Source organism: Cryptomeria japonica, chromosome 9 (genome assembly GCF_030272615.1).
Source record: "Cryptomeria japonica chromosome 9, Sugi_1.0, whole genome shotgun sequence".
In the NCBI taxonomy this organism is placed as follows: Eukaryota; Viridiplantae; Streptophyta; class Pinopsida; order Cupressales; family Cupressaceae; genus Cryptomeria; species Cryptomeria japonica.
This window is the reverse complement of record NC_081413.1, coordinates 156823719-156895807: the sequence shown is the minus strand read 5'-3', so window position 1 is coordinate 156895807 and position 72089 is coordinate 156823719. Positions and strand designations below refer to the sequence as shown.

The 72089-nt window shown below is 37.8% G+C and overlaps 1 protein-coding gene across 1 annotated transcript; it reads left to right on the top strand.

Moving 5' to 3' along the window:
• The first annotated feature begins 26181 nt into the window (after nt 1–26181).
• On the top strand, nt 26182–44290 carry LOC131059128 (uncharacterized). Its single transcript, XM_057992504.2, has 4 exons — nt 26182–26622; nt 31718–31814; nt 43720–43779; nt 43908–44290. The coding sequence occupies exons 1-4, from the start codon at nt 26339–26341 to the stop codon at nt 43986–43988; spliced, it is 522 nt and encodes a 173-aa protein (XP_057848487.2). The 5' UTR covers nt 26182–26338; the 3' UTR covers nt 43989–44290.
• Nucleotides 44291–72089: the final 27799 nt, after the last annotated feature.

The window sequence follows — 72089 nt, the reverse complement described above, 5'->3', positions numbered from 1 at the left end:
CATTTGTCCTAGCTCCCGTACACTGGCATCCCGAATCGACCCAATATACTCAGTGACTCTCTGTCCTTCTTGTTGTGCCTGCGCTATTGCTGTGTCTCGAGCCGCTGTGAGTCTAGCTATCTCTCTCTCTAAAGTCACAATGTGATCCTGCTAACTCGCTATGGTAGCCCTGAACATCTCCATCTCCTCTGTCCTAGCTGTCTCCGGCTCTATGGGTATGTCCTGTAATGCCTCATGCTCGCCTGAATCTGGCTCATCCTCATCATCCCCACCATCCTCGTCTCTATCCTCATCATCCCCATCATCCTCATCCCCGCCCTCATCCTCCTCGTCCTCATCATCTCCCTCCTCCTCTCCTATGAGTGGGAAGTCCTCCTATCGCCTCGATACTGGAATATCCAGATCTGTCAATGGCACTGGCTGTCGTCATGCAAACCACCTCTCATACTCCTCTGTCGTCCCGGCGTCTACCACATCTGATCCCCAATCCCACTGTCTCTGCTGTAGCTGTGAGAAGTCCGCATATGCTGTGTGTGGTTGAATCATACTCCCCCACTGACTCGTCTCTCTGTGAGATCGGGCAAAGTGTGTTGTCCTCCTAGGTACATCCTGCCTCTCTCCAAAATGTCGTTTGACTCTCTCTGGCAGGTACAACTCAATCACTCTCTGGTGATTCACTGGTCGCCCAATCAAGTACCTCTCCTGTCTACAATATGGTAGCTCATCACTGTCATCTGACCATCCCGGGCAATCACGATATGGCCTCCATATGAACTCTCTCAGTTGGTCTAGCTCATGTCGCCAATATAATATGTATCCAAAAGGACCCTATCTCAGTGCTCCCCCATAGCAATACAAATATCGTCGGTGTGGTACTACCTGTCTCTCTGTAATCGGTCGACATATGGCTATGTGTTCAAATGCCCATACCTGTAGCAATGTAACTCCACAGCTCAACATCTGCACTCCCTGATACACTATCTGATGCAACTGAAAATAGAGCATAGCCAGTACATATGGTCCCCATGCGTACACTGTCCCCTCTGTCACCATCCACTCCAGCACTCTTCCCCATCCAATAGGGAATCCATGTCCTCATCTGTCTCCTGCTAGTAGACATGCTATCACCACGGCTATCACCACGTATCGTCGATCATACTCTGATGCCATAGTCTCCCAGCCAATCTCCCTCTCGACAATATCCAGATCATCTGCGTCGCACTCAAACAATCTGCACAATGCATCTCTCCGTATCACTAGGTCATACTCTATCATCTCTCCATGAATCGAAATGCGGAGGATATGCCATACATCCTCCAGTGTCACCGTCGCCTCTCCAGTCGCCAGATGGAATGAGGAAGTCTCTGAATGCCATCGCTCTGCTAATGCGGTAAGCAGTCCTGTGTTTGCCCTAATCTCAAGCATGAATGTGACATAGCATATCCCAAGTCCTGCTAAGGTATCTCTCTCTGTGCTCCTGAGTCTATGTCGTAGCATGAAGCAGTCAGGTCGGTTCTCCCGTGTGATCAATGGATACTGTCGCCTCTGCATCACAAATTGGGGCACATTTTGTCAGTATTAGGGTTTGCTCCTACAGGTTGCATTTCCTCATTTTCATGTCTAATCAGGGTGTTTTTCATCTAATCTGACCTATCCTATCCTTGTCCCCCCTTTTCCGGATCATTTGCATGTCATTTTGACCAAAATTAGGGTTTGCATTACACACTTGCGCCTGTGTAAGGTAACCTGCGCCTGTGTCAGGTAACCTGCGCCTGTGTCTCCCTACACAAGCGCAGAAGACCCCACACAAGCGCAGGATTCGCCCTACACAAGCGCAGGAGTCCTTTTCGGCATCCTCTGTGGGCCCCGCAATGTCCCGCAAGCAATTAAAATTCATGAAATTGAAAACATGGGTTTTTGAGATCCATATCGCTGCTCCTACGTCATCCGGTCGTCTAAATGTGCATACACGTTCCCCAAGGTGATCTGCCATTGGAATGTTCACCATCTCTCTGCAAGTGTTCTTGTCCAGAGCAACAAATTCTCCTCCTTGGCTAGTGCAAATGAGCAATTTTCACCTCTCTTGGTCTCATTTATAGATCTTTTTCAGTGCATAGATGGACGTGCACCCTCTCCATCTTATGTTGGTCGCGGTCTTTTGCATCTTCAATTGCTTGTCCTTCATGCATCCGATCTCCGATTGTCAGTCCGTTCAATCCTATCATTCTTATCGATCAATTGGCCTCTTTTCTAGACATTTCCGGCCAATTCCTCGAGGGGGCATGCATATGTCATTATCATTGTCTGGGGCATTTTCATTAAGTTCTTTGAAACAACGCTTAAAATCGCATTGTCTCAAAGAGGGGCAAAATGTAGACACCTAAAAATGGTCAACGCTTGCGAAGTCATACTTTAACATTTACGCATTGCCTCATTTTAGGTTTTGCGTCGCATTAACATTTCTCCTATGATTCGTACTTGGTTTTTATCATTTGCGAGCATCGAGTCATTCTTCTACATTCTTCATTTATCTCGCTCTCGAATTTGGTCTTGTCGACAATACTATCCAATCATGATTTTGATCAATTTTATCCTGTCGCATCAATGTGCGCACTCATTTGTCATCATTTTGGACATCGTCAATCCTAATTAGGGTTTTGTCCTCCTATCAATCTTGTGATCGATTTGTCATCGATCGTTGTCCTCTTATCAATCTTGTCATCTGGCGATCGATTTATCATCAATCCTTATCATTTTCAATCTTGTCGTTTTGCGATCGATTTGTCATCGGTCGTTGTCATGTTCGATCTTGTCATTTTGCGATCGATTCGTCATTGATCGTGGTCATTTTCAATATTGTCGTTTTGCAATCTATTTTGTCATCAATCGTTGTCCTCTTGTCAATCTTGTCATTTTGCGATCGATTTGTCATCGATCGTTGTTTGTCTCAATTATGTCAATTTGGATCAATTTGTCATTGTTCCTCGTCAATTGGCGCATTTTCTCAATCGAATCATTTATAACATTGGTCATTTATCAATTTAAAATCATGATCAAGTCAATTATCTTTCATCAAGACCTAATTCATCTTCTAGGGTTTCGTGATTTCATCATTTAACCTGGTTTGTCATTTCTTCCTTTAGGATTAATAAATTATTTATTTATCCTAAGTCTTCTTGTCACAATTAAATGTTCATTTAATTGGCTAATTATTCCTCTTTTTGTGAATTAATTAATAAATGACAAATTATTAATTAATTTACCTAATTTCTAATTTTCATCAATTTCATCTTTTTCTAATTTCCTAAATTCCTCATTTTCTAATTTCTTAATTTTCTAATTCCTAATTTCAATTTCCTCCTATTTCTCTCCTAAATTCATGGAAATGACATAGAAATTTGTCATAATTTGTCATAATTGACAATCAATCAATCCTTGCATAGAAATTTGTCATAAATTGTCATAAATCTTTGCATAGCAATTTGTCATAAATTGTCATAAATCCTTGCATAGAAATTTGTCATACGCATGTCATAATTTGCTATTCTTGATTTGAATTTCCATTCGAATCATTATCATGCTAATCTTGTCTTTTCTCCAATTCTTCTATAAATTGGATGAATTTCTTCAATCAAATCCCTTGACCCTTGATTCTTAATCCCCTAATCAGACTATTGAATTTCTAATCACTTTGTCAAATCACACTTCGAGTATTCTTGTGTCAATGTCAATCTTGCTTTCTCAATTAGGTTTATGCACTTGAAGGTGAGATCTACAACAAAACTATTTGGAGAAGAAAGAAGGACAATGGAGCCGCACGAAGGAGCATTCAAATCATACCTATGGTTTGCTTAATTTCTAGTTTTGAATGCTTTTATTTCATGTCTCTATTGAGTGTTGTTTAGGATAGATCATTGCAATTGTGCTTTCGTGATTGAGCTAATGATTAGTGTTTTGACTTGTTTGTGATGATTTCGTGATTGAGCAGATTCCTTGACTTGTTAGTGTCAAAACACTTTGTGAGAGAAACGAGAGGGGTACCAACATCGTATTTTAATTGCTAAGTGTTGAGAGGCCCATAGATTCCAAACACCATCTTGACTTCTTTGTGCTCATAGCCTTAGTTAAGGAATCTGCAACATTCATCAAAGTCTCTACCTTAACCAGCTTCACCCTACCATCCCTAGCCATATCTCTGACAAAATGATATTGAACATAAATGTGCTTGGTCTAGGCATTAAATGTCAGGTTCTTAGCTAGGTAGATTATGATGAATAATGATGAACAACAAATACCCTATCGGTACTAAGAGGGGGAGTGAATCAGTACAAACAAAAAGTTTCTCGACAACTTATCAAGTTAAAACAATACCAACTAGTTGTCTTCATCACTGAACTTAACCATGGCAATACCGGTTAAACACAGTAAGACTTCAGACAATCATAAACTGATAAGTCTGATCACTTCAAATACATTTAATACTTGATAACAACTTCACCCATAAACATATGCATGTGGTATACCAATAGTACCATAACCTATTAGCTTTGCATGCATAATCACTAAAACACAAAATACTTAATCATCACATAAAAAATGCACAACTCATGACACACATATTTTTCACATGGAAACCCAAATGGAAAAACCCATGGTGGGGATGAATACCCACAAGCTTGTTTTGAACTCTTTTGAAGCTCACTCTGTTAGGAGCCTAGTCCGGTTAAAGGCTTTACAATAAGGTTCTGTTAGGAACTGATCGTGTTAAAGATCACCCTGTTAAGGGATGGCTATATACCTTGTTAAAGGTTACCTCGCTAGAGGATTTGAAGAACTTAATGATCTTGAGTCACCCAGTTAAAGGATTTACAATAAGCTTGTTAAAGCTACCCGATAAAGGGATTTTCCAACTGTTGAAATGGTTAGAAGACAACAGGTAAAACTCTGATCTGATAACACCACTACATGCCAAGGCAGATCCTTTTCATTTCCTCTCTTCTGCAATCACACTCTGCAGTTTTCCTCTTACTGGTCTGGCAAGTATCTCATCACTCAGATACACACACAATATTTGCCAACAACAAACAATAACAAACATCATCGACCTTATAGACAACAATTAGGTCGGTAGCATAAACCCTTAACCCTAAGCATTTAGGTTTACAATACAAATGGTCCAATCCTAACCGTCCAAACACATTGCATATAGCAATACAATCTTAAACATATCACAAGACAATCTGCATCATTCATTCTTCAGCACATATGGGAATCAGTAACCCATCACACTCTCTTCTCATACCGCCAAGAAGAATGTTCATTCTCGAGGTAGACTTTTAATGCAATCGATATTTACATGCAAGATCCTCAAGGAAATCCTTTACACGCATAAAAATGACGTGGCACCTCAATCTCATTCACATCTCTTAGCTAACTCATCAAAAAATGTCTTCAGTTGCATCGCACAAGCTGGATTGCCAAACCGAAAACCCTAGAGCTGAGACTACCAACCTGTAGTCACACTTAGTGAAACCCCGACACCGGTTCACTGCATATCTTCATACCAGTTCACTGTCTTCTTCCAATCTGCATACCGGTTCACTTTCACTTATTGACATCAATGACAACATACATTATCATCATATCATCATGTCGGTTCATCATATGCCAACCATATCCAACAATCTCCCCCTTTGGCATTGATGACAATACTTAGTGTAGCATTGCAACTGTATACATCATAGACCAGTGTATTTGCATTAACAAATATCTTCTCCCCATAACTCATTAGATATCTTCTCCCCACAACTCATCAGATATCTTCTCCCCCTTTGACAACAATGCCAAAGTGGAGGCACAAGCTTCCATTCTTTATTATGTTGCTCCCCCTATGGAGTAGCATCCTTCAACACATCAATTCTAAAAGATTTGACACTGTAGTTCCTGACTGATGCGTTGCACACAACTTTAGTTGACTTCATGAAGGGGAAGAACCCCTAATTCACCTCTCAAATAGGTAAATATAGTCTTTGGTAAGGGCTTTGTGAATATGTCTACTAGCTGCTCCTTACTGGAAACATGTTGTAGTACAACCTCCTTATTCCGAACTTTCTCTCTCAAGAAGTGATACTTAAGCTCAATGTTCTTAGTTATAACATGCAATACTGGATTCTTGGAAATATTTATTGCACTTGTGTTGTCACATAATATATTCACCGGTTCAGATACAGGTACTTTGAAACCTTCCAATATATGTTTCATCCAGATTGCTTGAGTGCAATTCATAAATGCTGCCACATATTTTGCTTCAGTTGTAGATAGGGAAATGCAGCTCTGCTTCTTACTCATCCATGATACTAATCTTCCACCGAGAAAGAATGCTCCACTGATTGTGCTCTTCCGGTCATCCATATTACCTGCCCAATCGGCATCGGTATACACTTTGAGATTGAAGTCACCATTATATGGATACCACAATCCATAGTCAATTGTTCCTTTTAGATATCTAAGAATCCTCTTGACTGCTACCAAGTGGGATTCTCTAGGACATTTCTGAAAATGAGCTATTATGCCCACTGCATGAACAATATCTGGTATGTTGTGTACCACATAGTGCAACTTACCGATCATTGACCAGTACTATTTCTCATTCACCAATGCTGAATCATCTTCATTAGTCAATTTGCAGCCGAACACCATTGGTGTACCAATCAGTTTGCTCACCTCCATTCCAAAGGTCTTCAATACCTCTTTGACATACTTGGATTGGGTAATAAAGATACCCTCTTTCATTTGTTGAATATGTAGACCAATGAAGAATTTTATCTCCCCAATCACAGACATCTCAAACTCTTTCTTCATTACATCTGCAAATGCATGGCTCATTTCATCATCTCCTCCAAAGATTATGTCATCTACAAACACTTCACAAATCAGAATCTGATCACCTTCTGATTTCAAGTAGATGTTGCTATCTTCACTTGTTCTCTCAAATCCAATCTTCACAAGATGAGAGTGTAATCGTTCATACCATGCCCTTGGTGCTTGTTTTAATCCATACAAGGCCTTGAATAATCTACACACCATGTCACTATCTTCTGATAGGGCAAACCCATCTGGTTGCTCTATATATACTTCCTCTTCAAGAATTCCATTCAAAAATGCAGACTTCACATCCATCTGATAGACCTTAAATCCCTTAAATGCTGCAAATGCAACTAGCATTCGTACACCTTCTAGTTTAGCCACAGGAGAAAAGGTTTCCCCATAGTCTTCACCCTCTTCCTACGTGTATCCCTTGCATACAAGCCTAGCCTTGTTCCTTATAATTGTACCTTCTTCACTCAGTTTATTTCTGAAGACCCATTTGGTACCAATGACATTCTTGTATTCAGGTCTGGGTACCAAAGACCATGTTGCATTCTTTTCAATCTGATCTAGCTCCTCTTCCATTGCCTTAGTCCAATCTTCATCTATAAGCGCCTCTTTAATAGTCTTAGGCTCCAATTCGAAGATCATGCAAGAGTTCTCCTTCACCTTTCTTCTCGTGAGTATCCCTGCATCTTTATCTCCTATGATCTGCTTTGGATCATAATGTAATTTCACATGTCTAGGAATGACTCTAGCTTGTTCTTCTTGATTTTCCTCTTCTCCTTCTTCTCTATCTTCTTCTTCTCCTACCGCAGCTTCTACCGGTATAGGAACACTGAGATCTTTGCTTGTTTCTTTTGTAACCGGTTCCTAGAAAGCTATTCCCGATTCACCTTCCACTTGCTCACTGCTGGTTCCCTCAGATTTCTCAGGAGATTCATCAACCTTGACATTGATGCTCTCAACAATCTTCTAAGTTCTATTATTATAGCACTTCAGGGCTTTGTTCTTAGTGGAATATCCTAGAAATATTCCTTCATCACATTTAGCATCAAATTTGCTCAAATGCTCACCTCTCTTGATATAGCACTTACTACCAAACACTTTAAAGTAACTCACAGTGGGAGTCTTCTCGGTCCAGTACTCATAAGGGGTTTTATCTTTGCCTTTCTTGATAAGTACCCGGTTCATTGTATAGACTGTAGTGCTCACTGCTTCTCTCCAAAAAGTGTGAGCAACCTTTCCTTGGATCAACATTGTTCTTGCCGCTTCAAATACAGTCTTGTTATTCCTTTCTATTGTGCCATTTTGTTGTGGTGTCCTAGGGGTAGACAGTTGCCTCTTGATGTCGTTCTCTTCGCAGTACTTGTTGAATTCATCAGAAGTGAATTCTCCTCCTTGATCAGTTCTTAGGCACTTTATCCTTTGGCCACTTTCCTTTTCTACTAATGCTCTGAAGGCTTTGAATTTTCCAAATGCTTCAGACTTGTCTTTCAATAATGTGACCCACATCATTCTTGAGCAGTCATAAGTAAGAATCATAAAATACCTATCTCCCTGAATACTTCTAGTTTTCATAGGACCACACAAATCAGTATGCACAAGATCAAGTAAATTCTCTGCTGAAAAAGACTTACCTTTAAAAGTTGAGGAAGACATCTTCCCAAGTTGACATTCTTTGCATAAAGACTTCTCGGGTTTGTTCAGTAAAGGCAATCCTCTTACCGCCTTGATCTTACCGGCTTTAACAATATTGTCAAAGTTCATGTGATAGAGTCTCCTATGCCATATCCAACTGTCATCAAACTTAGCCATCAGATACTGACTAATCTTGGCATTCAACTGAAATAGGTTACCTCTAGTCTACTTACCGGTGGCAATAAGTTCACCACTCTTTCCAATTATACTGCAGATTCCACCTTTGAACTTCAGAGTGAGTCCTTTGTCATTTAGCTGAGCAACACTTAAAAGGTTATGCTTCAAACCTTCTACCCAGTAGACATCATCTGCACTTCTTTTTCCATTCAGTGAGATGGATCCTTTGCCTTTTACCAAGCATGGTGCATCATTGCCAAATCTGAAAACACCTCCATCATATTCTTCCAGAGACAAAAACTTTCTCTTATCACCAGTCATGTAGTGAGAACAACCACTATCAATTATCCACTCATTAGAATAGTCAATGCGAGAGACAAGTGCTTTCTTGTCAAACACTTCTTCCTTCGTAGCTACAAATACTGTGTCTTCATTTTCTTCATCCTCAGATTTTTCATCAATAACACCTTCATCCACAACAACAAGACAATTTCTTCTATTTCCTCCTTTTATACTTTCTAAACCTCTCTGGTTTATCCTTATTATCACTGTTAGGACAATTAACAGCTATATGTCCTATCTTGTTGCAGGAGAAACATTTTAAAGGAAGCTTACCTCTATATTTACTAGTTCCTTTCGGAAGTCTTTTAGCAAGAAGAGCTTCAAACTCCATCAGAATCTCTTCATCATCCATATCTCTGCATTATCTGGATTCATAATTGGTACTAGTTTCTTTTCCTTTACTGGATGGTGCAGCAGATGCTCTAAAGGCTGACTCAGTCTTCTGAACACTGCCATCATAGCTATTCAACTCATATGCAGTCAACTTTGCAATGATAGAGTCTAAGGATACCTTGGTTTTATCAATAGACCTTAGTTCCTAGATAGCAGCAACTCTGATTGCATAGATTGGTAACAATGATCTCAAGACTTTACTAACAACGGTGGTATCCTCAATCGCTCCACCAATGCTTTTGATATCTCCAACCACAATCTTAATCCTAATGCCATATTGTTGAATGGTCTCTCCTTCAACCATCCTCGTGTCTTCAAATTTTCCTCTAAGTCTCTCTTCTTTAGCTTGCTTTACATGCTCATCACCACCATAAATGGTTTCCAATGCGTCTCATACATCCTTATGAGTGTTATTGTCTTGTACATCAATAAACTCAATATCTGACAGGCTGCTGATAAGGGCTTCCATGACTTGCCCATTTTCCTGAATCTCTCTCTTCTGATCATCGGTCAGAGTGCCAGTGGGAATCACATAGGCGTTCTCAACATAGCTCCAGTGTTGAGCACCCATACTCTTGATGTAAATCTTCATTATGTCCTTCCATATCTTGAAGTTATCTCTATTGAACTTAGGACCTTCCCTCTTCATCATTACAACAAGATCTTTTACCTCAAGCAGTTAAGCTTATATCACCGAGGACCCAGAGTTGTTCTAATACCAATTGATGAATAATGATGAACAACAAATACCCTAATCGGTACTGAGAGGGAGGGGGGTGAATCAGTACAGACAAAAACTTTCTCAACAACTTATCAAGTTAAAACAATACCAATTAGTTGTCTTCATCACTGAACTTAACCATGGCAATACCGGTTAAACACGGTAAGACTTTAGACAATCATAAACTGATAAGTATGATCACTTCAAATACATTCAATACTTGATAACAACTTCACCCATAAACATATGCATGTGGTATACCAGTAATATCATAACCTATTAGCTCTTCATTATGTCCTTCCATATCTTGAAGTTATCTCTATTGAACTTAGGACCTTCCCTCTTCATCATTACAACAAGATCTTTTACCTCAAGCAGTTAAGCTTATATCACCGAGGACCCAGAGTTGTTCTAATACCAATTGATGAATAATGATGAACAACAAATACCCTAATCGGTACTGAGAGGGAGGGGGGTGAATCAGTACAGACAAAAACTTTCTCAACAACTTATCAAGTTAAAACAATACCAATCAGTTGTCTTCATCACTGAACTTAACCATGGCAATACCGGTTAAACACGGTAAGACTTTAGACAATCATAAACTGATAAGTATGATCACTTCAAATACATTCAATACTTGATAACAACTTCACCCATAAACATATGCATGTGGTATACCAGTAATATCATAACCTATTAGCTCTGCATGCATAATCACTAAAACACAGAATACTTAATCATCACATGAAAAATGCACAACTCATGACACACAGATTTTTCACATGGAAACCCAAATGGGAAAAACCACGGTGGGGATGAATACCCACAAGCTTGTTTTGAACTCTTTTGAAGCTCGCTCTGTTAGGAGCCTAGTCCGGTTAAAGACTTTACAATAAGGTTCTGTTAGGAACCAATCCTGTTAAAGATCACCCGGTTAAGGGATGGCTATATACCCTGTTAAAGGTTGAAATGTTAAAGGTTACCTCGCTAGAGGATTTGAAGAACTCAATGATCTTGAGTCACCCGGTTAAAGGATTTACAATAAGCCTATTAAAGCTACCCGGTAAAGGGATTTTACAACTGTTGAAATGGTTAGAAGACAACAGGTAAAACTCTGATCTGATAACACCACTACATGCCAAGGCAGGTCCTTTTCATTTCCTCTCTTCTGCAATCACACTTTGCAGTTTTCCTCTTACTGGTCTGGCAAGTATCTCATCACTCAGATACACACACAATATTTGCCAACAACAAACAATAACAAACATCATCGACCTTATAGACAACAATTAGGTTGGTAGCATAAACCCTTAACCCTAAGTATTTAGGTTTACAATACAAGCGGTCCAATCCTTACCATCCAAACACATTGCATAGAGCAATACAATCTTAAACAAATCACAAGATAATCTACATCGTTCATTCTTCACCGCATATGGGAATCAGTAACCCATCATGCTCTCTTCTCATACCACTAAGAAGAATGTTCATTCTCGAGGTAGACTTTTAATGCAATCAATCTTTACATGCAAGATCCTCAAGGAAATCCTTCATGCACACAAAACTGACGTGACACCTCGATCTCATTCACATCTCTTAGCTAACTCATCACAGAATGTCTTCGGTTGCATTGCACAAGCTAGATTGCCCCGGAAACCTTAGAGCTAAAACTACCAACTGATAGTCACACTTAGTGAAACCCCGACACAGGTTCACTGCATATCTTCATATTGGTTCACCGTCTTCTTCCAATCTGCATACCAGTTCACTTTCACTTATTGACATCAATGACAACATACATTATCATCATATCATCATGTCGGTTCATCATATGCCAACCATATCCAACAGATTACACTCTAACTATCACAATAAATTGTCACTTCACCTTGTTTTATTCCAATATCTGAACACATTCTCTTAAGCTAAATGACTTCTTTACAAGAACTGGTAGCTACCATATACTCTGCTTCAGTATTGGACAAAGAAACCATAGCCTTTCGCTTACTCATCCAACTAAATGCACCACCAAATAAAGTAAACACATAAGCACTAATGGATCTTTTGCTATCAACATCACTTGCCCAGTTTGAATCCACATAACCATGAATATCAAGGGAAATCTTATCTCCTATCAAATTATTGCGATAAGACAAAGAATACTCCGAGGTACCCTTCAAATATTTGAAGAGTCTTTTAATGGCATCCCAATAAACTCTACCTGGATTAACATATATTTGGAAAGAATTGCTACTCCTTGGTAAATGTCTAATCTATGATAGACAATAACATACATCAAACTTCTAATTACACTCTGGTAAGGTACTCTTCTCATGTCTTCCATATTTGATAGGGATGTAGGACAATATGAAATAGATAATTTCATTCCAATTGCAAGGGAACACATAATTGTCTACAATATTGCATGTTGAACCTCTATAAAATTGAGTTCACATACTTACTATGGCCTACTCATAGCTTTCTGGTCACTCCATCTCTTCTAATTTCTATCCCAAGAACGTGTTTAGTTGCACCAAGATCTTTCATTTCAAATTTAGTAGCAAGTTGAGACTTTGGCTCTCAAATCATACTTTTCCCTTTACCAATGAATAACATATAATCAACATATAATGTAATATATAGGAAACGATCACCATCAGATTTATTATAAACACAATGATTTATTTAAAATGCTCAAATACTAAATTGAACATGTACGTATCAAATTTTTGGTACCACACCCTAGGACTCATTTTTTATTTTTATTTTTTAAATTCTCTATGCCTGGTAAACTTTTTAACGTGACCGGTGATGCTGGCACGACACGCCCTCCGGCTCCACGTGAACGCTTTTGACCTAGAGCTATGAACCAGTGAGGCCACAAACAGGGGACCTCATCCCCACACTTCACTTGTTCAAATCTGCGAGCACAACGACCCAGCGAAGGCACAAGGCCTTGCGAGCACAGTGGCCCAGCAAGGATTTGAACCTTGGTGGCCGCTTCACCAACGAAGTGTTTTAACCACGACACTACATGTCCGAAGACATCCTAGGACTCATTTTGAGGCCATACAAAGATTTCCAATTTACAAACCAAATTACTTTTACCCTTTACCACATAGTACTATGGTTGTGTCATATAAATATCCTCCTCCAAAAAAAATGAAGGAAAGAAGTTTTCACATTATTTGCTTAACCTCTAAATCATAAGTGACAATAATAGAAAGCAAAAATCTAATGGATATCATTTATGCAATAAGTGAAAATATCTTACGATAAACAACACCCTCAACCTGAGAGCAGCCTTTTGCAGACAACCTTGCTTTATACTTCTCAATACCTCCATTTGAACCAATCTTTTTCTTGGACACCCATTTGCAACCAACAAGTTTTCATCCTTCAAGAAATGGTACAAGATCCCAATATGTATCATTCTTTTTCAAACCTACCATTTCTTCATCCATAACAATTTTTTAGGATTCTACATTATTCATACCTAATGCCCCTTCTACGGATCTAGCTTCATACACATTAGTATTTAAAGAAAAAATACATCTCCAATCATCAAGTTAGTACCTTTCAAGTGGTTTTCTATGTCTTATAGACCTTCGAACAAGCTAAGTTGGAGGTTCTTCCTCCTCTTTTGAAGATTCAAAGCTAGATGAGGTCTCCTCAACCTCTTGCCTATCTAGGGGTCTCGATTCAACTATTTTAGGTGTAGAAGGAAATTGAATCACATCTTCATGTTTAGTCTGTTAGAGCTGTGATGTAATAGAAGAAATCTTAGTTTCTCTAAAATAGCACTTATACTATGTATTAGCTTTTGTGCAATAGGGTTCCAAATCTTGTATCATTTCACAACATAACTTTATCTGATGAAGATACATTTCACAACCTTTTTCTCAATCTGTGTTCGCTTCTCCTTTGGCCCATGTGCATATGCCTTGCAACTAAAAACTCTAAGATGTCTTAATGAAGGCTTATGACCCAACCATGCCTTCATAGACATATTATCAACAAGAATTGATGTAGGAGACTTGTTAATCAGGTAGTAAGCGATGGCAATAACTTTAGCCCAAAACTTTTTTTCTAGACCAACACCACTTAGCATACTCTTAGCCTTCTCCATAAATGTTTTGTTCATGCTTTCTGCAACTACATTTTATTGTGGAGAATACAGAGTTGTCTTTTATATATTAATGCCACATTCTTTATAGAATCTATCAAAATCATTAGAGTAAAATTCACCACCATTATCAGTCCTTAAACATTTTGTTTTCTTTCTAGTCTGCAACTCAACTATTGCTTTAAATTCTTTAAATTGATTGAAAACTTTAGATTTACTCTTTAAAAAACATACCCATGTCCTTCTACTAAAGTCGTTAATAAATGAAACATAATATGTGGATTTTCCAATGGAATGAACATCTACAAGATCAAACACATCAGAATGAATAAGATCCAAGGCACCACAAATTTCTTGAGAACTCATATAAAACTGAATGCGGTTTTGTTTTTCATAAATGCAATTCTCACATAAATTAAAATCAAGATTACAATTATTCAAACCTTTAACAAGGTTTTTATTTTTCAAGGTCCTTAAACCCTTTTCTTTAATGTGGCCAAGTCTTTGGTGCCATAACATAGTCTTCACTGTAAGTAGCTTTGCTTCAAAAGGAAGAGCACCCTTAGGTACCCAAAATCCATGTCCATATGTTGAAGGTGAAATCCTTACATCTTCCAATGAAGTATTCCCAGATTTTATTTTCACAGAACTGTTATTACACTCAATAGTGTATGTTTCTAGCTTATACAATGTACCAAATCTAACACCTCTAGCAATCACCATAGCACCTCTAACCATTTTACATCCAACATAAAAAAATACTACCCACACCTTTGCATCTATCAGTTTTCATCCTAGTCTAGGGATGTGCAACACCCCGTTAATATTTTTTACTCTACCATAAGAAACCTGATTATAACCTTACCACGACCAATAATATTTAAATATGAATCATCGCCCAAGTACACCTTACCTTCATTAAATTCTTCATATTCAAAAAAACAATCTTGATTGGAAGGCATATGCAAAGATGAACCTAAGTTAATTAACCATGCATTATTTCCTACGTGAGTAGCCAAAGATGCAATGAATGCATCACCATCTTCCTTCCCAACATCATAATCAAAATTAAGCTTCTTCTTTTTCTTCTTCTTTTCTTCTTTATAGTCCTTATAGAAGTGTCTAGATTTACCACAATTATGGAAAATGACTTTGGACTTTCTAGGATATTGGATCTCCCCTTGGACTTGGATTTACTGTGCGCTTATCATTATTATTTCCTTTATCCTTAGATTTTCCATGAACAGTTAGGGATTCCTTCAAATTTATGAATACCTTCCTCGACATCTCTTCACCAAGAAAGGAACTGACCACATCTTTGGACTTCAAAATAATAGAAGTATTGCCAATAGCCATAGTAAGAGAATCGTGTGAATTAGTCAAAGAACAAAGTAAGATCTAACATTTCTCCTCCTCATCCATCTTAACACTATTAGATGCCAATTGTGCCACCACCATATTGAATTCTTCAAGGTGGCCTATTATTTGTCCACCCTCTTTCATTCTCAAGGAATACAATTTCTTCCTTAAGAAAACAAATTTCACTAAAGATTTGGCTTGATACATCTCACTAAGTTTCTTCTATAGATTCTTTGCAGAGGTCTCTCCATGGACATTAATTAGAAAAATGTATGTTAAGAACAATTTGATTAGACCCTTGTCTTTACAGTCCATAACATCATATCGAGCAGCCATAGTAGGATTTATAGGTTTGGAGTCCTTATTATCAATATAATCCCACAGATCTCGATCTATTAGTAGATCCTCCATCTCTGGCCTTCACATTTCAAAATTATTTCTACAAATTTTATCCACCTCTATTCTCCTTGACGAATGTACCATCTGAAAATTCTCACAACAAAATCACAAAGTATCTTTTGCACAAGCTCCCACTCAAATCTAGATTAGTTCAAAAAACTCAACAACCTACAATTGATACCAAAAGTGATCAGGCTCTGATACCACTTGTAAGAAAGTTATGGTAGTAAAACAACTTCCTAAACTAATCTTGAGAGGAGGGTTATACAATTTTTTTATAGATCTTTACAATAGTTACACAAATTTAACATAAATAAACATAAATAGCATGCATACCACAACATAGTGTTTTACGTGAGAAAAAAACTCTTTTGGGAGAAAAACCCCACAATCCAAAAGTCACTCAATATATTATTTAAAAATAAACAACAAATTATAATATACTTGTAGAGCAAGATTCTCACAAGAGTATAAGACAACACAATAGCTATCAAACTCTCATAATGCATCATAATACATGTCCATACTATAATGCCCTCATAATATAGGGTTGCCTTATAACACAAACAAAGCACATAAAATATCAACCATTTGATCTGTGACCTAATGATAAACAATTAATATTTACAATGATACATTATTATACATAAAATATGACTTTATCAACCATCAATCACTCTAGATGCACTTTCATAGCATACATAATGCACCATTAGGAAAATCTAGCATTGCTTATCCAACACTTGGAATGCACTGGAGTGAAAAAAACACATGTCTATCCAGCCATCTAAGCCCACTAGTACCTTTTTACTATTGCAATTCTCCTGGGGTTGATCGAGGAGGATGACCATCCTCCAAGGTGGACTAAGGGATGGAATGGATCTAAAATCCTTCCATGCTCTCACAATACAAGGATGATCCTCCACGAGATTAGGGTTTGTAAATATTTCTAATGAATTCCTAATATGGTTTAATATAACGAATATGCTATGATGTATTGATCCTAATATTAATGATACTATGATTTATTGATCTTCGACAAGAGTCCAAAAGAGAGTTACTATAGAAAATCAACGTAAGTTCTATCTTTTAAATTATTCTTAAGATTTTAAGTTGAATATTATAATGAAATGTCTTTAATTTTGAAAAATATATATATAAATATATTGAAATTCTCATCTTAAGTTGGAATTGTTTTTTTAGGGCAAAAACGGTATATCCCAAGAAGGGACCTTAAAGTTTGGAGAGTAGGAAAACCTATTCCTTTACAAATATAATTCATCAAAAGAAGATAGTGTAGACACCATTTGTCTTTTGCAACAAGTGTGAATGTGCCCATGATGAAAATAACAATCTATATGTGTATTAAGATTACGATTTAATGGTTGGTTCAAGCATTTATCCTACATTCTTTGATTAGGGGAGAATAATCTTGTGTGAAACTCACATGTTTGTTTTGTGCGAGTTGAGAATATTTTGATCCAATGTGGAACAAACTGAAGCCTAATTCTAGCCAAGTTTTCCCATTTCATCATCCTTTTTTGATCCAAAAGGATAAATTTATAGTGGATTGTAATTCCTCTTTACCTACTCCTAGGTCTTTGAACGTTTCTTTTATCGTTTAACATTATGGGTAAACTTATCTATCCCTTTTCATAAAAAAAATCCAAATTTGAAAGTACTTTCACAATCAGGGATACTATTGATAGATTCAACCATGTGCTCTTTGGAAACCTAAAAACCAAGAGTCTAAGCAAATGAGATCGTGTCATGCATAGTGGTTTCAATTCCTTTAAAAAGGAAAGAGTTTCTTCACCACAAAATTATGTTAGCTGGAATGGAGTCCTATGTGGTGTATCAAATAGGTTTGTGGTATCCATTATCTGTAGCTATAAGAATGCAACTAATGTGTGTTGATGTTTTTTTTAGCACAATCAAACACAAAATAAAATACCAAAAGTATTATATCTTCTCTTGATCAAAATCTCTTGGATGCTAGGTTAAATGATCAATCAAGACGACTCCAAGGTTTCTTTAGTTAGGTCTTGACATGTGGATAGCTCAATTGGTTGATGTTGTTGTTGGTAATACAAGGGGCCTTATGTATATGCTTCTTAAGAGATGGATGTCTTGATTTCAAGGAATTATTTTTGAATGATATGCAACACAACTCTCTTACTTGATACTACTTCTAGATGTTTGATAAAGAAAATGAAAAAGTTGAAAGGTTGAGAAATATTAATCTATTATTAAGAATGCAAGGAAGAAGGATGGTATTTGATGAAACTCTACTAGTCTTTGTTTTGACATACAAGAACAACTCCACAAAGACTAGTCCAATATTCTAAGGAAGTTAATGATTTTCAAATTACTATCAAACATAGACACCATCATTTTAATACATATCAATGATTGAATAATAATTGAACTTAAGCTCATTCGAGAATTTTAGTTGACCACACAAGGAAAACTTACAATCAACAAATCGCTAGTGGTATGGATATATGAGTTTCACCATGAACCATAGACAACATTACATTATTCAACTTAAATACTTAAACAAAATTTAAAGCTTGAATCGAGAAGATGAATAACCATGCAAATGCTCCAAAGATAGAATATAAAATCACCACACTTCAATGTCTTTATATTAACCTAGCAGCAAAATAGCAACAATCGTTCAAGTCTCTCTTTTCTCTTTTACAAATGAAAAATGGCAGTTTATATAGAGCTCCAAAATAAAATAGATGGCCAAGATTTCCCTAAAATGAATGATTGGGATTAAAACCCTAATTAGGTTTAGTTGTAGCCAACCAACTAATTTCAAAATCAACCAATAGAAAATGAACATCTTTTGACACAAACTTTGAGGAAAATTCCTCCAATGAGAAAATAGACATCAAATGGAATCACAACAAACTTTCTTCTAGAATCTTGTTTCCTTTATCTCTTTCCTTAGAATCAAATTTATTGAATCTGGTCATGATGCAATTGAGCAAGCATCTTCTGGAACACTGGTCATGATCTTCATCTGATCTTCCATGTAGTCCAACTCCTCAATAGCTGAAGCAAAAATATTTTCCCATTCAGGTCCCAAGTCACTAATCTTGCTCACAAGTGTCGTAAGTGATTGAATATCTTCCAACTATCCTTTTTAAAGTGATCTTGAAGCTCTAAAGAAGACACTTCAAACCTTTTCCACTATCTTGTCAATGACCATGTCAACTTCAACTTTCATCTCTACACAAAGAATTGTTTTAGCTGCTGTTATAGTCTTCTCATTTATTGTTTCTATCATATTTGCTACTCGATCAAATCCATTATTGATTCCTTCAAACATACTTCTTTTCATCTTGAGTGTAGAATAACATCCATAGAAGTCATATTTATGCCCATTCTTTACTATTCTAGCATCCAACAAGGTTTGTCTTGGAATATCCATTAAAACTTGCAATCTTGGGATGGTCAAATCCCTTGTATAGACAAAGACATCATAAGAATCCATAAGAACAACAGTCTTGTCAAGTATAGCTGAAAGTGTATCAAATACACGAGCCAACTCCCCTACAAGTTCATTGACCTTAGTGGATGAACTATCAATCCATTTTTTCAACATTTGGGAATTATTTCTCATCTCCTCCAAATCATCCATTGAATTTGGTGGAAGTAATGCTTGAGGCACGCTTGAAGGATCAACTTGCCTTATGACATTATTAAGTTGTTGCACATAATTATTCAAGGCATTCAATTCTTTTTCCATCTTTCTGCTATGTTGTAGCTCAATTTGTAATTGCTCACGAATTGTCTTCACTTTGTCATCCAAGTCTTCCATTGCCTGTACTGTAGAAATAGGTCCTAACTGAATTGTCTCCAAATCATACTCATCGACAATGATTTGATCTTGTGGCTTTTCGACTGTTGGGATAGAAATTTGTATGACTTGGGATCCAACACTGTCTTTTGTGATCTTTGAAAGCTTGGTAGCCTTCTTTTCTCTTTTTCAAACCCATTCTATTCAAGATGTCATCTACATTGTCAATTATCTCTTTTTCAGTTGTTGCCACTTCCTTGTTTAATCTTTCTTGTAGCCATGTTGGAATAGTGGACCTTTCCTTCTCTACCTGTAACTACCTGACTTGTTGTTCTTCTCGAGGTGGAGAATTTGCCTCATCGTCATGATATTCTATATCCACATATTCATCTTCAGCTACCTTATCATTTGCAATTGCTTCTGGTGTTCTTGGAGGATCTTGTACTTGGGGTCGCTTCTCTTTAGCTGTCCTATCTCCCTAATTGTTATGTATAGTAGATTCTAGTGATTCATTTGCAGCTTGATCACTACCTCCCTTCCTAGATGATTGCCCTTCATTGTTGGTTGCTTTATTCATATTGACCTCATGGATAAAAGAAGTGCTAGTGGAAGGATGGCTTGTACTTGTCCTTTGCTTCTTTTGTTTTGATCCCTCCTTGTGGCTTCCTTTTCTCTTAGAGCTCATAGGTTGAGTTGACTGGGTAGTATTCTCGCTTATGCTTACGCTTTTTGCTTCTTCATCAGAGGAATCTGGAACTCCCATCATATCAAAGGTGAGTTATGCATTTTGCCCCTTCAATTTATTATTTTGATAATCTACCTGTCCTTTTGTGTAAGCTAAGATAGGTCTCATCAACTCATTCATATTAGTGACTTCCATCTCAACCCAATTGATTTCTATTTATTTATCCTTTACTTGCTCATAAGTACACTTGAGGTACCTTCCATCATCTTGTACTTGATCTGGGATTGTGAACACTCTAAATGCTTTGATTTTATCTATAGGCAATCTAGAGAAAATCATTTTCCTAATGTCAAAATCATCTTTAGCATTCATCCAATAGTCTTCTAGATGTGGCATGTGCTTGTGTTTGTTACCACTATTCCTCCTTATGTCGCCATATGGATAAAAATTATCCCTTAAAGGATATTCAGTGAAGGGATAAAATTTCATCTCTTCTTCTTCTCTCTCAGCTACCTGCAAAGATCGACATACCTCCATTGATTTCCCAACCATAATGGGAAAGGAAATCCTCATCTTATGTTTGTCCCTACGAATCTTGTCATATGCAACTAATTGTCTCAACACCTCCAACAACACTATCTTGTTAGTAGGATAATGTGGAAGCTTGCATGGTGGAAATGGGGACCCTTGAACTTGTATATAAGTGAACTTGGGAAATTGAATTAACCAAGCACCATATTGCTTCATCAATTATTGTGCTTGCAGGGATAACCTTTGATGAATACCGCCTTGCAACTTTCTTGTTATATGCATGGAGAAGGCATCATTTACTCTTTGATAATGAGCCTTGTTATGAAAATTCAGTTGTGAGTAGTTCTCACATACCCTTATTTCTCCCTTTCCATTTTCTATCGGGCCTCTATACGTCAATCTCGTGTACTCTTTGGGTTTGGCTAGTGAGTAGATGATGTAGGAGCTTATATGAAAGATTTTGGTGCGCTCAAGTCTTCTCAATTGTAGATCAAGATTATTGCTTGTAATCTTATCCCAATCGATCTTCTCACTTTTAGTTGTCAGTGCTTCTATGAAGAAGAATATCCATTTCTCAAATGGGGGGGCCTGTGGACTTCCCATGATCCTGTTGAGTATGGTAATCAAATCATTGAATTCCTCCTTGAAGTTTGTTCTGTGAAGACTGCCTAACAATTTGCTGAGAGTGGGCCTAGCTTTCGGAAACCAATACTTATTGACGATTCTAAGTCATTTATCAAGGTCATCCTCATAGATTGCTAATGTTGCTTCTTTACTCTTGTATATCATGTCTTTAGGCTCAGGTATGTTGAAAGCCTCACGAATAGCAATTTTTGACAAGAATGCCAACACATTGCCATCAAACATCTTTATTTGTCTTGTGTTGGTATCATAGTGTCTTGCATATTCAACTATTAGTTCATTGCATTGGATGGCAAGAGGAAAACCAATCGCTTGGACAATTCCACTTTTGATCATCTTCTCTGAAATCCCAGTTGGCTTGCTTGTGTAGAGGGGGCCTTGAAATTTCTTCATGTCAATCTTTCCCAAGTTAGTGTCCCCCACATTCGCCCATTGCAAAGTAATCTTTGATTCAGGTATTATTCCCTTTACATCTTCTTTGATGAGAGCCTGCCTTGAGAGACCTCCAGCTTTCGAGGCTACCATCTACCTCTTGGAAGATTTGTCTAAGTTAGGATTTTAATATGATATTGATATTTTATTGGCTAAAAGTATTCTATTAAGTTAGAAATCCACTTATAGAGTGAATATTACTTAAACATTAACAAATTGCTAAACTTTAAACTCTTATCCTAAAACCTTGATTGTGAAAAATCAAACTTTGCTTTCCAAATGTCTATCAAATTTGTAGATAAATTTCTATTAAAACCACGAATTAGCCAATTTAGAATTAAAAAAAACAAAACAAATGATGACAAAAATTCTCACTTAAAACTCTTTCAAAATCTTAATTTATGGCTGAAAATTGATAAAAATGACCCTAGATCCAATAAAATATGATCAAAAAATATATTAAAATCAGATTTGGTAATAAATTCTAATGATAATCTATAAAATATGTTCAAAATCTGCTCTTTATTGATCAAAATTATGCTCCAAAATCTCCCTATTTAATTGTTGATGAAGAAAATCCACCTTGCTCAGATTCGTATTTCATCTTGCTTTTGAAGTGAAGATCTAAGTTTATTAATTCAATTGCCTTGAGTGATAAATGAATTTAATATAGGTGTTGATTGCTAAGAGTTTCCTCTTTTCATATTAGGCCAACTTGCTTTGAAATGAATTTGTTTCATAATTTAACTAGGGAGGGATGGATGGAAGGAGGATATGAAATGGAGGATATGGGATGGAGGGATGGGTTGAAGAAGGATATGCTTCACTTCTTATTATCCAAAGAATTTTCTCACACTTAGGCAATTTTCGCATAAGATCACCACTTCAAGCTCTAGCAATCAAATTCAACTCTTAAAGACAACCACCACTCAAACTTGATCCTAATCAAAGACCCAATCTTTCAGGAGCTACTATGACTCATTTCATCCTAGAGAGACCTAAAATACTATCAAACCACTCAGAACTAAAGTTGCAAGTGAAAAAAGGGGGTCTCCATCTGTGATGGGGCGATGTGTGAAATGGTCACAACAATGTGCTTACTTGATATAAGAATGTCACACTTGAAGTAAAGAGAATTCAATTTATACAATTAAAATTGTAAAATACTAATTTATATTATTGAATCATGATTTCAATGCCTCTATTTGATGAGATGATATGTGAAACATGTTTAATGGAAATGGGTATGTACTACTTCAATTCTAAGTCAAAAGGAAAACATGTAAACAAATAAAAACCAAAGACTTTGGGCTCTATGACTACTATTTTGACAATCACCCTCCGCTGCTAGTTTCCACAAACTTAGAGTTCAATGATATGAATAGGAAAGTCTAAGGAATTTTTTATTTTTTCTTGATTGATATGTGTTATTTTTTACCCTTTTCATTTAAAAAGGGTGAAAATATTGTGACAATTTTTTTGGGGGGTTTGTAATTATAGAGGTGAGAAAATTAGGGTCAGGGTTAAATTAAGATAATAAAACCACTAAATGGCCTTTATTGCCTCTACATTAAGGAGGAGAGGAATCTAATAGTTCTAACTTTTAAAGTCTAAGATTTCGATAAGATTCCACACTCCTTTGATAGGGCTCTATCCTCCTTAAATCGAATTGATTTGATTTATTGAAGATTAGGGCAATATGGTGAATTATTGAAGCAATATGATAGAAATAGTGAGCTACAAATGTCGTACAGATCCACCAACCTGGATCTCAGCATAAGAAGATGTCTCTAGGATTTTTTCCCAGAAGATTAGCCTAAGCTTTCAAGACTAGGTAGTATCGATTTGCCATGGTCCCCCGAATTTCTCATCGTCGAAAGTTGAACCTGTTTGTCTCTATGAAACCTGTCGATCCTCTCAAATCCAACTTTGTACTCGTTCCTGCACACATAAAGAAGGGATAAATTGTTTGGAATAGGGGTTTTCCTTAGGTCAAACCCCGATTTTGGAATTAACCATGAAATTGAATTGAAAATGTAAATGAAGTACTGCAGTAAAATACTTTCCTTTTGGGGGAAAGATTGAGAAAGACCGAAACACTAATGATATACCTTTAATGAAGTTTTCTTTGTTTCCACCAAGGAATTAGGGTTTCATGTAGATTATCTTCATAAAATATAGAACATGAATGCCATCTCCAATGCTTGAATCTTGGCTTCACTTTTGCTCCAATGCTTGATAGAAGACTGATTGCTTGCTCGCTTGAATTTTCTAGAGTGTAATTGCTTAATCGATTGCTTAGGGTTTAAAATGAGAGGGGTAAACCTCCTTTTATACTTGCTTGTTGAAAATCAAATCAATTTTTTGACCTAAGCTGACATGGGATCTAATTTCTTGCTCTCACTAGGTGACTATTAAGAGGGGCTAAATTGGGGCCAAATTAGGAGGCCCAGGGCGTATATACCTTGGTCCCGATTTAGGACCAGGGCGTGGTATGTCCTGGTCTTGATTTGGGGCCAGGGCATGCTACGTCTTGGTCTTGATTTGGGACTAGGGCGTGGTATGCCTTGGTCTTCCAAATCAAGACTCCAATCAAGGGGTTAAGCTGGAAATGTGGTGAGAATGTGAGGTGAATGGGTGGTGTGAGTGTAATTAGTGCTTTAGTCAGGCCTTGGAGGACAAAACGCCAAAGTGAGGACAAAATTGTAGGCGAGTACAATTTAGGACACTAGAATAATATTTTGGTTGGTTTTGGTTTAGTGAATCAAAGATGGAGATTTTTTATTATTTCTTGTTATTTTAATTTAATTATAATAAAATTTGTTGAGAATAAGATTACGTTTTAATTTTATTGAATGTTGTGATATTTTAAAAGGATGATGATGAGATTGTGGTTTGGGTGATTTTGCAACAAGGTGGATATTTGAATGTCATTTTCTATTTAGAACCTTATCCTCTTTATTAATGAGTCCTATTCATGATTAACATTGACAATGCTGACATGAAATGAAAAAATCACACATCTTTTTGATATGATAACATTGCAAAAAATAGTTAGTTTTCAATCCTTAACTTTTTAACTCAAGCAAATTAATTATTGATGTAAGGTAAAGGTTCGAGTTGCAATTATGGTCGAGTTAGGTTTTAATTAGGGTTAGGGTTACAATAAGGGTTTATTTAAGGTTAGGGTTACAATAAAGCTTTAATTGGATTTAAGGTTAGAGTTCAACAATGATTTGGCTTAGGGTTAGGTCTCAATTATAGTTACAATTAGTTTAGGTTTCAATAATGGTTAGGATTAGGATTAATTTATAATTAGGGTTATGGTTATGGATCATTTAGGATTATGATTAGGGTTAGGGTTACAATTGGGGTTTGTGTCGAGGTTACAATCTAATTAGGGTTAGTAATGGTGTTAGGCTTCAATTAGGCTTATGTTTAGCTTGGGGTTATGTTTCATATAAGATTATGAATATGGTTCAATTAGGGTTTGAGTAGGGTTAGGGTTTAGTTATAGTTAGGATTAGTGCAAGGACTTAGTTAGGCTTACTTTTAAATTAGGGTTATGGTTAGACTTAAAGTCAAGGTTAGGGTTAGGGTTACTATTCAATTAAGGTCACAATTGGGGATAGGGTTTAATAAACGTTAGGGTTCAATCAGGGATCAATAAGGGTTATGGTTCACTTAAGCTAAGGGTTAGTGTTAGGGTTAAGATTATAGTTAGAGTTGAGGTTAAGATTGAAGTTACACTTCAATTAGAGTTAAGCTTAAGGGTCAATTATGGTTATATTTGAATTAGGATTAAGATTAAGATTAGAGTTCAATAGAAATAAACACCTTAAAATGATATAAAACTGATTTACTAATTCGTTGAAAAATGCAATAAATTATAATGTTTACCTAAATTATCCTTGGAAGGATTAATTTATTTCATTGAGAAAGGATAGTCAATGTCCTGTAACTTAGAAGTTATCGGCTGCATTGCGGATTAATAAATGCCTTTTTATTATCAAGTACAATAAGAGAATGAGAAGTGTTTGTTAATTGTGATGTGGCCCAACCAAAAGCTGATCAAGTGGGAGGAGCTGGAAACAAGATTCTAGGTAGTGGGGATATTTTGGAGGGAAAACCTTGCTATTAATATGTGACAGCGGTGAAGTAGAGCAGAGGAGGGAGGCTGAGTAGATTAAAGTCTTAGAAGAAATTTCAATGGCTCCTAGGAAGAGAGGTGGTACTGCTAGAGCAAAGCCTTCTAAAAATGAAAAGAAGCCCAATTTGAAAGATGTTCCCGAGGAGCCAAAGGAAGAGGAAAAACCCACCTCAAATCATGTTGAGGAAGAAAAACCCCCAGCCAAAAAGCCCAGGAGAAGTCCAAGGGGTGCGTCTGTTCCCAATGGACAAGAGGCTGGAGAAGAAGTGAAAGGTCAAGTAGGTGTGGAGAGCAATGTTTTAGAGGATTCTGGCAAGTCCAAAAACGTTGTCATTGAGCACTGGTAAGTAATTCTTCTAAAGGTTTTAGTTTTGAGTGTGCTTCTGTAGGCATCCAAGCAGTGTTTTTGTGCTTGAATTGCAGAGCAAAGTTCATGGCTTGGTTGTGGACGTAGAATATTTCAATTGTTTGGGAAATAGGTGGGGGGTTACGGAGTTTTAGTGTGATCAGAGTTGCCTGATTTACATCTTTAAGTTTATCACGAAGGCCATGCAAGCAGAGTCTTGCGCTCTTCTTTTTTGGCTTACATGCAGTATCTTAATCTTGTTGTTCGAGTTTCTGTATGCAAGCAAGGGCCTGGGTGGCAAGATGCAGGCCTTGTGTCAGTCTTAAAAACCAGTATTGTTTGAAGCTACTTAATTTTTCCTACCTATTTTAACAATGTTTATGTTGTAGAAATCTCCACCATCGGCCTTCTTCTGTTCTTTGGATTCTAAAAAAATACATGATGTTGGATCACAGGCTCTAAAATCTTCTTTTCCACTGATTAGGATAAGATACGTTTCTCTTACTTTCTAAGTGGGGTATGTTTTGCAAAGGGCTTTGAGATTTTAGAATTCTTATTTTAGGTTAATTCGACCATTGGTACTTTATATGTAAGTCATTTTAGCTGTTCGTTGGGTGTTTGCATTTTCCAATGGCCCGATTCTAGGGGAGAGCTCCCAATAGTTGGGCACTCTATGTTGGCTTGTCTGCTATGCTTGCTTGGAATTAGTTGACCAAATTTTTATAGAACTATTAATAGGATGTGCCAGAGCTGCACTTTTGCACTAATATTCAGCGGGAGCTGTTTTTTTGAAAGCATTGGGTATAGGCGATTACAAACACAAAGAAAAAGGTAGGACCATAATTTATATATTAGCTCTAATTGTTTTTGGGGTGCATATGTTATCATATGATATATTAATTTAAATTCTGGTTGTCACAGAAAATAAGATATAAAAAATAAATAAATCCTTTAGTTCATTTAACTATATGAGCTCTTAAACTTGATTTGATAGGGATTATACAGTGGGAAAGAAAAACCCGACCTTTTTGAGCTAATGAATTATCATATCTCCATAGAGGTGGTGCTTTATCATATCTTATTATCTAGTTGTTACTAGGCCTATCTACCTTGAACTAGCAACCATTTTGAATGGATTGATGTTATAAGGGAATTTAAAAGATGAAAATATAATCCTGGAGTATAAGAAACTAAAAACCCAAAATAACAATACAACCTTACGATACATTTGAACTTAATAAAAATCAAAAAAATATTAAAAAACATAAAATGTTTAAAAAAGGATTTGTTTACAAAATACATACTATTGATCAATAAATTCTTTGAAAAAAAAGCCAACAAACTTAAAAAATATGAATTGGCTATTTGGAATTATATTGGGGGTTTGTGTGGCTTTTGATTGTGAAGTAAAGTTAAAGGTTTTTTTGTTTCAATTAATTTTATGTGGGATGCTTTTAAAAAAATGAGCAGCCATGGATTCTACCAAGCATGGCCATGTTGCCTTGAGTGCGTTGTGGGCGTTGTGACTGTGAAATGAAGTAAACAAGTGTTTTTTTTGCCACTTTTAGGGTTTTCATTGATGTTTTAGGCTGCTTTATGACTCCCACATGCTTTTTTATGATAATTTTTTTTTGATGTTGCTTGAAATTTGACAGTTGTGGGTTTAGCTGAACATGACCTTGATGTACCAACTAGATATTTAGGGAGGTAGGGTTGTGAATTGACTATCTGGGATGCCCTCTTTCTCTTTGGGTGGCAAGATTGCATCCTAGCTATCCTATGCGCTTTTGCTCTTGCCCTCACTTGAGGCAGCAATTTGGACATTCCCATGGGGTACTTGGGGAGGCAGGGTTGTGACTTCATTGTTCGAAACATGCTATTGCTCTTGGGATGGCAAGGTTGTGCCTTGGGGACATTCGCTTTTGCTCTCTTCTGAGTTGGGGATATAATTTGGTAACATATAAAAAACTGTGTACAAAATAAATTTTCTAGGATTGCTAAAATTTAAAATTGCACAAGTTTGTGATTAAATTCTTGTAGACCTTCAACTCATCTAGAATTATGTCTCTAAGGCCTTTGTGTGGTGTCATCCTTTCCATGAAAGTTTGTAAAATTCGGTAACATAGAAATTTAGAATAAAACATATAGAAAATTATATGTACAAAATAAAACTTTTTAGGATTAAGCTAAAATTTAAAATTGCATTTTTCGAACAAGCTTGTGACCAAACTCTTGTATATCTCCAACTCATCTAGAATTATGTCTCTAAGGATTTTGTACGGTGTCATTCTCTCCATTATTGTAATAACACTTTATGACATTATCAACTTTAGATGTATCTAAGGAGAAGAATTTGGGGTTTAGTTGGTTCTCCATGGCATGCATTTGCAGGTGGAGTAGGATTGTCCATTTATGATGAATGATGCATCAAACGATTTTATATTTTCTCTTGCTTCCACCATATCATTGCACTCTGGCCCCATTAGCTAAAAGGAAAACATTGGCCAAGGGCTCTATTACATGAAATTTTATGTCAAAATAATAGAAAAAAAAATAAAGTTTGCCAACTGGCAAATATGGAATTCCTTCTAAACCTTAAGTTTGTTACTTAAGTTACATTGAGTATCTCCTTTGAACTTTCGGTGAGCACCTCAGAAAAACTATTCTCATGACTCTCTGCTTGGCCTTTTGGAAGAAGTCTAACCACACATTAATCACAAACATTTGCTTGAGAGGAGGTAGTGCCCTACAAAGTTTTTTGTAAATTGATAAAAGTTTGTGGCAAATTGTCACACCTCATTGCTTAAGCTGCTTCTTTTTAGTGTGTTCTTTCATCAAAATGAGTACTTAAGTATGACTACAGTAATAACATTTGTAGTGTCTTCAAACATAGTTCTGATCGTTCCAATTTTTCCCATACACTGGAGTATTAAATCCAAGCAGTGGGTAGCACAAAGGCTACAAGGAATTGTGTGATGCCTCTTCTGATTAAGTCTCCTTATGGCTACATGTGTAGTTGTGTTGTCTGTGACAATTTGGTCAACATTTTGCCCACAAACCTTTTGTGTCACTCCATCAAATAGACTGCACAAATTATCAACATTTTTGACATTGTGCACGGCTCTACAGGCTTAAAGAATACCAGTGTGCCACTTGAAGACGCTAAAAAGCTTAGGAGGGTCTTATTCTTGTTAGTGTTTTGATGGTTTCCCTTAATAATGAGCCATTGAAAACATACAAAGTTGGCATCTTAAATTCTGCTCCAGCAAAACTTTCAATGCATTTGCCAATGCACCTGAATATGAGTTGTCCACCATAGTAAATGGTATATTATTGCAGTATCAAAAATTTGTAGCCACAATCCTTAGCTCATGGCATTTCTATTGGTTTCAAATAATGGTTGTCCACTTGGAACATTGTGAGGTTGAAGAACTTTGATGGCTTGAGCTCTACCCATCAGGAGTGGACTCGGATTGCTGAATCTGTTGGCTAAGAAGAGAATTTCCAGATTATTCATCACCTATGTGATTGCTTCTGTTGTCCTTTATTTTTCAATTTTCATGTCCTCATAAATGGTAAGTAGGACATTCATTTGTCTTTTCACTTTTTCCATTCAGTTCAGAGTTAGACATCTGGAACAGAAAATCAAGGAAATTGGTATTTTGATTGATTGATACCTCCACTCATTTTAAACCTGCAAAAATTGCAGGTCACCTTGCCTTGATTACATCCAATGTGCTATGCTTCCTTGCAGAGTCCTTTCTGCTGGTGCCTTGCATTGCACATTGTAGATTCTAGACATTGAACAGTAAAGAAAGTATCAGCAGCATAGTATAAGGTTTTTATTATTTTAAATTTGAAATGTTGGAAAAGAGAAAAATAAATGGAATTCAAAACAAACACAGCAGGTTTGGAAATAATAGAAAGTTTCAGCACCATAACAACAGGGTTTTCATTGTTTTGAATTTCAAATTTCAAAGAAAGAAGATAGAAAACAAAACAAATAGGTGTTCAAACCTACTCCACTCATTGACAAATCCTTTCAATTGCACTCCCACTCAGTCAACAATCAATTTGATCCATTGAGATTGCAATCGCTATAGATGAAAATGACAAAAAAATAAAACAAATCAGGGTTTTATTGACTTCTGGCATGGGTTATTGTGCTGGTTGAGATTGTAGTTATACCTGGAGTCTGAGGGATTTTGCAGGTTAGCCTTGCTGAGTAACTTGCGAGTTGATCTGTAGGGCTTGGTTAATGAGTCACTTGTGAGCAACTGTATTTGCATATTTTCTTTAGAGTTTGGCGAGAACTCGCTGAGTTTGCAAACTACGCTTGCAACTTCAACAACAAATTCAGAAATTAAAAAATATGGTTACACAAGAATCATAGAAAATGATGTTGTTTGGGAGCAATTACTTACTTTTAGTTGGTGCTCCACAGGGATGCATCCGTGGAGATCTGGCAATGTTCTGTATGTCTTGGATGTCATGGGGTTTGGACTTGGAGGGGATAGCCTACACCATTTGGTTAAACTTTTTTCAGACAAAAATTGCTAAAAGCACAAAAAATCTAAGTGAGGGGATTGTGGTTTGTGGTTGCAAATTCAGCACATTGTATTTACTTAAATTTTTTTCCTGTTCAGTTTGTTATTAAGTTATCATAATAACTTGTCTCCTGTAGTCTATGGGATCTGGGATTTTTTTGTTCTCTGTGAAACTATGGCCCTACACACTTTCTTGGACACTTGAAAGAAAACTAATTTTAGCTTTAGATTTTTTTTTTCGTTTCATTGCACAAGATTTGACAATTTGTGGAACTATGACCCCACGCACTTTCTTGGACACTAGAAAAAAGACTATTTTTAGCTTTAGATTCCTTTTCTTTTGTGCAATGTCACGTAAGTACTTTAACTCCTTTCATCAGGTTTCTTGTATCAAATGACAAATTACTTGCTTTCAATTTACTATATGAATGTTTTGTAATGTTGTTTTTGCATCTTTTCAAAGTCTAATGTTCTATATTTAAATACATTGTCATAAATTCTAAATCCAATAATTTTATGTATACTGATGATTAGTTCTTGTGCAGTAAACAATGCCAGTGTTTCAAGGTGAGGGCATTAAAGGTGGAAAAAGAGCTGAAAGGGGCTATTCCTGATGTGGAAGTGACAATCAATCCAGAAAAGGTAATTTTCTTTTGTACCTTTCAACTTGTTAGTTCCACCCTTCCTGAAAAAAATCATCTCCAGTGATCAAATATCACAACTATATCACGCTTGTTTTTTAATTTTAGAACTCAGTATCAAGGGTATTATTCTGTGTTCTGAAGATATTTATTGTATATGCTCAGAAGGATAAATGCTGAACCTTCCATCATTAGCTTATGTACAGCCTGAGTTGGCATAATGGTGAAGTTGTGTCATCTATAGTGGAGGTCACGTGTTTGAATTTGAAATGGGGTAGCGTAGCACAATTTGGGGAAGAATAAATGGGTTAAGTGGAAAACATTTTACTTGGTGAATGCTTTCATAAGGGGCCCTCCATATGCCAAATTGGTTTCACGTGGTGACAAAGAAGGAAGAAGGAAGATTTATTCTTATAAACATTAAAACAAGTCTTTTGGACCATTAAGGCATCTGCATGGGTAACGCTGCAAGATCCATCATATCTTTCATCAAATTATTTAATCTTCCTATCACTATTGTCACCAATCTTATTTTGCCTTTAATAGCTGAGTTTTGTTCATTACGTTTTGGGTCTGTCATGTTTTTGAGCAACTATAATTGTAATTAACTTGAAGGCTTTTGTTGGTGGGTAGCGATTTCATGCAATTATTTGGACTACTAATGAAATCTTTTCAAGATTATGTGGTCTAATGCCATAATCCTTTCCAAACATATGTTTAAAAGTAGTAATTCTTTTCTTTGTTAATCTCTTTAGAACTTTCTTTGGGTTTGTCATCAGAAACCAATTGCATGTGTAGAACTTCTTCATGTACTCTAGGACTCTGCATGTCAAAATCTCAGGTTCGAATAGTGCCCAACTGCATGTAATGATATATGGACATGATGCAGTCACTTATTGTCCAAGGTCTCACTTGATTCTGGCAATGTACAAATTTTGACTCAACAAACAAAAGGTCATTTTTCCTTCTCGATTGATCGCGCAAGCACTACACTCAGATTAACTAGCCTTTCTGATAAAGGAACTTAATCTACTATTTATTAGAGCAGATTATACTAACTAATCTAATGTATTTTAATTGTGAAAGGTTATAGATGTCTAAGCGAGCGAAAACACTACAAAAGAAATAAATTGTTGTTGTTTAACATAAATTAGATAACAGAATTGACGAGATGAAAGCAGATGCTGTAAAACAATAATAGAGAGGAATTTGGTGATGAAATTCAAGAGCCTTTGGATTAGACGCTAGTGCTAAGTGCAGAAGTTGATGGTGGATGCATTGTAGTTTGTATAGTGAACATGTTAAGAATCTCAGTTTGCTTTGAAATGCGTGCCCCCAGTTTTATAAAAGAAGCAAAACAAAAACTCATGAGAAGATCATGAGTGAAAGAAGAAGCAGAATTATAAAGATTTAAACTATCTAATCAAATGAAAATGACATTATTGAAAAGGAAGAGGGAAAGATATTGACAAGCTCCCAAAAGGCTGAATATCAGCTCGCAAATGAAAATTGTATTTTATGAGATATACTTTTGTGGCTGTTTTTAAGCTTGCTTCTAGGTCAAGCCCTAGTTTTGGTTTATCCAACCTCCATATGTTGATGTGATTTTTTTATGCACATGCGAACACAAGATAAAATACTCGAAAGTATCTTATCCCCTCTTTTCTTTAAATTTTGAATTAGTTTAGAGGGCGCTAAACAATGTTTGATTAGTGCATCAAGACATTAAGAAAATTCGCTCATCTCCTTTGAATCTTGAACTTCTCTCATATACCTTTATTTTTGAAGTTTGCTCGTGTAGGTCAAATCATGAAGTTCGCTCATATGCATTGATTTTTGAAGTTCATTCATCCTCAAAATATGAAATTCGCTCATGTGCCTTGATTTTTGAAGTTTGCTCATCTACCTTGATTTTTGAAGTTCGCTCATGAATGCTGAATCTTGAAGTTCGCTCGTATGTCTTAAGTTGTGAAGTTCGCTCATCCTTCTCAATCCTTGAAGTTTGCTCATATACTCCATTTTGTGAAATTCGCTCATCTACCTTGAAATATGAAGTTCGCTCAGGTCATTGAGTTCCCAAGTCATGAAGTTCGCTCATATAACCTTAAACATGATGTTCACTCATCTCCCTTCATTCTTGAAGTTCACTCATCTCCCTTCATTCTTGAAGTTCGCTCATGTCCTTTCATCCTTGAAGTTCGCTCATATATCATGAATCTTGAAATAGCCCTCTAACTTACCTTTCATCACTCAAATTCAAAGTTGTTCTCTGTTAAGACATCAAATTGGCACAAGGAAATGATCTATTGATTGTTTGGCATCCCATTTTGAGTAAATGAAACAAATTCGCTCTTCTCCTTCAACTCATGAAGTTTGCTCATATGGGTTGATCCTTGAAGTTTGCTCATCCCCCTTGTTTCTTGAAGTTCGCTCATATGCATGGATTCTTGAAGTTCGCTGATGCGCATTGATTTTTGAAGTTCAACATGAAGTTCTTGAGGACTTGGAGATGAAATGAATTTCAAACGAACTCCACTTCAATTCTTTTGTTGCTTCATTGATTCGATCCTTACACTCACACACACACTCAACAAGGTTCTTAGGGAAAATTCGCTCATGTACCTCCAAACATGAAGTTCGCTCATGTGGTTGAGTACATTAAGTAAAAAATTTCGCTCCACTTCTTTAAGACATGAAGGTGCTTCTCCTAGGTTTGAAGATGAAGTGAATTTCAAACTAAAACAAACTTTCCTCTAGTCACTTCATTGTGTGATCAGCTCAATCCTTAGGTTTCTCAAGTCTTTATCTACAAAAAACATGTCAAATTTACCTCATGAGGGCTTAAAAGGGAAATTTGCTCCAAAAGTGATAGTGATGAAGTATGCTCTTGAGGTTATGCACATGAAGTCAAGGTTCTGACTCACTCATTTTACACCTTACACAAGGCTATCCATCTGACTCCTAACTTTTTGACCACCTATGCCCCTCTGATGCAAAGGCTAAAAGCTAAGGATTCTAACGCTACCCTAGAAAGCAGAAAAAAAGTGGGGTCCCCATTTGTGATGGGGCGATGTGTGAATACCTCATAACACCATAGACAACCAATGTTTTGATCATAGATGCAAGACTTGCAGATCCCTTGGCGAGTTTTTAAACTTAGAAGTTTTTTGGCTCTGTGAGTTTGTTAGCTAAAAACTTGTAGAGAAAAGTCATTGAGTTTTACACAAAATCTCGGTGATTCTCTAGCAAAAACTCGTTTGTATAAAAAAAGAGACCTAGATGCGTCTAAAAATTATCTAATTTTTTATTTCTTCAAGTTAGTCTCATTCTCTTCATTAGAATATATACATGAAATATATCATTTAAGTATAAATCAATTTAAGTTATATTTCATGTATATATTGTAGGATGATTGAGAGTGGTTAATGCAAATTTTAGCATTTAAAAGATATTATAATTTTCAGACAGTCAAATTTTAGTAATCAGCAGGCTCTAATCAGCATTCTCTCGGTCTCTCTATCTCACTCACTTTATTTGCCCTGAATTCTAGACCTATCTTGGTCCATATTACTTTCCTCTATCCCCTCTCTCTACCACTCTATCTCTCTTCTTTGCCCCAAGATCTAGACCTATCTCTCTACCTCTCTCATTCTCACCCTTGAACCACCATGAGGGGTGCTACTCTTGACCTTGTTTTTTGTGAGGCGGAGGAGCCACAGTGGACTCCTAGTCTAAAACCTCTAGTTCTAACTCTCCCCTAGTTTTCGCTAGAGCTGGGAATAGGAAAATGTAAAATTCTTTGATGTAGTATTTACTTTCAGTTTTACAAAAACAATTCGCTGTTTACGTTTTGTTTCAGACTATCAGCCACCCTCATTCCACATGAGGGTGCTATTTTGTACCCAATTTGCATTTAAATCAATCAAATATAATTATATCTTGTTTCTTTTATGTACTTATTTATTAACTCATTAGATGCATCTCCTTCTTGAATTTTGCAAAAAAATGCGTTTCTAATGAAATTTAATCAATTTTTAACGGTGCTGATTGCCAAATTTTTGCCGAGTTGCATTTTTGGGCCTTGCTGAGTTTTTGTTGAGTCAATTTTTTCAACTATGGTTTTGATAATTATAAATGTGTGTTCTTTTTTGTAAGTGTATTAATGAGTGAAAGAAAAGTAACATTGTTAAATAGAGTGCAATAAAATGAGAATAACAATGCTAGTAAATGAAGAATGTGATCCCAAGTACTAAGGTGATAGCAAATGGGATCCAACAACAATAACAATAAGAAATAAAGAAGTTTGAAACAAACAACACAATGGAAGTCACCTCACAAAGCTAAAGGGAAACAATAGAGGGCAAATTGATTGTTGCAAGATGTCACTATACTTCTCACAAGCTTGATAGAGTGTTTAAGAGTCTTTACATGAACTTAATAGCGTAGTTAACACTGAAGGAATGCTTGACGAGAGTTCCAAGTTGCAAGAGAGATTAATAGATAGCTCGAGAGAATATAAATGATAATTAATAAAAATGGGTCATAGAAGAGGAAGAGAGAGGTGAGTAGTTGTTTCGATTCTCTCTAGAGTGGTTACGTGCAATTTGAAAGGGTGGCAAGGAATGAAATGCTCAAAATGGTCAAGTATTGACAAAATGATGTGAGACTATTTCATTGTGCAGATTCTTGCTTGTTGCACTAGTGCCTAAACATTTTTAGTTTAACAAGGGTCTAAACACCATGAATTAACACTAGGATGACACTTTTGAAATGGCCTAAAAGCACACTAGGGGAGACAAACATCAAAGTGAGCACAAAATATAGCATAAAATTGCAGGGGTATGTGATTTTTGATGTTACATTTTGTTTCCACTTTAGCATGTTTTTGAAATATGCAAATATGCATATAAAGTATAAAAAATAAAATATTGGAAATTAAATATGTTATAACAAAAACGAGGGATAGCACACAAGGGCTAGGAAACATACAATATTTTATGAAGCATAGGCCCTACAAACTAGGTTGTAGGTTGATAATGAAAAGTATTTGAAACAATAAATCATATGAAGCACATGGTTTAACAAATTGTGTTATGTTAGGTGGCTCATTTGATACCAAGGTAGGACATATGAAGGCCCATAAGCTAACAAGTTGTCTCATGCTAGGTGCTTCATATGCTATTGATGCTTAGGGGGTGTGACAATAATGTGAAGTGTGTGTAAGTAAGAATCCAACTTTAAAGTAATTGCATGAATGTAAAGAATGCAATTGATTTTAAGGTTGGAAGATGCTTAGGGGGTGTGACAATAATGTGAAGTGTGTGTAAGTAAGAGTCCAACTTTAAAGTAATTGCATGAATGTAAAGAATGCAATTGATTTTAAGGTTGGAAGAGGGCAAGAAAGATATCTTCAAGGAAGAGGCATCAAACATGTAAAATTGTGCTCATGGAATGACATCATGTAGCATGGGGATGTCACAAGGAATTGAACATCACATGAAACACAAAGAGATCTACAAGTTTGGAGTTAGTATGCGCATATAAAAGTAAAATATGATTGTCATCATCATGAGAAAGGGAATAAATTGTCATCATCCCCTAAGCCTATAAAACTACAAATACAAGTGAAGAATGATACATGGCAAACAAATAAAGTTTTGGAGTCAAACATAGAAGAGACTTAAATGACTTGCATTGTCCCCACAATGTCATAAGAGCAATAGATGGCTTATAGAAGAAGATTAATAAAAAAGAAGAGTGACAACATTTTGCTCCCCTTGTATTCATGTAGCTACAAGGGTAACATGGGTCCTCTAAGAGGAACTATCAAGAATAATGACAAGGATGACAAAACAATATGCAAACACAAATATACAAATGAGACAAATATACAACTCTAGGGCTCATTGCCCATCAAATAATCCTCTTCCCGATATTATAGGAGGAAGGAAAATGAGTTGATAGAGGAATTATCGTGAGCCATACTAGGAGAATCACTTGCAGCTAGATGTAGAGGATGAGTTGTAGGAACATCCTTTTGAGCGTTGACAGAGGTGAATGTCAACATCCTTGTGAAGAAGGAAGATGAGTTGATAGAGGAATTATTGTGAGCCATACTAAGAGAATCACTTGTAGCTAGATGTAGAGTATGAGTTGCAAGAACATCCTTTTGAGCATTGACAAAGGTGAGTGTCAACATCCCTATGAAGATTGATGATAGTGATGGGATATCCATGAAGGATTCGAACATGCAATTTATGGGATACTATGCTTATGAATCATTGTTAGGTTATGCAACAAGTTGTATTTGCTCTTACTACCATCAACATTAATGTGAGCAATAAGAGGTGCATTGATGAAGAAAGGTTTAGCAATATGGGTGAAGGTGGGTTATGCATAGGATTACAAAAGGATGGCATTGGATAATGCTTTGGTTTGTGCTTGGGTGAAGGTGTGAAGGACATTAGGAAAAACTTAATGATGGCTGCATTGAATAGCCATGAGCAACGCTAGGGTAGTTTTAGATATGACACAAACATTGGACATATCTAATGGCTCGGGTAGGGGAGGCATATCGAGGGCCATAGGGATAAGGGGGGATCAATTGACAGATCCAAGACTACATAAACCCTCGTGGGTTTCCTTTAATTCAGATTTAGAGGTATAGAAGGGGTTGGGGTAGGAAGTAATTTAGGCTAAGGAGGGGGAGGTGGAGGTTGAGAAGGGGGTTTTGAATTAGGAAGCAATTGAATGGGAGGACATTGGGATTGGGATTGGGATTGGAATAGGATAGGGTAACATGCTTGCGAACCACATGTTGAATGTTGCATGCATCTCTTGCAAGCTGGTTACATTTGACGCAAGCAAGATAAGCGATTGTGGAAGGAGGGTCTACTAGTGTCGGTTGTTTTCCTTTGTTAAAGGGACATGAATGACCATTGGAGACTAGAAAACTATAGGTGTACATGGAGGATACCAAGTGATAGGTGGCTTTCTTTGGATTGTCAAAGAGGTAGGTGGAGGGATGGAAGCAACCATTGTAATCCAAGAGATCAAGAGGGGAGGTTTATATGGTAAGGGTGGCTTGGTAGAGGGAGGAACAAAGACCACCATATGAGGTCACAAAACTAGGGGAGGAATGGGAATGTGTCCCAACAAGGATTACTTTCCTTTAACAACCAAGGAGGTAGGTGGAGGAGCATAAGCAATTGGTGAAGTCTAATAAATTGAAGGGGAAATAACCACAAGAGAGGGGGAATGACCACTAGGCAAAAATGCTCTTTGATTGGGCAAAACCAAAGTAGGCATTGAAAGGTATTATGTGTTCTTATACGAACTTTCAATCACTCATACTTGTCTCTATACATTCCATAGGCATAGAAGTTACTTTGTCACTATGTTGATTATACAAATGGGGTTGATGAGTACTAAAATATGTTTCCCATTGACATTAGTAGGAATGTACAAAAGCCCATTGACAAAAGAGAGAGATGGTAGGTTTGGGTGAAGTAGAGCAAGATTGACAAAATTTGAGGAGTGTTGCGAGAAAGGGTTGGTGTAAATTTGAATGTTTTGGTATGACTTTGCTATGGATTTATTACTTTTATCATTCATGATAGAGACTTGGATGGTGTTCGAATCAATGAGATCCTACATTATGTGCTTATGGTGCAAACATCTCTTGATATCATGGCTAGGTACTTTGCGGAATTGGCAAAAGGTGTTTATGTCATAGGAAGATAGCAAGGGTTGGTTTGTGTCTAAAGGTTGAATAGGTGGTAGTTGCACTAAACTGTTGTTTACGAGTTGTTGAAGGATAGAATAGAGAGACTAGACAATTTTGTGAATTGTTTAAATTCTTTGAGGTTTAGTAACAAAAGCAACCAAGGTAGTAGAAGGTGTTGAGGCACGAACATTATTTACAACAGCAGAAGCACTATTTCTAGATACTTTTTTTAATAGTTAAACAAAGAAGAACCCTTATACAATGCAACATGGTCCTATGAGGTGGGTGCCTCAAATAGGCTAATTGTTTGTTGATAATCGTGGGGGGTTGTGCAAAGATGCAGAAGAAAAGAATATCTTATCAATACAATTTTATTCTTGATTAGAGCCTAAATGTTACCTGTTAAAACCCTTTACAAAGTGGAATCGGGTAGTCCATATGGAATTTTGAGAGAACAAAAATTAGTATCTAAATAATAAATCAGCTACTTTCACGTGAACCTTGATTGTAATGCATTGGGTCAGTAAAGGTGACTTGGTGGCCTATGTTGGTCTGATAGTGTTGCAAGGATTGATTTACTAACTGATTGAAAGAGCTATTGAATGACAAGGAAGTGAGCAAAACCAATCAAGTGCAATGCCTTTCAACGATTGTGGAAAGATCTCTGCTAGCAATTGGTCTTGAAAGATAAAATTGCTACATAGTGTAGTGAAGGTAGACATGTGTTTGCAGATTGCCCTTTCCATTGTACTTTTCAAAGTGGGGCACCTCAAAGTTGGTAGGAATTGGAGCGGCAGTGATGTCAAGAGAGTGGACTATGGTGGTAATAAGGTGGAACAAGGAAATGAGTAGAAGAGGTGGATAAGGAGGCATGTTGGTGGTGCTGGTGTTGCAGGTGGCCTACGTTCTACACGAGGTAGTTGATTATAGGGTTGGTGATATGCAAGGGGGGTGAGATACTCGCAGATATAGTTGCATTGAAAGAAGTTTAGGCTTGTGAGGGAGATATGTGAGTCAAATGTTATGGAGATTCTAAGGTGCATGCTAAGAAATCCATATTGCATGGTTTGTGAAGGTAGGATGAATCCAAAGACAAAGCATGCATTGCTCTAGATTGTACATTACTAGTGGTCATATTTGTGTTGAATGACCTATGGATCATAGGGGTATTGACATGGACATTAAAATTTGCTTATCAGTAATGTTGGATTGGGAGTTGTGACTTCCTTTGAGGCAAGTAGTTAAGGTAGGGATGTTGTTTTGAACGATATGCACAAGCCCTTGAACGAACTCGAGACCCTTTGAAGTTTTTTTAAGAATACTATGGAGGGCATCATCAAGAGGGACGACATTAGAGATTTCCTCACCTTGCAGAAAATTTTGAAAATTGTCAAAGTGCTTATCCAAATCACACCTGGGGGTGAGAAACATGTTGTGTGGTCTTGTGATTGACCAACATCCATTTTGTGGGAATCAGTTTTAAGAGCAGTAGGTTGGACATGCATTGTTGAAAGATATAGTTGTCATTTGATTGAAAGGCAATTTGTTAAACATTAGGACCAACCTTGATTGGGGTTGCAGTTGAACGAGAGTAATATATTTTGAGGTTAGGACAACTTTTGCAGACAACGTTGTTAGAATGTGAAGATTGTGTTGTGAAGTTCATACAAGGCCTCATAACACAACCTAAAATCCCAAAACAAAGTTGGCAGATTATTTAAAGTTTTTAAGTTTGTGACATTGTGTTTTCTAAGTGCAAATGGCAGGTACACCAAAACGTAGTGTACAAAATTCACTTGACAAAGGAAAGTTATTTTTGCTTATCAAATGATCTTGCAAGCACTACAGACAAATTAACTAGCCTTATTGATAAAGAAAAGAATTTAATTTACTACTAATCAGAACAGATTATGCTAATTAATCTATTATTTTTTGGTTGTGAAAGATTATAGTTATCCAAGCAAAGCTAAACACTACAAAAGAAATAAACTACTGCTACTTAACAGAAATTAGATAACATAACTGACAAGATGAAAGTAAAATTGTAAATCAATAACAGAGAGGAGCTTGGTGATGAAACCCGAGAGCCTCTGGATTGGAGGTTAGTGGTAAGTGTGGACAGCACACAATTCGTTGTAGTTTGTAAGGTGAATGCATCCAAAATCTCAATTAGCTTTGGAACGTGTGCTCAAATTTGTACCTGAAGCAAAACAAGAATCTCTCGAGAAGATCACCAATGAAAGAAGCAGCAAAATAATAAAGATTTAAACCATCTAATCAAACAAAAATCGCAAAATTGAGAAGAGTGGAAGATATTGACAAACTCCCAAAAGGTTGAATATCCTCTCCTAGATGATACCATAGCCTAAAGAGAAAAAAATGTTTTTGGGGCTGTTTTGGAGCTTGCTTGTAGTTCTAGCCTCCATCTGGTTTATCCAACCTCCACAAACAGCCAATGTTTTGATATTGATAGAATAAATGTATCTGTTCTTTATCCTAAGTGTATTCAAGGATTAATTAAACAATAACAATGCTAAATAGAGTGTAATCAAATGAGAATAACAATACTAGTAAATGAAGAATGTGATCCCAAGTACCAAAGGCAATAGTAAATGGGATTCAACAACAGTAACAATAGGAATATGAAAAAATTTATAGCAAATAACACAAAGCAAGTCATGCCAAAATGTGAAGGAAATAATGAAGGCGAAATTGATTGTTGCAAGATGCCTCTATACTTCTCACGAGCTTGTTTAAGTGCTGAAGAGTATTTACATGAACTTCATAGTCTTGGTAAGAGCGTAAAGTGGTGATGACAATGGAGGAATGTTTGAGGAGAGTTCCAAGTTGCAAGAGAGATTGATAGATAGCTTGAGGGAATGGAAAATATAATTAAAAAATGGGTCAAAGAGGGGGAAGAGAGAGGCTAGTAGCCATTTGGATTATTTCCAAAGTGGTTATCTGCAGGTTGAAAGGGTGGTAGGGAATGAAACACTCGAAATAGTCAAGGATCTAAACACAAGGGACTAACACAAGGATGGCACTTGTGATATCCACTTAAGAGAGGAATGACAATGAGATGCTAAGCCATTGGCACCAGGGAGGGAAAAGGCTATAAGGTAGAGGGCTGAAATGTCTCAAAAATACACTACGGGAAACAAACATAGTGTGAAATTGCGAGGGTATGCAATTTTTGACTTTACAATTTATAAAGTGAATTAAGTTGAGATAATGTTCTTGAGGCAAGAAATTGAGATCAATAATTTTTCAGAGGCTCAAATTATAAGGTGCAAATCCACTCCCCATAGAGGAAATTTGATGGAATTGCATTATAAAACTATAAATTGATGAAATTTATTGCTGAAGTGCCTTATGTTCTCCTTAATAATCTTTACCAACATCGAGAACTGAAATGGAAAAATGACAGATTTTTCATTTTTTATGAATCAAGTGTCAATATGATATGTTTCTTGTAAGTCTTGATGGACTTTCTCAGTCTTTAAAACTGGGTCTAGTTAAATTCAATAGCTGAGTCAGTTTCAGATGCTGCATAAGTTGGGGCTCAGCATTGTCAATCTCATTTATGGTGGTCTTAAGTTCTCAACTATATGGTTTTCTTGCAATTTAATAGTTCCACTTCTTAATAATGGAGTTTGCTATATCTTTTAGCTCCTAGCATTTCGGTTGACTTTTAGTTGTCTTCATGAAGGATATAAATCCATTCAATTCAGACTCAACTTATACATTGAGTAATGATGCAGTTTGATTCCTTGACATGATTGTCGGAGTTCCCATAAGAGCTGCATGGTGTATAGCTGCATTTGTGTCTATGTTGCATCATTCTTGCTTTCTTATTACAAGTCAAAAAAAAATATCAATATGTTCAGGCACTATCTGTTTTTATCTTTATTGTTCCATATGAGTGTTTAGCCTTCACAATTGATAATAGCAACCACACACTTTCAGTAAAAGCTATCTAATTCGTAACATTGAAAAGTGGCGAGTGTACCTGGTCAAATCTAATTTTTGCTCAACTCCATCTGTGTGTGACATACATGAATTGTAAACGCCCTTTACGTGGGACAATGTTTGAAGGATTTTCAGTGGTTAATGGCAGGGTATTTACTTGTGAAATTTATTATTCAGTTCATATCTTACTAGAAGTTTAATGCTTATGCAGCCAAGAAAAGGCTGTTTTGAGATTCGTGACGGGGAAGGAAACATATTCCTTTCACTTCAGGTATTCTTTTCTATCAAGCAAACGCCAATAATTCTGATTATCTAATGTGGATCAGATTTCAGCAATTCAGACTTTCATTTCAGGTTTATACCTACACTTTTGTATTAATTTGTTTGCGTATCATGCAGGATATGCCAAGACCTTTCACCAAACTGAAACAGCATGACCTAGATGGAACAATTTCAGAGATAATTGGGAAGATAAAGTGATTGCAGTTACCTGTTTTGATGTTCTAAATTTTGTACCAAAGGCTGCAAGATCCTCAGCATAACTCAATATTATGTATGACAGAAGCGTAAACTTTGAAATGCTTGTTCTCGTACCAGCTTTTTTGTAAATTTGTTTATGGTCGGGTTTGATATCGGGCTTCTGTCTATTTTAGCAAATACCAAAACGAGATCAAAAGTATAAAACTACCGTATATCTTGATTTTAAGGTGTGACAGCGCAAGTGTAAAAACATAGTGTATGCACACGCTTGATATAGAATTAAGTAGTTGGTGTTGATAATATATCATAGTAACAAAATAGTTTATTAACAACTGTGATAATTGATCACTATCACTTCTTTAAATGTTAAATGTTAAAATGCATTGGGCAAACACTAATACTCAGCTGCTTAGAATAAATCTACGACACCCCATTCTTACACCAGGACAAAAACAGAATATGCAAACAGATGGCAGTCCTGTTAGCACACAAAATGAGTACTATTTTTTATTCAGAAGAAACCGATCAGTCTAGATATTTGTTTGCATTCAGTTTATCATAGTTATTGAAATGTGCTCAACTACTAGATCCTCTCCCCTACCCAACTGTTTAGAATGACTTTACACCACCCCATTCTTAAACCAGGTTTTTGCCTGTTTAAACACTTAAGCATGTTGTCTTGACCATTATTCAGGACAGAAACAGAATCTGCAAACAGATGTCAGTCCTGTCAGCACATTCCATTCTTCCTTCCAAACTTGCCTTTTTTATGCAGCCATAACGTTACAAGGCATGTATACGATTTTAGAAAGCGTTTTCATGGATCTTTTATGATCTGACCTAATATATTTTTAATGACATACTGAATTTCAGAATTTTGATGAATGTAAAGATCTAATCAATATTTGAAAAAGGAAAATAAACAAGAGATATTATACCAAAGATTATCATGTTTGGTGCTCTCTGTGTGATGAATAAAACAAAAAAAAGGAGAGATTGAGAGACCAGAAAAAATAAATAAAGACATATTTCAGACGGTTAAACATAGCCATGACAGGTATTTGAGTATAACTGAGTTCTCTGATTCTAACCGTATGAATTTCCTTCATTATTTCATTTTATATAAGATATTCCTTCATTATTTCATTACATATAAGATATTAAGGGTTTGTTATTATTTCATATGGTAGAGGTTAAAAAAGCATCTACAAATCAAGCAAATTCATTATTTGAATTTCAAGGATGTTTATCTCTAGTTTTTAGTTTAATTTTGTTTGAATTAGAAGCAAATTTTGAAAAAAATAGGAACTTGATTTTCTTATGTTTCCACATGTTTCTTGTTATTCATTTAAGTCATTATGGTCTTTCATGCAATCCATTCAATTACTAGTGCTAAAGATAGGAAGAAGTTTGATGTTTAATGTGATCACTCGAATTGCGTTTGAGAATGATATTAGTATTATGTTCATTTTAAACACTAAATAGTTTGAAAATGGTTATAATTTTAGCATGATTAATAGTGGGCTTACAAATTGCAAATAAATTAGAAGACAAACAACTTATTATATGGTCATGACAAACCTCTTCCATGTTAGCATTCTTAAGATCATACCATGAAGCTCCATCCAAATTAAACTTAAACCAGGCATGGGGAGGGTGCTTTGACCAATTTAATGATCCTTTTGATTATTTGTTTCCTTAGGAGGAAGAATCAATAGGGATATTTAATTTATTAGGACTCTTAAATTTTGACCTAGTTTCAATTTTAGTAGGATGAATCTAAACCTTGAATTTATGTTTGCTTGTATCATTGAAAATTCATTGATTGCGTTATAACCATATATTCTACCGAATCTATATTCCATCGAATCTAAGTTGGTCGAATTTCATACGATAGTTTTAAAACTTTAGTGACGAAGGCATTCTTTGATTACTAAACAAGAGAACTGGTAGATGAACCCGGTTGTGTGTTGGTCGATGACGGAGTCTAAAGCGACACGATGATTGAGCAAAGGTGTATGTCGACAAAGACGCCACATAGATTCCAGGTTTCAAACAAATGGATCGTGCATTGTTGGTGAGGTGGTTGGTGTTTGGTCGATACTAATGTCGATGGCGTAAATCACAGGTCGATAGAAGAAGGATGCTGCTCGAAATCGATTAGAGGACAAAGATTTGATTTGTTGCACTGATTGATGTAGGTGGTGCAGGTGCTGATCGGATTTGGTGAAGAGGAACACAAACTCATTCATCTTGGTTGACTAGTGCAGGACGACAAAGAGGTTGTGTTTGCTAAATATGACAAACATGTTTTGGACGCAAAGGGATTGGCGGAGTTAATTGATCCGTTGTAAGTTGTCAATCTTTGGAAGGAGATTTGATTGGATTTGGTTTGCCTCGAGGTCGATGAACCCTAGCGCGCAAGATGTTTGAATGTTCTTTTGGCAGGAAGGCTTGGTATAAATTTGTAGATTGAAGTCTAGATTTGCTGTTGCTGCACAAGAGAGTGATGTCAGTCAAGTGAGAGGTGTGCAAGAAAAGGATTGATCGGTTAGATTACTTGACTGTTAAACACTGAAGCGATGGAGTGTAGAAGAGACACAACCAGTGAGGGTTTAGCAGAGGCTTAACCGGTAAAATTGCAAGTGTACATCAATGAAGACAACCGGTGGTGGTAGATCCAGTAGGAAGGTTGCTGAGAGTGAAGTGGTGGAGAGTGGGTGTCGGAAGAAAGCTGACAGACCATAAGAAGAGCAGAAGGAGAAGAGATAGAGAGAGCAGGGAACTAGTGACCACTTGCAGAGATAGAAAACCGATAGAGTTTGAACTGGTGTATTCGTAGTAGTAGGTGAATGCAAACAAATAGAGAAAGTGAGAAGAAGAAAGGAGAAGACAGAAAACCGATTGAGAATACAAATGAGGCAAAGTGACAAAAGGAAGAGGAGTCAACCGGTAAGGCAGAGGAGAAGTGAAACCCACAGGGTGAAGTGTATGTAGTGGTTACAAGGTTCACTTGTAATCAAATTATTATTTTGTATTTAATAATGTTCATTGTAGATAATTGAGTTGGAGCTCGGTGCAGGGGTTGGTGCCTTAAAAACAGGGGTTGGTGCCCTAAAGCAGGGGTGGTGCTCCTTGGGTTGGTGCCCTAAATGTTGTAACCAATGTGTTTATTGTGAGGCTGAATTGGAGCAGTAGATTCCAACAACATTTCTTACCGAGGTTTTTCCCATGTTGGGTTTTCTTCGTACATCCGGTGTTATGTGATGTCCCTTATGTGTGGTTTTATTTGAGTCATCCTCCTATCTAACCGGTATGTGTGCTTTATGTTAGATCTGTAAACCTGTACACACACATAGGATAGAAAAGGGTAGAGTTTGGAAACCATCGATTCACCCCCCCTTTCAGTGGAATCTTGTGTTCAACAATTGGTACCAGAGCCTTGGTTCCCGGTTGATAAGCTTTTTCCAGCTTGGGTAGATTCTAGTATTTGAACACAATGGTTTGTTTAGTGTCAACCCCTACTAGTTCAAACTTTTCTATTTGGAGTTGTAGGATGGAAGTCTACATATCCTTCCTTGGGTTTGATGTATGGATGTCAGTAGTAAATGGCTGCCCTAGTAAAGTCAATCCTCCCACCGATCCTGAAGCAGAAAGAAGAAATGAGTGCAATGTCAATGCCATGAATGCTACACTCAGTGGGCTATCTGGTGATGTTTCTTCACAGGTGGATAGATGCAAATCGACAAAGAGTTTATGGGACAAATTGAAGAAGCTCTATGGAAACGAGCCTACCACTTTAGAACCGGTTTGTGAAGAGAAGATGAGAAATGTAACACATGAGTCTGCAGATGAAGGTAGATTTGTTAATAGCAGCAACAACAATGATGAAGAAAGAACCCACCTCTTCATGGCTCAAGAGTTAGAGAATGAGAGGCACACATCTAAAAGTGATCATGTAGATGAATCCCATCGACAAGATGTGTTTAGAAGTGACAATGAAGATGAAGCAAAAGTTGATCTTGAAGGAGAACTTGTAAGTGCACTCGAGGAGCTTAGTAGAGTGAGAAATGAATACAAGTTATTCAAAAATGCTGCCATCGTGGAACAAAACTGGTTGATTAGATGCCTTGAAGAATTTGAGAAATGTATCTCAGAGTTGAAGATTCAACAAGAAGACACCAAGGAATGTAGGTGTAAAGATCTAGCATCTGAGCTAAGAGGCAAAGGATAAAGAGTATTAGCAGCTCGAAGGAGAAATGAAGAATCTTCGAAATGATCTTGAGAGATGTCAGGATGAGCTCAATGTAAGAATCCGGTTTGATGGCAACAATGATGCATTGGACAAAATGTTGAAGAAGCAGAAACACTGCAAGGATACTGGTGGATCAGGATGTGGTACCGGTGAATGTTTACAATAAAGGAGACCTCCCACAAAGATATTCAATTTGTCTCATCAAATGGAAATGGTAAGGGACAAACCTTTACCGTCTGGAATACTCCCATGAAGAAGGTTGATCTAACCACAATCGGTGAAGACATGAATCTAAGGATGAAGACTGGTGCTGCAAGAAGGAGAAACAATATGTATCCCAAAGGAAAAGGAAAGATAGGAGAAGGAAGCTTCACCAGAAGCAAGAACTTGAGAAGAAGACAATGAAGAGGACCTCCTATCGGTAGAAGACAAATAAATGTTGCTGCCCACAAGACAAAGCAAGTGTGGGAGAAGAAGGGATCAGATGGAAGAACTGCAGAGTGTGGACAATCCAAGATCCACCCTCAGAGAAGCATAAATGGAGATACTAAACTGGTAAGATCTCCTCATGCATGGCAGAATAAATTTGTAAGTCATATGCCATCTTGTACTGGTTATTGCTTCTCTTGCAAATGTTATGGTCATAGAGCAGATGAATGCATAAAGAGGTCTAGAAATAAGAATGTTGTCTATCCAAGAAGTTATGCATATGGCCATAGTATGTCAAGATGTAGAAACATGCATATATATGCTCCTATGCATAATAGGAAGAGTCCATTTGCTGCCTCAAGAAAGGTAAATTATGTATGTTATAATTGCAATGGATTTGGGCATAAAAGTCATGAATGCAGGAATAGGAAAGTTCAGCCACATGATAGCTAGTATAGAAGCTATGTTCAGTATGAAAATGGTTATAGAGCATATGAGAGACAAAGGGCTGCAAGGAACAAAAGGAGAAATGGCCCTGCAAGATCAAGAGGTCCACCAATTCCGGTAGTTGGTTACCATAGCATGACCAGAAGAAGATGGTCAAACCGGTTTGATAGAAGGTCCTCCAGTCATGTGTTTTGTTTGAACACTGTTTGCTTCTACAACAATGCTTCCGGACATGAGGCAGAATCCGGTAGAGCAAGGACCAAACGACAGAAGAAGGTAAGACCTACTCCCAAGACTTAAAATGGGAAGAAGAATGAGACCAAGTAGGTATGGAGGAAGAAGGAAGAAAGTAGAACCATGAATCGACATTGTGCATTCAATGCACAGGTGATATATCCTAAGGCTTAAAGGAGATGCAGTACCTTAGGGGGAGTAGCACATTGACCATATCATTCACCCCCTTAGTGGAAGAGGACATGTTAAAGGACAAGTTGCTGTCAGTATAAAGGAAGGAAATGAGATGACAAGTGTGTGTAGTGGTTGCCTTGGCTACACACCTATAGATGAGAGATGGATCACTGTTGCATGTGTTAATGGATGACTAATTTGCAATTGGGATTAGAAGTAGTTGACACAAGAAGACAAGAGTTAGAGAAAGATGCTTCAGTAGAGATGATGGACCGAGATAGGAAACTGATATGTGCAGTATGTTATCGGTATGGATATTGACCAGTATTGCAGGTTATGTAAGTTAATAAGATCTGGCATCATTGCAGTAACTCTGGTTGCATGGATTGAAGTGATTATGTCTCAGGCCATATTGGAAAAGTTCTGAAAGGCATATATGTTGGTCCGGTAGTAGATCTTATATGCATGCATCTTTATGGGCCCGGTTTGTTTTTGTGGCATGATAATGATGTGGTATGGCATTGTGTTCATATAGGATAATGTCATAAGCTGTGATGGATGCCATGGAGCTGAAAGATCATCAGTTGATCACACATTCACAACTCAACCGATTTAAGGTGTAGTTTGGAAAACTGGTTTAGAATCTGACAGTCAAAGATGACTTGAGATTTATGGCTCAGGGGGAGCTGACAACCATATTTTTTGATTTGTATCAGACATGCTGGACACAGGGGGAGTGAAAATATCTATGGCTGTACCGATATGATGTAGACTTTGGGATGTGCTCATTGGTCCGGGGTCGTGAGGTATTTCAATGTCTATCCAATTTGTACTTTATTCAAATCACAACTGGACCACCGGGAGAGTTGCCTGCAAAGAGGGAGGGTTACCCGCACAAGAGAACTTACAATTGGTATCGAAAAAAGATACAATTGGTATCAGTGTCAGCTTCTACATTGGATATTAGCAAATTGGGGTTAGAATAACTTCTGCATATCAATGGGAGATGATGCAGTCTGACCGACAGGTAAGTTGTATTTACTGACACATGTTCTTTCAATTGGTTTCAGACTTGTATATGCAATTGGCATCCGGTTTGTATATACACTTGGTTGCTGAGCAAATTGGTGTCAGTTGGTGGTTGAGCCCTCCATCTCAAGTGCTGTGGATTGAGAGGATGCAATGTATGATGGTCAAAGGAGGAGAAGCATCCAGGAGAGAAAAACGGAGAGAGAAAAATTTGTTAGTGCACCGTAGAGACAAGGAGGAGAGAAACCTTGTTAGTGCCCTTTTCCATTGTTGTCAAAGGGGGAGAGATAATTTGTAGTATGTCGGATACTACATGTGTGAGAATCCATAGCACACACAAAGGGGGAGAGAGAGAATATGTAGTATGTTGGATACTACATGTATTGACATCAATGCCAAATGGGGAGATTGTTGGCATTGTTTTGTCATTGATGTCAACCGATATAAGATGGCAATCGGTATGGGAGATTGATGAGAAGTGTTGTCATTGATGCATACCGGAAATGGTGTCATTGATGTCAACCAGCATAGTAGGTCATCGACAAAGAAGAAAATGTCATCCAACATAATGGTCATTGGAGTCATCGATACACAAGTTAGTGTTGACTTGTGTTGAAGACATGTATTGGAGATCGATATGGTATAACAACCGGTAAGTGATATGTTGGCAGTGCATTGTTGCCAATCGACAAGTGAGCAAGCAGGGTGAGCTAATGAAGAAGTGGCAACCTGTATGTTGTTGGATGTTTGGATGTGAAACAATAGGACTCCCACCGCATAAAGATGTAGTCACCAGATGATGAGAAGACTCACAGAGAGTGTGCCCAACGGTTTATATGTGTTTGATTTGAAGATATGCCTGCTCAAACAAGGAAGCCATATTGGTGCATTTCCAAATGCATATGACAAGGATTCACTCCCACCGGTAATGGAGCTTATCTCTCATTATGCATGGAATGCATCATAAACTTTTGAGATAAGACAAAAGAGTAGAAGGCAGGAGATTGAAGGCTCACACCAGTTGAACCGGTGAAACACTAAGTTGCCTTAGGTGCATGAAATCAGAGAAGTGCATCGGATCAACAAGGGTAGACATGATGAGTTGTTGGTACATAGAAGGAAGGATAAGTTTGTCACTTTGACAAACCAGTTGATAGGAGAACTGGTCTATTGATGAAGAAGGCAAAGTTGAAGCAGCTGTAGACAAAGAGTGCAACCGGATTGAAGATGGAGATCATTGAAGATTGATGACATGGTGTCATCAAGGTGGTTACTGGTAAGTATGTCCATCGGTAAAGCTAACAAGGTGCAAACATGAAGGTTGTCCGGTTAGGGTATAATCAACAGGGTTAGAGAACAGGTAGATGAACTCGATTGTGTGTTGGTTGGTGATAGAGTTTAAACTGACATGATAACTGAGCAGAGGTGCATGTCGACAGAGATGCCACGTGGATTCCGGGTGTCAAACTAATGGATTGTGCATTGTCAGTGAGGTGGTTGGTGTTTGGTCAACATTAATGTTGATGACGTAAATCATGGGTTGAGAGTAGAAGGATGCAGCTTGAGACTGATCAGAGGACAAAGATTTGATTTGTTACATTGATCGATGCAGGTGGTGCAGGTGCTGATTGGATTTGGTGAAGAGGACCACAAACTCATTCATTGTGGTTGACAAGTGCAAGACGACAAAGAGGTCGTGTTTGCTAAATATGGCAAACGTGTTTTGGATGCAACATGATTGACGAAGTTGATTGATCCGTTGCAGGTAGTCAATCTCTGGAAGGAGATCTGATTAGATTTGGCTTGCTTCGAGGTCAATGAAGGAACCTTAGTGCGCAGGAAGTTTGAATGTCACTTTGGCGGGAACACTCGGTATAAATTTGCAGATCGAAGTCCAGATCTGTTATTGCTGCACAAGAGTGATGTTGGTCAAGTGAGAGAGAGGTGTGCAAGAAAAGGATTGATCTATCAGATTACTTGACTGTTAAACACTAAAGTGACAGAGTGTAGAAGAGACAACTGGTGAGAGGGTTTAGGAGAGGCTTAACCGGTAAGGTTTTAGTAACCGATAAAACTGCAAGTGTACATCAGTGAAGACAACCGGTGGTGGTAGATCCAACAGGAAGGTTGCTGAGAGTGAAGTGGTGGAGAGTGAGTGTCGGAAGGAAGCTGACAAACCATAAGCAGAGTAGAAGGAGAAGAGACAGAGAGAATAGGGAACCGATAACCAATAACAGAGACAAACAATCGGTAGAGTCTGAACCGGTGTATTCACAACAGTAGGTGAATGCAAGCAAATAGAGAAAGTGAGAAGAAAAAAGGAGAAGACAAAAAACTGGTTGAGAATACAACAGAGGCAGAGTGACAGAAGGAAGAGGAGTAAATTGGTAAGACAAAGGAGAAGTGAAACCCATAGGGTGAAGTGTATACAGTGGTTACAAGGTTCACTTATAATCAGATTATTACTTTTTTATTTAATAATGTTCATTGTAGATCACTGAGTTGGAGCTCGGTATAGGGGTTGGTGCTCCTTGGGTTGGTGCCCTAAATGTCGTAACCAATGTGTTTATTGTGAGGCTAGATTGGAGCAGTAGACTCCGACAACATTTCTCACCGAGGTTTTTCCCATGTTGGGTTTTCTTCATACATCCGGTGTTATGTGATGTCTCTTTTGTGTGTGGTTGCATTTGAGTCATCCTCCTATCTAACTGGTATGTGTGATTTATGTTAGATCTGCTAACCGGTATACACACAAGATAGAAAAGGGTAAAGTTTGGAAACCACTGATTCACCCCCCTCTCAGTGGAATCTTGTGTTCAACACAAATTCTTGCAAAGACAAGAATGTCCTCTTGTCGTGAGTCATGTGATGTGAGCAACCATTGTCTATAACCTATTTATTCTTTTCTTCAATTTTAGCAGCTAGAGCCTTCTCCTCAGAATGATTTGCATCAGTGACAGGTTCCATAGAAGCATCCTTGATAGCAATAAAGACCCGATCTTTACCGGAGCTTCCATTACCAGATCCACTCACAGGTTCATCATCATCATCATCATCATCATCATTAATACCAAAATCATCATCACCACAATAGTAACATGATTTATCCTTATTCCTTCTAAATCTAGGTCTTATCTGATATTCCGGATTAGGTTTATAATTCCTCATAAATCATTCTTGATTCCTAGCAGCTCTTCCAGGACATTTAGAAGCAAAATGACCAATCTTATTTCATGAAAAACATTTAAAAGGAACTTTTCCTTCATACTTACTTCCAACCGATCCTTTAGGGATTCTTCTGGTAATTACGGCTTCCAACTCTTCAAGTTCTATGTCTTCTCTCTCAATGTCTTCCAATTCTTTAGTATATAATTACTTCCAGTCTATCTTCTGCTTACCTGAGGCAGATGCTCTAAATGCAGTCTCAGTTTTAGTAGCACTCTGATCTCCAAATTCTTCAAGTTCAAAAGCAGTCAATTTCCCAAGTAATGTATCTTTGGTAACAGGGGTATTTGACATTGTCCAGAGTTCATTTATTGCAGCAGCCTTCATTTTGTAAGCCGAAGGTAGAACTCTCAGAATCTTTGACACAACCTCATCCTCATTAACATTTCCACCACAACATTTGATTCCCATGACAATCTCATTCACTCTATCCATGAGAGAATTTATCTTCTCATCTTCTTCCATCTTCAAAGTTTCATATCTCACCCGACAACCTTCAAGTTTTGCAATCTTTACTGCTTGGTCACCTTCATAAAGAATTTCAAGCTTCAACCAAATCTGCTTTGCATTTTCCAGTTCTATGACATTCAACAACTTTTCATCTGATAGGGCACTTAACAATGCTTCTTTCGCTCTAACATCATTATCAGATTTCTTCTGCTCATCAAGAGGTGTCAGAGTTCCAGAATTAGGATCATGAGGTGTATACCCTTTCTCTGTTATCTCCCAAATTTCAGCTCCAAGACATCTCAAATGAATCTTCATTCGCTCCTTCCATATATTGGAATTTGTATCATCAAATCTGGGACTCTCCTTCTGGTAGGGATTAAATGTAGAAGTTGATGCCATCAGATCTCCTCAAGCGGTTAAGCTTTTGGAGAGAGGACCTCACTCTGATACCAATTGTTAGAATATCTGATACCAGGAGAAAACTGAGAGGAGGGGTGAATCAGTTTTCCACAAGTATAAGAAATTAATGTAGATTATAAACCATTTACTAGAGCACAATATAAACAACATAGTGAAAGATAAAGCATGAAAGCACATAACACACCACCAATATTTTTACGTGGAAAACCCGGTAAAGGGAAAAACCACGGTGGGAAACCCTACCCGTAGTCAGATAATACTTCTACAACAGTATGTGAAATAATTACAATGGGGATTGCACTTGCAATCAAGCCAACCGTGTAGAGCTCACTGCTCATCACAAAAAGTCTCACTGACTTACGTAAACATCGAACTACAAGCCGGAGAAAATGAATTGTGAAAGTAGCATCTCCTAATGCTTGATACAATTCTAGTTAAGCACAAATGTCTGCCCTGCAATACTAAAACCTTCTCAAACCTTCGCTAAATGATATATCTTGTTGGCACATAAACCTCTCTAATAATGCAGACATAACCATATCGACATCATCCTCTGCAAATTACATGAATAAATCACCTATAAATATAGATTATCAGCCTAGATAACAAGGTCGTCTAAACCTTAAACCCATAAACCATAATTACAAAAATTACATCACACGATACCACCAGACCAATATTATGTTTTACATTACATAGCATGGACCTAATTCAAATTCCCAAATAATTATATCTGTTGGAAATCATGCTAAGACCAATCTCCATCACGTTTCACCAATCGATAGAAACCCTCAATGCAATAACACAGAATAACCAACCGGATCCAAATAGGACCACCAAATCATCACGTCAGCTAATGCGAAGCCACCAAACAATTAGGATACGATCAAGAACGCCTTCATCACGTTAGGAACCATTTCTATAAGCCGCACCAAAATCAGTTAACCAAATCATCGAATATCACTGATCAGTAAAGTCAACTGGTACGAGGAAATACCAACCGGTAATCCAAAACATAAGCGATAGTTTTCGGAGCACCACATCATGAATTGACTGAATGTGACAAGCATATAACCAATCTAAATAACCATCCAAAACCAAAACAACCAATTTGATCATACCAGATCAGAATCACTGATAACCAAGTGCAACTGGGACAGATCCAACTGAGATAACTGTAACCAACCGAGAAAGAACCATATCCAACCGGAGCACAGTGTTGACATCAATGACAACACAAAAAGTTTCAGCATATTGTGAACATTCCTCAAGTCTGGCTCTCTTTTCCTTTAATGCAAGAATTAGTTCATTAAAATTGTTCATGACAAAATCAACTTTGGCACAAAATGGAGTGAAATGTTTTACTGGATCTTAGCTGGGATCCATTTTCTGCACTATAGGCCATAGCTTCCTAAAAGCTATCCACTTCTCCTTCCTCCAATCTTTAGTCATGAAATTAAATTTATTTCTTATTATATCCTTAGGGAAATTATGCTCACGGGGCAATGGGCCTCCTTTTATTCTTGCCATAAAAATATTGTAAAACCCCTCAGGGTCACTATGTCTGGCTGTGCTGACCCCTAAATGATATGGTGGAAAAAGCTTGTCAAAATTCACATATCCCCCTTTTATAATCACAAAATATGGAATGACAGTATAATCAGGAAAAATAGTCCCTTTGCCTCTCCCCTTCAACTCCTTATCATGTATACAACCTATTTGCCACATTACTTCAACAAAACCCAATCTTAAAGGAACATTAAAAGGTAATACATGTGGTTGACCAGGGAAACCATAAACTCTGATAACTGTACTAATAGGATAAGGGATAATGTCCCCCTAGTTGTGCTCAATTTTCAAAAGTGGCAACCTTTCCTTTGGTCTTATAAAATCATGTAGATGTGTGGGAATCCTTGGTGGATTCACTGTTAATCTCTGCCTCAATCTAGATGCAAAACTATTGTCAAACCTCACAAAAATGGCTTCCTGCCTACCCCAAGACATGTCCATACTCCAAAGCTACACCGACACCTCAATATTGTCAACTGTTCTTCGAAGATTCATGGCGCCCTGAAAGTAATATGCATTTCTATATAAGAACATGTGCATTAACAATGAATAACAATAGAAATGAGTGCTAAATACACCATTCTTAATATCTTGCAACCCCTCATGAATCTTCTCTTCAAAGTATGGGGCAAAGTCAAGAACCACTGTAAAATATGGATGTTGAATTTGTATAGCCATATACATAAAATTAGGTGGCATGACTATAATAGGGTTGAACCCTAAAATTTGGCACAAAGAAAAGAAAGTGGCTTGCAAATATTTGGCAAAAGCATCAATAGGAAAAGGCTCCTCTGAACTAGGGCCAATATGGTCAGTTGTATCTCTTTCTTTTTCTAAATGAGCTGGAAGGAGGCTAGCTCTAATGAAACCCTTCATCCTGTAATATTCTGCCTTCAGTTCATTCAAATCTATCTGAACCAAGGTAGCAGAAGGTTCATACAAATAAAAAATCTCTTAGAATTCCTCCCTCCTGATTGTCAACAAAATCTCTCCCTCATTTCCCCTTATAACTCTCGAAATAGGGTCATATCTGTCTACAACAGCTTTGAGGAGGTCGACATCCATGAATACATTTGACACCACTGACCTTCCCAAGTCATATTGCCAAGCACTTGAAAACGGGGATTGCAAATTTCTATGTCCATACCACAACCTGAATATTTCCACCCCAGTCATTGGTACCCTAGCATCCGCGATGTTGTATGCCTTATCATTTAACCCTTCTCCTAGGGTTTTGCCTTGTACAAGTCTCTGCCCTTGATATTTATCATTTGTCGAGGGTTTTAATTGATCAAGAAAATCATCAAAAAGGTTCCTCTTTAGATACTCTATCTGTCTTGAGTGATTTCGTAGGGGAGCCATTCTACTTGACCAGGGCTTCTTAACAATTACCCACAGAAGGAGGAAGGAAACTAGGGCTTAACATGAGACTATTAATTTCAACAAAGAAAAGTGTGAATTCTCACCCCTTTAAGCCAAAACTTTAAACCCTAGAGCAATTCACAATCTTTTCACTACAATTTCACACAATCCGCACTTTCAACAATGTTGAAAACACAAAAGAAGGATTTAGCAACTTACGACTTTGTATGCAACAGATGAAACCCAATTCTGCACTGTGAGAACTCATTCCAATCTTCTTCGGCTCAAGAATAGCCTTTCGATCACCTCTGAAATGCTTTGTGAGACAAAAATGGCTCTGAAAATGCTTTTATTTACTCCCTGGAACAAAACGCCACCATTCTGTCTGCCAAAACTACTCGCGTGTGTGAAGAAACGGCTCGAAAATGCATTTGAATTAAGTTTGAATCTCCACCGTTGATTAGTTCCCCGCTGGCAGATCACACGAACAACATTTCTCAATCTGACATTGACCGTCTTATGTGGCAAGTGGACCCATCAAACGTATGACACGACATCTCAAACTCACCCTCCACTTCATCTCGGTCAGCGAACCCCACCATTCGGCTTACCTCATCCCGCTTTGGACACGTGGCATCATCTTGCAATGCCACGATCCTTATCCTCCGTGCATCTTTGACCATAGGGTTGCGAGAGCTGTTGGATTTGTTCAAGCTTTATCTCTCAGCCACGATGTTTGCCAGTCTTAGCCGCCTAACGAAGGAGCATATTTTTGATCGAGATTAAAAGATCTCTGTCCATTAAAACACGTGCAAATAGTAGTAACTTTGAGTAGCTAGATTGTTGTCACAAAGACACCGGCCAAAATATTAGAGTTTAGACTTAAAAAAATTAATCAAGCGCTAGCTAAAAATATTAAAGGGGACCCACCTAGGATAATGAAAAGACATAACCTTAGGAAATAAAAAGGGGGGGGGGGGACCACAAGGAAAAATAAAGGGCGCAAGACTTAAGGAAAAATTAAGAGGCTGACATAAAAAATTAAAAAGCCTAGGACAAGAAACATGACCCCCTCTTGACGATGAAAATGACCCTTAGCCTTAAGTAAACAAGGTAATGAAGAATTATAACAGACTTAAGGGGATTAATCAATAGGACCTAATCAAAATGCATAGAACCCTAAACCCTAAGCCTGAAACACATGACAGAGAACAAAATTAATCCAGAAGGACCTATATTTTAACTAAAGCAGGAAAAAAAAATTCACAGTCATTTTCAGGACCAACAGTAATAAGTTTTCACTCACAAATAGAAAACTAAAAAAATATCAAACTCCTTCCTTGCTTCTCTAGTCGTTAAAACATCATTGAGTCATTTAGGAGATATGATCTCAAAAATCAAAACTACCATAGTTAAACTTGCATGCTATCCCATGTAATTGTCAAATAAAACATCTTGCAAATTTATGCTTGTTTTTGTTGCAGAAATCAGTTTGTGTGTCCAGTTTTGTTTGATATTTACCATTGATAGTCTTAATTTGCATTTGTGTTTAGTAACTTCTATGTTTGTGTGTTTGATTGTCTGTTTTCCTAGCCTAAAAGCTGATTTGCTCTCAGCAATGTTAGGATTCTTTTCCCCCAACCTTTAGACACTACTTTCGATAATGGACATGTACACTGATCACCAAGCCATGGTGAGATATGATGCAGATAGCTTTTGGGATAATCAAGGATAGTGACTAACACTAAGTGTATCCAAGATTGTGTTGCATGTTAAAAAGTTTGGCGAATCTTTGTTGATGGTTTAGATTAAATGGATGCAAAAGATATGATACATGTCCTAATAGATAGAAGAGCCAATCTATCACAAATAGAGTCTGTTGCTAGGTTTTCACTACTTATTTTTATGATTTTTTTGTATTTTTCTTGCTTTTTTGTATTTTTCCCTTATCCGTGCATTGGATGACTTAGGTGTAGAATTTCTTGAGATAGATTTTGTTGGTAGATTCCTCCAACATGTCCTCTGCTGATGTAGATAGCTAATATGCCCCCAATCCATAAGTTGATATGATGACAAAAGGACCTAGCTAGTTTGATTCAAACTTGCCCTTCTTTTCTCGATTTTGTTGATTGCGGGGATTTTCCCTTAGTACCAAGTCATCGATTTGGAATTCCCTTGGCTTTACTTTGTGGTTGTAGCCACATGCATTGCTAATATGATTTGAGGTAATAAAAAACACGTTATCGACGTTTATCTAGCAACTCTAACTCTTGCAGTCTGTTTACCTGATATTCCTCATCTAGAATGAGTCCCTTCAGTGATATTCTGAGTGATGGAATATCGACCTCAATAGGTAAAATAGCCTTTGATCCATACATCAATGAGTATGGTGTGGCTCCTGTAGGTGTGTAGATGTTATTTCTATAGGCCCATAATGTCGGGTTGAGTTGGACATGCCAATCACGACTAGCAATGTTCACTGTTTCTTTAGGATTTTTAGGATAGTTTTGTTTGAGGCCTCTGCTTGGCCATTCCCTTGTGGATAATAAGGTGTGGAGAAACGATGTTGGATACAGAACGTTCGCACAGTTCTCTCACATCTTGATTTTTAATGGTCTTTCATTATCAATGATAATGGAACTAAGAATACCATATCGATAAATGACATAATTCATGATAAAAGAGGATATTTGTTTGCCAATAACCATAGTCAATGGGACGGCCTCAATCCACTTTGTAAAATACTCAGTGGTTGTGATGATGAACTTATGCCCATTTGATGAGGAAGGATGAATCTTTCCTACTAGGTATAGTCCCCATTGACATAATGGCCATGATGTAGTGAACAGTTGCAGCTCCTGTGTTGGTGCATGTATAAGATTGCCATGAATTTGGCATTTTGGACATTTTCTAGCAAACTGGTAAGAATTCCTTTTCCATGGTCGGCCAATAATATCCCATCCTTATAATTTTCTTGGCTAGAGCAGGACCACTTGAATGTGTGCCATAAATACCTTCATGATGTTCTTGCAAGGCGGTTTCAGATTCATTACGATCTAGACATCAAAGAAGAGTACCATGGAGATCTTGTCAGTAAAGTGTGTCAGCGGTTAGGGTGTAATGGGTGGCTTGATGAATAAAGTTGTGTTTTTGGTTTTGGGATAGATCTAGCAGAAGAATATTGTCTTTTAGATATTCGTAGATTTTTCCATAGAGGGGTGAGTCGGAACCAACTAGGTGACATATGACTTGAGATTCAGAATTGTTGTAGGCAGGGGAAAACAATTGCTCCACCAATAATTCATAAGGATTCTGTTTCTCTGGTATTTGGAGTGAAGAAATAGTTTCCATGGCATCTGCAACTTTATTATCCAACCTTGGGATTTGTTTAAATTTGATGTCCACAAAGTACTTCTTGAAGTCATCCACCATTCTTTTGTAGGGCATCAACTTGTCATCCTTTGTTTGATAATCATCATTAACCTGATTAATGACCAATTGGGAGTCTCCGTAGACTTTCAACTCTGTGATCTTCCACTCTATGGCCACTTTTATGCCTGTCACTAGAGCTTCGTACTCAGCTATGTTATTTGTGGAGGAAAACATCAATATATAAGATTTTGGAATAATGTGTCCTTCTGGAGTGACAAATAAAATATCCGCCCCTGATCCATGTTGTGTATGATCCATCAAAGTATAAGACCCATGGTTTTGTCGTTACTGTGAGAATATCTGTGTCTGGAAATTCAACATGAAATCGATGATTGTCTCGTAATGGTGCTTCTGTTAGTTTATCTGCTATGGCTTGACCTTTGATAACCTTTCTATCTATGTACTAGATGTCAAACTCGCTCAGAATCATCACCCATTTAGCTAGCCTTCCTATGAGAGTAGCTTTGCTGAGAAGATATTTTAATGGGTCAATTTTTGCTACAAGATTGATTGTATGAGCTACCATATAGTGTCACAATTTTTGGGAAGCAAACACCACAGCTAAACAAGCTTTTTCAATGAATGTGTAGTTAAGCTCGTATCCATTCAATGTCCCACTAATGTAGTATATTGCTTTTTCCTTGTCCGCTGAATCCTCTTGTGCTAATAATGCTCCTAGGGATACCTTTGTAGCTGATATGTAGAGAATGAGAGGCTTGCCTGCTATTGGTGGCACCAATATAGGTGGATTCATCAAATATTGTTTGAGTTGGTGGAATGATTCTGCACATCGATCCTCCCACCTGAAAGGAACATTCTTGTGGAGTAGATGAGTGAACAGAAGGCACTTGTCAGCTAGTTGACAAATGAATCTTCTTATGGATTGTAGTCATCCCTATAGAGATCTTAACTGACTGATATTTGTAGGAGGTGGAATCTCAATGATTGCTTGTAAATTTGCAGGGTCCACCTCAATTCCCTTTTTTGATACTCTGTATCCTAAGAATTTTCCAGATGTTACATCAAAAATATACTTTTTAGGATTTAATCGGACATTGAATTGCTCTAGTCGCTGAAAGGTTTTGTCTAAAATTTCCAGATGTCCTTCTTGTGTAAATGATTTGGCTAGTAGGTCATCTACATAGTCCTCCATGAATGTGTGCATCATGTCATGAAAGTTTGTGATCATTGTTTGTTGATAGGTTGCTCCTGCATTCTTCAAGTTGAAGGACATGACATTCCAGCAGTAAGTACCCCATGGACATGTAAATGTTGTTTTATCTTGGTCTTCTAGTGCTATTTTGATTTGATTGTAGCCCGAGAAATTATCCATAAGTGATAACATAGCATGCCTTGTTGTTAGATCTACAATTGTGTCGATGTTGGGCAAAGGAAAGTCATCCTTAGGGAAAGCTTTATTCAGATCCCCGAAGTCGGTGCATATCTTGATACCTTTGTTTGGTTTGGAAATAGGTACTATGTTGGAGATCCACTCTGCATAGTCAATTGGTCGGATAAAACCGATATCCAGTAGTTTCTTGAGTTCTGCTTTGACTAGCAGTGCCACATGTGGATTAATCTTTCTTTGCTTCTGTTTGACAAGCTTAGCTCTTGGAGCTATGGATAAATGATGCATGATCAAATCTAGATCTACTCGCGACATATTTGCATAGGACCAAGAAAAGTTGATTTGGTTCTCTTTGAAAAATCTTGTAAAATTTAGTTTCTCTTGATCTGTTAAGGATGCAACCAGGTACAATGTTTTTGTTGTCTTTGTTTTACCGACATTTATTGATTGTGTGGGCTCAATCAATATTAGTGACCTCTCTTGATAGTTCTCAGGAAGAGTGTCAAGTCTTTCATTCATCAACGCCTCAAAGAGGTTTTCACCGTTGGATATGTCCTTTCTTTTTACTTTTTTGTGATCTAATACTGCCATTAGATGGTTTTCACCATTAGATCTATCTTGTGTTTAATTTACTTTGCAACTGAAAGAATTAACACTCCCTTGGTTGAAGATATCGTTATGAGATTCACTGGTGGAGCATGTTTCAGGGTTTACTAAACAAAGGTAATTGATAATAGCATCATCATCTGAGAAGATAGGTATATTGAGTTGTTCAGGTTCTTCCTAGTCTATGAGGTCAGTATGTACTAGGGGTAAGGAATCATTAGGAGTATTTAGGTCGAAATTTGTAAGGGTCATGATAGAAACATTGTCAAAGTTGTCAATAACAAGATCGAGGTCTATGATGGTACTCTCCTTGGGATTGCCCATTTTGTATTGATGCTACTCATTCTCGCTAGCTTCGTAGATATGTTGTGGTCCAAATTCGAATGATCTAGACCTTGAGCCTTTTCCTTCATGGGTTTATACGTGTGGACTACATCTATATCAATGTCAAAAGTTTCCTCAGAATAAGAATTCCATTCCCACTCATCTGAATCTGTTTCTGAACAAGCTTGTAGTTTGAGGATATGTGCATAGAGATTTTGAGTGGCTTCCTCCCTTTTGATAGTAAGTTCTTCTTATTGGCGTTCATTGTTGTTTGAGGATTGTCTCTTCTATTGCTTGTTGTTGTATCAATTCATTTGATGATAGTTGTTGGCATGCTAATTTTTTGTTTGGTTGATGATGTTGTTCTCCTCACACCCTAGGGTCTCTAGGACTTCCTTTGCTTGAGGAAGCAAAGGAATCCCCTGACCTTGCCCAATCCACCCACCAATGAGTTGCTATGCTGCTCCTAAGGTCTCACCTACTCATGAGACTCAAAACCCCTTACTATGGCTAATAAGGGCTAGGCTTGTTCCACAACTTCCAAGGTCTTAGAAAGGTTATAATAGGTCTATTTCATGGTCTTCCCACCCATTCATGTGCCCCCAAGAGGTTTCAAGCCTTCAACCCCTCACCGATTTCACCATTTTGTGTTTTTGCCTTCAAATAGGGCTACAAGGATTAGGACCAATTAGGCCTCCTACCTGATCTTTTAGGGTTCCCTCTCACAAACGATGCACAAACAACCCTAACTCCCAAAATGGACTGCCATTCATTTGGAAAGGACTCAAGGATTTTCTAGGTTTTAGGCCTCCAAGTGTTCGTACACTATCCTAGGTGGATTTTAAGGTTTTCAAGGGTTTTTGTGAGGGTTTTTGGGGTCTGCCAGGGTCACAGTGAAGGTTTTGTGTTTTATCCACCTTGTTTGGATTGGTGGAGGCTCCTCCTTCACACCAGTGATTCTTCACACACTCCTCTGCACCTCCTCCAAAGGGTTCACTCTCCTCTAACCAACCTTGCTCTCCAAGACCTCTGCAATTTGACCTCTCCTAACCGGGCACTGTCCAGTTTCGCCTAGGAGTGGGTCTTTGCTTGGCCTTCCTACATTTTTAAGGGCCCTACTTGCATGGGACTATAGTATAGGGTCTTCACTTCCATTCCCAATGGTTTCATGGTGATTCCACAATGGGGAATGGAGTTATGACTTCATTTGCACAACCAGTCCAAAACTGGACAGTGAGACTGCAAATTACAAACTATTTAAAAACACACTCAACCAGTAAACAAAAACCTAAAATAATCACTCACAATGAAATTATTTACACCATAGAAGACATTTCACACAGTTTTGTATGCATTTCAATCCATTTACTTGCCCGGTAACTTCATTCAATCTGACTGGTAACCAACAAACAGTCATAGTCAAGCTCTTCTTGCTTGGGCCGTACAATCTCTGACATCCAACCCATTCACTTAGGGTTTGAAAATAATTATACCACCTTGGCCTCGGTCTTTGTGCCCACATTAGGGTTGTCCACACCAAACTAAGGATTTTGACCTCCTGGTGGAAAAGTTGCTTGACAACTTTTAAAAGTTGTCATGCAACTTTTGCATCTTTTAAGCAACTTTCTCAATGTTGCTTTTCATGACTCCTAAACCCACATTGGGCCAACCTAAGGACACCACCATGTTATAAAGGACCCCTAAACACCACAAAGAAACACATACCCTCCATTTTCAAGAAAATCACAATCTTGACTTATGACCCCTAAGATCTCCACTAGGACCCTAACTAGAACCTATGAGCACATGGCTCATTATTTTATGTACAATGGCTTCATAAGAAGCATAACACCAACAAAACAAGGAGGAGGGAGCGATTGAAAGGGTGCTTCTGCACCATACTCCCCCTCTGCACATAACTAAGAAAGAGAAGAAGAAATGAGAGCCGGGTCTATTCCAAGTGTCTTGAACCTGCTCTCCTCCACCCATGTAGCTTCAGATACTGGTTGATCTGCCCATTTCACTAAGTGCTCCATGTAGACCTGGTATCTAGTAGACTTCTTCACCCTTGATTCCAAGATCTCCTCTGCTTTAGACTTCTTCACTTGAGGTAAGGTATTTACATCCAAGTCTTGTAATACCTTAGCTTGGTTCTCAGTTTGCCCTGCTATCTCTCCCTTGTACATTAACAGATCAACAACATTAAAGACTGGTGAAATGGCTAAGTCTGAAGGTAAATCAACCTTATAGGCGTTCTCACCATATTTTTCCAGAATTTGACAAGGTCCTACTCTCTTCATCTGCAGTTTGGTAGGCTTACCACTTTGCATCCTGGCTTTGCTGAAATGTACCATCATATAGTCACCCACCTTGAACTGAACTTCTCTCCTTCTCTCATCCACTTTGGCCTTTAGTTTTTGAGTGGATTCAAGGATGGCCTTCTTAACTTGCTCTTGAACTTCCTTGATGGTTTGAGTGAAGTCCTCTGCTTGCCTTCTCTTCATCTCCAAAGTACTAAGGTCTCTCAACTCACATACTCCCCTTGGATGTCTGCCATACACAACCTCAAAAGGGCTTCTACTAGTAGTCCTATTCACACTGTCATTATATGCATACTCTACTTGAGGAATGATTGGGTCCCATGTCTGACCATATTCCTTAGTTAGACACCTCAACAAATTGCCTAACACCCTGTTGATGACTTCAGTTTGACCATCTGTTTGTGGATGGTAAGCTGAGCTAAATGACAAGTTAGTTCCTAGTCTCCTCCATAATGTTTGCCAAAAATGACCCATGAACTTGCTGTCCTTGTCTGAAACAATGCTTAAAGGGAGTCCATGAATCCTAACAATCTCTTTGAAGAAGAGATGTGCAACATAGCTAGCATCATGTGTAGTCTTACATGGCATGAAATGACTCATCTTGGAAAATCTATCTACTACTACATAGATGCTGTCCATACCTATTTTAGTTTTGGGAAGTCCTACTACAAAGTCCATGCTTATACATTCCCAAGGTCTGTTAGGGACCGGTAATGGTTGATAAAGACTAGCATTGCTTGATCCTCCTTTTGCTCTTTGACACACTCCACATTGCTCTACATACCTCTTTACATCTCTTGGCAACTTTGGCCAATAGTAGTACCTCTGTACTGAATCCAAGGTTTTGTTGACTCCAAAGTGTCCACTTGAACTGCCATTATGTTTTTCTTGGATGAGGTTCTCCCTCATGGATCCTCTAGGTACACACAATTGGTTACTCTTGAACAAGAGACCATTCTGGAGAGTGTAATCTGCATACTCACCATGGAAATGGTTCTCAAACTCTTTTCAAACCTTGTAAGCTGATGAGAAGTCTTCATCTCCTTCATAGAGGTCTTTGAAACCTTCTATGCCTATGCTCTGCAACTGCAACTCTTGAACTATCAACAACTTCCTGCTTAAGGCATCTGCCACCTTATTGAGTTGCCCCTTCTTATGCTTGATGGTGAAGGTGAAGGATTGGAGGTATTGCATCCATTTCAGATGTCTATTGCTGAGCTTCTCTTGAGTGTTAATGTAACTCAATGCCTGGTTGTCTATGAACACTACAAATTCCTTTGGGAGTAGGTAATGCCTCCATTTCTTTAGTGACTGCACTAATGCATACAACTCTAGGTCATAGGCTGAGTACTTCTTCTTTGCTTCATTAAGCTTTTCACTGAAAAATGCCACAGGTCTTCCCTCTTGACTCAACACACCACCTACTGCGATTCCACTTGCATCACACTCCAAAGTGAATAGCTTATCAAACGTAGGTAGGAGAAGGATAGATTTTGTGGCTACTTCCTATTTCAACAATTGAAATGCTTTGTCAGCCTGCTCAGTCCATTTAAACTTAGTTTTAAGGCCCCCTTTGATGGTGTCAAGGACTGGTGCACATATGCCACTAAATTTCCTCACAAACTTCCTATAGAATTGAGCTAATCCATGGAAACTTCTAACCTCAGTCCCTGTTTTAGGTGCAGGCCAATTCAAGATTGCCTCCACTTTTCTTGGATCCATCTTCAAGGTTCCCTTAGACACCACAAATCCTAAGTAGACCGGCTCTTGCTTCAAGAAGTCACACTTCTCTAGGTTGATGGATAGCTTCTCCTCATGCAACCTCTCTAAGACTAACCTCAAATGCTCAAGGTGCTCCTCTTTGGTTCTGCTATAGATGAGAATGTCATCTAGGTACACCACCACAAATCTGCCTGTGAAATCCTTCAACACTTCATTCATCAACCTCATGAAGGTGCTTAGAGCATTGGTGAGTCCAAATGACATCACAAGCCATTCATACAATCCTTCTGTGGTTTTAAAAGCTGTCTTCCACTCATCACCCTCCTTAATTCTTATCTGGTGATAACCACTTTTAAGGTCTAGCTTGGTGAAATACATAGCCCCTCCTAAACAGTCCATTAGATCCTTTATTCTAGGAATAGGAAACCTATACCTTATCGTAATCCTATTGATTGCTCTTGAGTCAGTACAAAGTCTCCACATACCTCCTTTTTTTGATGCTAGCACTACCGGGACTGCACATGGGCTGATGCTCTTCTTAATCAATCCTTGTTCCAATAACTCTTGCAATTGCCTTGCTACCTCCTTATTCTGATTAGGTGTAAGCTTATATGCAACCTTGTTAGGTAAGGATGCACCGGGAACAAACTCTATTTGATGACTTATAGACCTTCTTGGTGGGAGTGTTGCAGGTGCTCCTTCACTCACTATGTCCTTATACTCTTGCAACATGCGCTTCACCTCCTTGGGTATCTCTGCCTGCAACTTGTCTTCTTCCTCCTTTGGATTCACAAAGATGGCACACTTCACTATCTCCTCCTCATGTAGCAAGTTTAAAAACTCTTTACCGGTAGCCAATAAAACACTAGGTGTTCTTGAAGTTCCCTCTTCATTCTCTATCAAAGACTGAATCTTGAAGGTCTTACTGTCCTTCTTAAAGGAAATGGAGTTCTCCTCTCCATCATAGATCACCTTCATATCAAATTGCCAGGGTCTTCCTAGCAATAAGTGACATGCATCCATAGGTAACACATCACAAAGGATCTTATCCTTGTATCCTCCAATAGAAAACTCTACCCAAGTCTGCTCATTGACTAGCACACTCTGCTCATGGTTCAACCATGTCACCTTGTATGGGTTAGTGTGGGGTATCCTTGTGAGTTTCAACTTCCTGACTGCCTCTTCTGATATGATATTGTCAGTTGAGCCTGAATCAACTATCACCTTGCAAACTTTACCAAGAATCTTGCACCTCACCCTAAACAATGCTCTCCTATGGTTAGGTTCATTCTTCTCTGGCTGTCTTATCAAGACCCTATTGAACATCAGATTTTCTCCAATCTCTAATTCAATATGGTCCACCTCAGGTGTCTTTCTGCTTGAAGAGTCTTCATGTGCATATGCAACCCTCTTTCCACTGTTTGATGATGTAGGCTTGTCAGGGCATCTATATGCCGGGTGTCCCAATTGTCCACAATTGTAACACTTCATTGTTGCAAAATAGGAGTTACCTCTGCTGGTACCTCTACCCCTATTTGGACCACCTTGTGCACCTCTTCCTCTAGAATGTCCTCCTCTGAGATTGGCTTCACTGCCATGCTCAGTCAACTTGGTTTGTTTGCTCATTTGCCTTGCTTTGGTAACCACCTCGGTGATTCACTTGATCTCTACCTCTGCCTCTACCCCTGTTATTGGAGTCTCCTTTCCTTTTGTTCCTCTCTTCTACCTTGGCAGCATGCTGATGACATTTTTGGACAGTAGTAGGAGTCCATAGGTTTATCTCCTCTTGAATGTTCCACTTTAGGCCGCTTAGATACCTAGCCACCTTAATAGATTCATCTTCCTGGACTTTGGATCTAAGACATAGCTTTTGAAACTCCTATGTGTAGGAGATCACATCAAGATCCTTCTGCTTTAATCCTTGTCTCTTCTTATGAAGTTGAACTTCATAATCCTCTGGTAAGTAGTTCTCCTTAATCTTACTCACCATAGCTTTCCAATTTGCAATAGGTAGCTTTCCCATACTAACTCTTTCTTCTTGCAGGTACTTCCACCATGTCAAAGTTGCTCCCCTTAATATTGATTTGGCAACTTTAACCTTTTGAGCCTCTGTCACTCCCTCACACTCAAAGTGGTTTTCCATGCCCTCAATCCATTCCATAACAGTGTCTATGTCCATTCTTTCACTGAAATGTGGCAATCCTTCAAAGGCTTTGGTGTTCAAGGCCTTAATAGCCTTCACAAAAGGTTCTTCATTGAACAAGGGATCTGGTTCAGGGATAATGTCATCTATGTCTATAGTCTTCTTGCCTTTTCCCTTGGTGTCTTCATCCCAAGGTCCTTGTGTCCTCTGATCCACCACTTCCTGCAGTTCATCCCTTATCTCGCTCATAGCTTCTTCAAGGAGTCTATTCTTCTCCTTTTGTTCTTCCACCTCTCTAGCTAGCTCTGCATTAGTGACCATTCTGCTCTCCCCTACTGATTCACCAGTACATAGAGACATACACAATCCAACAAGTCTTTTACTGGCTCTGATACCAATTTGATGGGTTGGTGCTTGGGATAGACTAGCCTAGTCTATGCTCTTGGATCCTTACCTTGGATCACTTGGTGTTCTCCTCACACCCTAGGGTCTCTAGGACTTCCTTTGCTTGAGGAATCCCCTGACATTGCCCAATCCACCCACCAATGAGTTGCTATGCTGCTCCTAAGGTCTCACCTACTCATGAGACTCAAAACCCCTTACTATGGCTAATAAGGGCTAGGATTGTTCCACACCTTCCAAGGTCTTAGCAAGGTTATAACAGGTCTATTTCATGGTCTTCCCACCCATTCATGTGCCCCCAAGAGGTTTCAAGCCTTCAACCCCTTACTAATTTCACCATTTTGTGTTTTTGCCTTCAAATAGGGCTACAAGGATTAGGACCAATTAGGCCTCCTACCCGGTCTTTTAGGGCTCCCTCTCACAAACAATGCACAAACAACCCTAACTCCCAAAATGGACTGCCATTCATTTGGCAAGGACTCAAGGATTTTCTATGTTTGAGGCCTCCAAGTGTCCGTACACTGTCCTAGGTGGATTTTAAGATTTTCAAGGGTTTTTGTGAGGGTTTTTGGGGTCTGCCAGGGTCACAGTGAAGGTTTTGTGTTTTAGCCACCTTTTTTGGATTGGTGGAGGCTTCTCCTTCACACCAGTGATTCTTCACACACTCCTCTGCACCTCCTCCAAAGGGTGCACTCTCCTCTAACCAACCTTGCTTTCCAAGACCTCTACAATTTGACCTCTCCTAACCGGGCACTGTCCAGTCTTGCCTAGGAGTGGGTCTTTGCTTGCATGGGACTATAGTATAGGGTCTTCACTTCCATTCCCCATGGTTTCATGGTGATTCCACAATGGGGAATGGAGTTATGACTTCATTTGCACAACCAGTCCAAAACTGGACAGTGAGACTGCAAATTACAAACTATTTACAAACACACTCAACTGGTAAACTAAAACCTAAACTAATCACTCACAATGAAAGTATTTACACCATAGAAGACATTTCACATAGTTTTGCACGTAGTTCAATCCATTTACTTTCCCGGTAACTTCATTCAATATGACTGGTAACCAACAAACAGTCATAGTCAAGCTCTTCTTGCTTGGGCCGTACAATCTCTGACATCCAACCCATTCACTTAGGGTTTGCAAATACGTATACCACCTTGGCCTCGGTCTATGTGCCCACATTAGGGTTGTCCATGCCAAACTAAGGATTTTGACCTCCTGGTGGAAAAGTTGCTTGACAACTTTTAAAAGTTGTCATGCAACTTTTGCATCTTTTAAGCAACTTTCTCAATGTTGCTTTTCATGACTCCTAAACCCACATTGGGCCAACCTAAGGACACCACCATGTTATAAAGGACCCCTAAACACCACAAAGACACACATACCCTCCATTTTCAAGAAAATCACAATCTTGACTTATGACCCCTAAGATCTCCACTAGGACCCTAACTAGGACCTATGAGCACATTGCTCATTATTTTATGTACAATGGCTTCATAAGAAGCATAACACCAACAAAACAAGAAGGAGGGAGAGCTTGAAAGGGTGCTCCTGCACCAAATTGTGATAGACATGGATTCAAAAGAGTATTCCCCTATGCCTTTGTCTTTCAATTGTATCTTGTTTCCAACATCTATGGATAAAGACTTGAGTTGATATGGATTGCTTGATGATGTGGAAGAAAGAGCTTCCCTATTATGTGGTACAAGGACATTTTAAGCTACTTTCAGATTGTTGCAATACTAAAAAGGATTTGTGTCTGCTGACATTGATATTTTTTGCCCATTGTATGGAAACTTGAGACATTGGTGATATGTTGATGGCACTGCTTGCATTTCATGAATCCAAGGATGACCCAAGAGTATGTTATAAGACAAGTCTATATCCAATACTTGATAGATGGTATGCTTCTGAATTGGTACCACTTGAATGGGCAACACCACCAATCCTTTTGTTGCTCTTTCTTCATCATCATATGCTTTTATAGTTATCTTCTTTTCTAGGATCAATAGCTTTCTCCGAGAAGCCCAATGCATAGATAAGTTTTAGAGTACATATATATAGACCGACTCCTCCATCTATTAGTACACATTTTATTTGATGTTTATGGACCAAAAATTTGATATGGAGAGGAGTGTTGTGTGGATGATTAAAAGAGACGTCATCATGTTCTGAGAATGATAGGTTATGAGTTGTAGTCAAA

What these genes read in the sequence shown, in the direction of transcription:
- LOC131059128 (XM_057992504.2), top strand. Translation starts at nt 26,339, where the DNA reads ATGGCTCCTAGGAAGAGAGGTGGTACTGCTAGAGCAAAGCCTTCTAAA. An exon ending in AACGTTGTCATTGAGCACTG is followed by an intron (nt 26,623 to 31,717) that starts GTAAGTAATTCT and finishes GTTCTTGTGCAG; the next exon opens with TAAACAATGCCAGTGTTTCA. An exon ending in ACATATTCCTTTCACTTCAG is followed by an intron (nt 43,780 to 43,907) that starts GTATTCTTTTCT and finishes CGTATCATGCAG; the next exon opens with GATATGCCAAGACCTTTCAC.